A 71,799-nucleotide genomic window follows, 5' to 3' on the forward strand; every position below is an offset into this window, starting at 1 on the left:
AAAATGAATCATGGCGAGAAAGATCCATCCCCTTCCTTGGCCTGATGCCATCATTTAAACCATCTAAAGATGGAAGATCCCCAATTAGTAAAGCCCTGAAGAGAAAAACTGAGTCTGAAATTTCCCTTAATCGTGCCAACGTTTAACAAACTCCGCTGTGTGGAAATCTCAGCTCACCGCCGAGATATGCACTGACTGACCTCTCACAGCAAGAGAAAAATACGCTTGAACTCTCTTTAAGTAAGCTTTCATAACAATACAAAAGCTGAACAATATATAATCTAAAAATCTAGAATCACTTCAATATATTTACTGATTAGGTTTTTAAAGACTTAAAGTTGTAGTTATAAGCAGAGAATAATGTTTTTTCGAGTTAGTTATTTTCTGGAAATGTGTGAAATTGATACTCATAGGGTGATGGGAATCTATCTCACAGCATCAATTTGTGGGGGTGGGGCAGCAGACCTTCGCCCTCACCCCTGCTGTCCCTGTCCATTTGCAGAAGGCCCCATTCCTGTCCCACTACCCGCCTCTCTCTGCTCCTGTAACTCATCTGGAAGGACTGTGTGCAAAACCCAGCACAATGAGTCTTCACTCCCCAGGCCCTTGAAGTGTGGCTGAGGCACTCCTCACCAAGAGGTGGGGTTCATTTCAGTCCGGGCTGGCCAGTGACATGCTTTCACCCCAGAATGCACTGCAAGTGACGGCTGTGGCTTCTGAACCTCCCAACCTCGAGTGGCCTTGCACCATGTGCTCTAGTCCCTTCTATGCGGCCTCTGCATAGAGAAGCCCAGACTAGACTTCTTAACAATGAGAGATGACAGGAGAGAAGGGCCCAGCAACAGCCAGAACCAACCACCAGACATGCAAGAGAGCTCACCTCAGACCATAGAGCTGCTGGTGCCTGCAGCTACACATGCAGCCCAACGGGGACAGCAGAAAGACCCCACTGGGTCCAGTGCAAATTGATGACCCGTGGTACTTTTAATTGAGATATAGTTTAATACAACATTGTGTAAGTTTAAGGTGTACAACGTGTTGATTTGACACATTTATATATTGCAATATGGCTACCATCATAGCTTAAGCTAATACTCTATCATATCACATAATTACCATTTCTTTTTTTGTGGTAAGAACATTTAATATGGAGTCTTTTAGCAATTTTGAAGAATATACTACATAGTGACTATAATCACTATGCTGGGCATTAGATCTTCAGAGCTTATTCATCTTCTAGTTGCAAGACTGTACTCTTTGACCAACATTTCCCCAATTCACCTACCCCCAGGCCGAGGTAACCACTATTCTACTCTCTGATTCTACGAATTTGCCGTTTTTAGATTCCACATGTAAGTGATATCATACAGTAGTTGTCTTTCTGTCTGGCTTATCTCACTAAACATAATGCCCTCAAGTTCATCCATGTTGTTGCAAATGGCAGATTTCCTTCTTTCTTAGGGATGAATAATAGTGCATTGTATCCAAATGCCTCAACTTCTGTATCCGTTCATCCCTTGACACACACACAGGTTGCTTCCATACCTTGGCTATTGTGAATGATGCTGCAATAAACATGGACTTGCTGATATCTTCCCAATATTCTGTTTTCATTTCGTATATATCCAGAAATGTAATTGCTAGATCATATAGTAGTTGTATTTTTAATTTTGGGGGGAACATCCACACTGTTTTCCACAGGGGCTGAAACCAATTTACATTCCCACCAGCAGCACACAAGGCTTCCCTTCTCTCCACATCCTCGCCAGCACTTGTTATCTCCTGTCTTCTTGATGGTTTCCATTCTAACAGGCGGGAGTGAGGTGATATATCATTGTGGTTTTGATTTGCATTTTCCTGAGGATCAGTGGAATCGAGCATCTTTTGTGTATCTGTTGGCCATTTGGATATATTTTTTGGAAAAATAACTATTCAGTTCCTCTGCCATTTTTAATCTTTGTTGTGGTTATTGTTGTATGAGTTCTTTATATATTTTGGATACTAACCCCTTATCTGATATATGAATTGCAAACATTGTTTTCCATTTTACAAGTTGCCTTTCATTTTGTTGATTCTTTTGCTGTGCAGAAGATTTTTAGTTTGATGTAGTCTTATTTGTCAATTTTGCTTTTGTTGCTTGAGCTTCTGGTATCATATCCAAAAACTCATTGCCAAGACCAGTGTCAAGTAGCTTCTTCCCTGTGTTTTCTTCTAGGAGTTTTACAGTATTGAGTTTCATGTTTAAGTCTTTAATTCATTTCTAGTTAATTTTTGTGAATGGTATAAGTTAGAGTCCAATTTTATTTTTCTGCAAGTTGTTATCCAGCTTTCCCTGCATCATTTGTTGAAGAGGCTATCCTTTCCCCATTTAGTGTCTTGTCTCCCTTCTCAAATATTAGTTCACAGTATATACAGGGATTTATTTCTGGGCTCTTGGGTTGTCCCATTGGTCTATGTGTCTGTTTTTATGCCAGGACCGTACTGTTTTTAATTACTGTAGCTTTGTGGTACAGTTTGAAATCAGGAAGCATGATGCCTCTGGCTTTGTTCTTTTTTCTCAGGATTGCTTTGGCTCTTCAGGGTCTATTGTAGTTCCATACAAATTTTAGGATTGTTTTTCCTATTTCTGTAAAAAATGCCATTAGATTTTGATAAGGATTGCGTTGAATCTATAGATGGGTTTGAGGAGTATGGACATTAACCATATTAACCTTTAAAAGACGGCATTTAAAAGACAGCATTATACAAACTCCATATATTTTCCAGGATCAACTGTACAAATAATGGTTTCTTTCCTTTTGCCTGTAAAAAAGAAGGTATATGCTTAGGTTTCTGAGTATTTAATTATCTTATCCATGAACACAAGATATCTTTCCATTTGTGTCTTCAATTTCTTTTATCAAAGTTGCGTAGTTTTCATTGCACAGATTTTTCACTTCCATTTATTCCTAAGAATTTTGTTGTTTTTGATGCTACTGTGAAGGAGATAGTTTCCTTTATTTCTTTTTCAGATACTTCATTATTAGTGTATAGAAACACAACTGATTTCTGTATGTTGATGTTATATCCTGCAACTTTACTGAACTCATTGATTAATTCCAGCAGTTTCTTGGTTGAGTCTTTAGGATTTTCCATATGTAGATCACATCATCTGCAAATAATGACAATTTTACTTTTTCCTTTCCATTTTGGATGCCTTTTATTTTATATATTGCCTAATTACTCTAGCTAGGACTTCTAATACTATTTTCAATGTGAGTGGTGACAGTGGATACCCTGGTCTTGTTCCTGATTTTAGAGGAAAACCTTTCAATTTTTCACCATTGAGTATGATGTTAGCTGTGGGATTATCACATATGACCTTTATTGTGTTGAGGTATGTTTCTCCTACACCCAATTCACTGAGGGATTTTATAATGAAAAGATGTGTTTTGTCAAATATTTTTTTCTTTATCTATTGAGATAATCAAATGGTTTTATCTTTCATTGTATTAATGTGATGTATCACATTTATTTGTGTATCTTGAATGAACCATCCTTGCATCCCAAAGATAAATCCTACTTGGTTAGGGTTTCTAGTCCTTTTAATATGTTGTTAAATCCAGTTTGTTAATATTTTGTTGGGGATTTTTGTATTTATATTCATCAGGGTTATTGTTCTATAGTTTTCTTTTTCTGTAATCCTTATCTGGCTTTTGTATCCTGGTAATGTGGTCTCACAAAATGAAGAAGATTGAAATTGTTCTCTTTAATTTTTTGGAAGAGTTTGAGAAGGATTGGTTTTAATTATTCTTTAGATGTTTGGTAGAGCCATCTGCTCTACCAGGAGAACCATCTGCTCCTGGGCTTTTCTGTGTTGGGAGGTTTTTGATTACTGATTTGATTTCCTGACTTGTTATTGCTCTGTTAAGATTTTCTATTTCTTCATGATTCAGCCATCATGGGTTGTATGTTTCTAGGAATTTATTCATTTCCTCTAGCTTATCCAGCTTGTTGGTCTATAATTGCTCACAGTAGTCTCTTACAATCCTATGAATTTCTGTAATATCAGTTGTAATTTTTCTGATTTTATAAATTTGACTCTTCTCTCTTTTTTTCTTAGTCTAGCTAAAGGTTTGTCAGTTTCATTTATCTTGTTGAAAAACCAGCTCTTAGTTTCATTGATCTTTTCTATGGTTTTTCTGATCTGTATTTCATTTATTTCCACTTTGAACTTTGTTATTTCCTTCCTTCTGGTAATTTTGGGCTTCATTTGTTTTTCTTTTTCTAGTTTCTTGAGATGTAAAATTAGGTTATTTAAGACCTATTTTCTTAATATATGCACTTATTGCTAGAAACTTCCCTCTCAAAACTGCTTTTGCAACATCCCTTAGGTTTTGATGTGCTCTGTTTCCATTTTTATTTGTTTTGAGATTTTTTTCTCTCTTTTTATTTCTTTTTTGACCCATTGATTGTTCAGGAGTGTGTTGTTTAGTTTCCACATACATATAAATTTTTCGACTTTCCTCTTGTTGATTCTAGTTACCATCGTGGTCGGAAAAGATAGTTGGTATGATTTCAGTCTTCTTAAATTTTCTAAGACTTGCTTTGTGGCTGACATATGATCTATATCCTGGAGAATGTTCTACTGCTGATGGATAGAATGTTCTATAAATGTCTGTTAGGTCCATTTAGTCTAATGTGTGGTTCAACTCCAACATTCCTTGTTGACTTTCTGTCTGGATGACCTATCCATTGCTGAAATTGGGGTATTGAAGTCCTGTACCATCATTGTATTGTTGTCTATTTCTCCCTTCAGATCTGTTACTATTGCTTAATATATTTAGGTGCTTCAGTGTTGGGTGCATATATATTTACAATTGTTATGTTAAATCTTCATGATGAATTGACCCCTTAAAAATATGGAATACCTCATGAATTTGCATGTCATCCTTGGGCAGAGGCCATGCTAGTCTTCTCTTTATTTTTCCAATTGTAGTATATATGTTGCTAAAGTAAGTACGACTCACAGTATTATGAACAGATAAAATTGTTACTTTAAGCCCCAAAATTTTCAGATGGCTTTTAAATAGCAGTAGATAATTGGTAAAGACTTAATCTGATGAATGAGCCTAGAAAGAGAGGCTGAGGGTACAGAGTTCAACTCCTTCTTCATTCCCCTTTTGGGAGGAAACAGCTCTCTGAGAATCCGTGTTCTTTTGTCATTCACACAGTAAATCTTACAAGGTTGAGATGCACTGATATCTATTATTTGCAAATGCTGAAGGGCAAGAGTTAATGTCAATATTTGGCTGAAATCAAGGCCAAAACCAAATGAGAAAAACAACTAGGGATCAAGAATAAATCTGAAAAATAATTTAAAATTTAGAGTATTATAATAATTTTAGTAGTCACCAATTGAAAGTTGATTAGTGAAACTAAATGTGTTTCAAATATTTTTAACAAAGTGTTTCATTTTCTTTTTTCTCTCATGCTTTATTATGTCAAAATTGAAAGTAGTTTGTTGAGATTTTGAATTTTTTCTCCTCATGGCATTTTAAGGTGGCAAAAATGATCGTTTAATTCATTCTCACAAAATGTGAAAAATTCTCAAATAGGACTTTGTATTGAGAGAACATAGTGTCCTTGTATGGCATTTGACCTTGACACTTTTCTGTTACCTGTTTTTATGTGAATTTAGTTTTCCTGGTTATCAAAAGGATGTTTTGTTCTAAGGACTTCTGTTGTTTCTGTGTAGTGTTAAAATTTTTTAAGGCAATTTTTCTGTTTTCCTTTATTTTTATTTTTTTGTCAATACTCACCCAAGGATATTTTTTCCATTGCTTTTTAGAGAGAGTGGAGGGAGAGGGGGGAGGGGGAGAGAGACACACACACAATTGGTTGTGGCAGAGATCAAACTGACAACCCAGGTACCTGCCCTTGACTGGGAATTGAACTCGTGACCCTTCAGTTCTCAGGGTGGGCCCTCTAACCACTTAGACACACCAGCTAGGGCGATTTTTCTTAGTTTTTCTTGCTCTATTTGTCTGCCCCACTTTGATCTGGACCTTCTCTTTCCTTCGTCTAGGTTTTTCCTTCCTTATCAGTTTTATTTGCTCCCTCCTTTCACCAGAGTGTGGGGCCCTGTGGAAGGTGGGAAAGTGCTAAGCCTGTCAGCCTGGATTATTACAGGCCCCTTGCCTCACCCGCTAGTCAAGGGACAAGCCCCTCAGAATGTGATTTTATTTGGAAGTAGAGTTGTTTCAGATGTAATTAGTTAACATATAGCCATACTGGAATTAGGTGGGGCCCTGCTCCAATGTGACTGATGTCCTTATGAGCACATGGCCATGAAGACAATCAGAGAAAATGCCATGTGTCGATGATGGCAGAAATTAGAGCTGCAATGCCAGAGATTGCCCACAGACCCCCAGAAACCAGGAAAAGGCGAGGAAGCACTCCCTCAAGGTGTCAGGGGGCGCGCAGGCCTGCTGACAACTTCATTCCAGACTTCTAGCCTCCAGAACTGTGAGACAGGAAATTTCTCCTGTTTTAAGCCACCCTGTTTGTGGAACTTTGTTCTGGCCACCCTAGGTAATTAATACCCTAAGTAAAGGCTAAGGGGTTTCTTATCTTCATGGTCTGATGCTTATACTGAGCAACGCAGCTGGTTTTCGCAGCCACAAAAAGACACAATATAAAGAATCCCACTGACCCTACAGTGAACACAGAACCCAACACCCAAGAATTTGGAAGCACCTAATGTTGACTGATGTTGATCTACAGAGTCCAAGTCTTCTGTCATCTAATTAACTTGGTTATACTGATGCTTTGGGAAGCTTTAAGACCAGAGGTGCAGTCAGTGCTCTGCAGAGTTCAGCTTTACCTGGTCCCGAATGCCCCGGGGTGGCCTTGCGCCCTGCCCACAGTTTGTCTCTTTGCAGTTTTCTGTGAGGATACATTATTTTCTGTCGTGAAACAGCTTGGCTTCTACAGGGTGGGTGAAGCTTGGGGGAAACTCCTCTCTTAGAATTAGTGTTTTAAGTTTAAGTTCTGAATCACCAAACAAACCAACAGATCTCATATAACAATTTTTCTTTGTTAATTGTAAAAATCAACGGGTCCCCATTGGAGAGGATCCTGACTTGAATTCTTTCCTCCTGGAAGAGGCGCTGGGGCGTCTGCAGCTCTTGTTAGAAACAGCATCGAAGGTGAGGCCTTCACTATGCTTCGAGAACCACATGAAAACACCCTCTGGTAGCTTCTGTGAGCGAAATACAAGATAATCCTGCCTGAACTATACTTGTATTTGAAGCCATTACACCAAAGACACAGATATAGTTTTCTATGGGTTATTCCCTATTGAATTGGAACTAGATCAGGGTTGGAGGGCTTTTTCCTCTTGCCTAGTTTAATCCATTTTTCTTCTCCCTTTTTAATAGCCTCAAAGTATTTTGTGACTAGAACAGTGATTTTCAAACCTGAGTGTGCATGGGGCTCCCATTCATAGACCGATTCAGTGGAACCAGGCTGGGTTCAGGGAACCACAGAACTTTATTTACTGTTCTGTAACCAACACTGGGACCTGGGTCTGACCATTGCCTTTTACTGCCTTCTTTCTTTTCCCACAATCATCTGGACAAAGAAGCAGCAAGCTCTGTCCCCTTCCCCTTCATATCTGGACAACCCCCCCTCAAGTCAAACTCTAGACTATTTGGCCAGTCTGTCCCTTGATATGCTAATTGGGGAACTGAGACGGTGGTTGTGATTTTATTTCAACATTAATTAATGAGGGAACCAGTAAGATAATATTACTGGTTCACAAGCACACACATCTATATGTGGTTAGCAATGCTGAAATAAATTTGCAGATGGATGGGAAACCGGTTAATATCCACAAGGCCATAATCAATTATATTCCACAGGAAAATATTCATTTGCATTTCTGTGGACAAGAATTATTTGCATTACTGTAAGTTTTCTAAGACTTACTAAGTTATCAAATAGCTTAAAGACTGGTCTCAAATCCCTGTACGACTAGACAACGTGGAAGGGTGTGGTATGCTAGATAGGACCCCAGTGATGTTTTTCTTCCTGTTTAAGTGTTTTTCAAATTTTTCTAGACACAGTGAAAGGCCTAACCTTTCTTATCAGTAAAACGAGAGATTTGGACTAGTGACTTCCAAGACTCTTCAATTTCAACATCTATTACTAGGACGCCTTGGCCATAATCTACGTGTCTGAATAAAACTCATAGAACTTCTTTTGCTGGTATGTCAAAACTATTTAAGTCATTTATGTTAGTCAAGCTCAACCATAGCTGTGAGCATATCCTCTGTCTAAAAGTGAGATCAAACACAAATTCTGCCCCGTCTCTTGTGTGTGTGTGTTCACTCGTGTGCACTTGTAAATGGAAGCAGAACCTGACCACAGGTAGTGTAGGTGTATTTGTTCACTGTCTCTACCAAATGTGACTTAGAGAAGACACTGCTAAAGGGGTTAATATGACAAGTCAGGACAATAGTGTATAGATTTTGTAGTTGGTGAAACTTTGAGAAGCAATGATTCAAGATTTCTCTTAATTCTTGTAGACTTTCCTGCGAGCACATACAACAGATCTTTTTAAGATTGCTTTGGGGTAGTGGGGATGGTCACAGTACTGTTGGAGGTGTCCCCAGCTGGTGGAGCTGGTGGAGACAGAGGAGGCGAGTAGGAACAAACTGAAGTGTGATTTTGTTAGTTTGTTTACTTCGTGCCTCCTCCGTTAGGCTAAGATCTAAACTTTAAAGCAACAGAGAAGAGGCAGAGAGCCTCTTTAACTTAGTAGTTTAACAAATGGTTGTTGAATGAATAATTGCACTAACTCTTCTCTGTCTGAACACAGAGCCCAGGTATCCTAAAAAGCTTTCAACCTTTTTAGTTTTTAAAAAATCTATCATATTTGAAGGTGTGAAAGCATGAGTAATGAGTATGTGCAGCTGATGTTTTGAGGATAAATATTCTGCTTTGTAGATTTTATCAGGTAAAACCCCATTCAGTTTAGAAATCAGCATCAAAATTTCTTTTTTATGTAAATTTGTTTATCCTCATTTGGATGGTCTCATTTTAGCTAAAACGATATTCTTGATGGTAAAACATAAAAACAATCACATTTCTTTGTTTCAATCTTTCTTTTCTTTCATCCTAGTCATTTCTGTAGAGCGCTGGGTAGCGTTCGGGAGGGTTTCTGGTAATAACACACCTACACAGAGGTGCTGCAGGAAGCAGAAAGTCCATACCTGATACCCTCAGTAACTACGGCTTGATGAGTCATACACGAACTTAGGACAGATGATTGCTACTGAATGGGGAAGATTTACGTCCCAAATACCTTTTTCTGTACCAATAACATATCATGGATTCAAGGGTCAAAAATATGAGGGGGCCTAGATTTTAAACACACACACATACATTTATACCTGTCCACAGAGCGCCACACGTGTGCAACGGTGGCTGCAGGTAAGGCTCAGAGGGTGCCGAGGGGGACGGGATGGTGAGAAAGGTAACTGATGTAGCCGGCGCCTCGTGCGTGAGAGCCAAAGGGCAGGCATTCATAACCCTGGGAAGTTTCCAGGTGAAGAAAATGAGACTCTATGTAAGTAGCAGAACTCGGCTTGGAAGCAAGTCTTGCCCGAGCCCGAAGCTGATAGCACACAGGGTGAGGCTCCTCCTGTTGCCCCTGAGCTGCAGGGAGGGCCCCGCGCTGAAGCCAGCCGTCGGTGAGCGCGCCCGCTTTCCAGGCCGGAAAGCTGGAGCCGGCCCTTCTCCCGAGCTCCCCGAGCTGAGCGGCCCTTACTGCCCAGCCCAGGCCCCAGCCTGGTCCCCCCGGAGAACTGCGGGAAAGGGGCACGGCTCCCCACTCCCCAAAGCCAATGAAAAGGAAAGGGGCGAACAGGAATTTATTCTAAAGATTAGGGCGCCTCTAAGAGGAGACCAGCGTTTTCATCCCATAACAGGATTTGGTTCCAGAGTGGGCATGGTGCTTGGCCCCCATGGGGCCTGAACGGGGCTGAGAGGTTTGGAGGGGATATGGGCGCCTCCCCCTCAGCCTGTGCAGGCATTGAACAGAGGTGTAGCCGTGCTCAACCCAGAAGAGGCCTTCAGCTCGGCCCCTCCCCACCCCAACCAAACATAGGTAGAGGAGGGAGGAAGAGATGGGCGCCCATGCGGATCTAACCTGAGCTAGAGAAAGAAGATGAGCTTTGAATCGAGTCCGAGAACAGGACTGAGTCCTAAATGCCACAATTAGGCTGTTCTAACAACCAAAATAGGCTGAAAATTTGTATAAACTGGCCAAGATCTTAGTAAGCCAATACTAGGAGAAAAGGTGGGGGGGGGGTGCTCATTTAGCACAACTACCAGGAGTTAGGAAAATATAACTCTTTTATATTTATACCTCCTCCGAACAAAAGTTAAGCATAGTGGCCCTGGCTGGGCAGCTCAGTTGGTTAGAGTGTCGTCTCGATATGCTCAGGTTGGGGATTCGATCCCTGGCCAGGGCACATACAAGAATCAACCAATGAATACGTAAATAAGTGGAACAACAAATCGATGTTCCTCTCTCCCTCTCTCTCAAATCAATCAATCAATTTTTTTAGAAAGTTAAGCATAGCCACCAAACCAATTACTCCATAATTCTTTTCTCTGTGTAACCCTGATAAGAGTAATGAGCCACAGTCATACTCTGGCCCCTCAAGGCCCTTTTCAAGACTTCCCCAATTAACTGGAACTCCTCAAAACTGGTAAGGTGTCCGTATTTCCTTTAGTCACTTACCCCTTACGTGTTTCTGCCTCTGTTGGGCATCCACCTCCCATTAACCTGACTTCATGGGAAGTTCCTGGCTGGCTTTGTCTCAGCTCTGAGATGGAGAGAGAGGGTTCCAGCTCCCTCTGCAGGACCAGTGGGTCAAATGTTTTAAAATACTCTCAGTTCAGGCATGGTGGCTTTGCAAGACATACCACTCCAAAGCTCCCCTGCTCCTCTTTCCTGACCCCTAGCCTCATATACTCACAAAGTGAACTGAATTGTCAAGTAGCTGTATCTAATTTAATTTCATTGGACAATGATCATTGTGGTAGATTGCATAATGGGCTCCCATTCTCTGCCTCTTCCTGTGTCCCTGCCTCTTGCCATAAACCTTGCAATTCTTCCCACTAAATGAGCAGAATGTATTTCCCACCCCTTGATTTTGGGTTTAGCCACGTGACTTGCCCTGGGCAATAGAACGAAATGGAAAAGACAAGGTACTGTTATGAGCCTAGGCCTTAAGAGGCCTTAAAGATTACCTCTCACAGACATGTGAGTCGTCATTCTGGTTTTAAGCCACTGAATTTTGGGGATGGGGTTTATAATAGACTAAAAGTATCGTTTTCAATACAGTGAAGAAATGTGGTAGAATTTAAACCAGAAAAAATGCCGTTAGGTCTAGAATAATTTCTCCTTTGTTTGTTAGCTTAATAAGTGATTAAATTAATTTCGATTTGTGTTACTTGCTGAAATACATGTGTTTGCTGGAATAGTCTGAGAAGACAATGAATCTGCACTCTCATTCTGTGGAACTCAGGAGGACTGCTGGGTCATTGCTGACAGAGCCCCGGCTCCTGCAGACACCGTTCATTTGGAAAGTTGCTAAGTCTGCTCGTGTGCTGCAGTCCAGTACATTTATGAGTCAGTTGTTTAGAACTCAGAGCACCTTTCCCCATAGAAACAATAGTATGATGTTTTCGGCAAACATATAACAGCCCCTTTAACCACATACTCTAGACGAATGACACGGATTACACCGCAGAGCACAGGGAAAACGCGTTACCTTCCACTGTTGAGGTTTCCTCTCTGTCTCCAGGGCCCTTTCTCCTTGTTGCTCTTTCCAAAGGAAGAGGAGCAGCCGATCGGTTAAAGCCTGTGGTTTATTGGGTCCCCTTTCCTAAGTGGGCAGGATCACTGTATCCATAGGCGGTGAGGGCCTGCCACTGTCTCTCCGCCTTGTCATCCTCTCCCACATGACTGTTTGGGTTCACGGACTTGGAGTTGGCTGTCTGTCTGTTTCTCTCTCTCTCTCTTCTTCCCAGACATACCTGACCCATGTTTCATATTTGAAAAGGCAGCAGGAAATTCCACTATAGTATCAGGCACAAGAGAAGTTCTTGCCCTGGCCAGTTTGCTCAGTGGTTAGAGCATCAGCCAGTGGCGTGAAGGGTCCCGGCTTCGATTCCAGCCAAGGGCATGTACCTGGGCTGCAGGCTTGATCGCTGGCCCCAGTTGGGGCTCATGTGGGAGGCAACAAATCGAGGTGTCTCTCTCACATCGATGTTTCTCTCTCCCTCTCTCTCTCCCGCACACTCTCTAAAAAAAAAAAAGACAAAAAAAAAAGGATGAGTTCTCCATCACAGAGTAACCAAAACCTTTAATCAAGGAGTTTAAAAAATGCCTATGTAGGTTAATAAACCAGTGCTTCGTTCCTCTCACTTGGCTGGTGATCCTTGCTGGATAAGTCCCAGTCAGAAAGCTGGAGGGACCAGAGGCAGCTTAGAATTCCTGAGATCCAACACCTTCTGTTCACGTTTCCTGTGGGAAACCCTTCCCATGTTCCAAGTCAGGAGGCGGGGCAGCCTCCTTTCCGGTCTTCAAGGGGAGACCCTCCCATTTCACAGTGACTCATGTTTTGGAAGAATCTCCGTTTTTTTTGTGGAGGAGTAGTGATCATGTTTTGTTAGAAGATGATCATAAAAGTTCATTTTGGAGAAACTAAGAGAGGTAGTAGAAAGTATATGTATGTTCCACTTCTTCCAAATTGGCATAATAAATGCATTAACTTATAATTCTTAGTTCAGAGCTCAGAGATCTAACTGCTCCCTGACCTTGGCTTCAACTGATACAGATTTCTCCTAACACAAGCGCTCAGCATCATTTTCTGAGAGGTGTCTGACATTCAATAACATGCGAACTGACATTACTCTTTTACTCAGTTAAAACTTTATTAATTCTGTCTCATTTTTAAAACATTAAGCTATTTAGTATAGACATATGACCTTTCTGTTTATAACTAGAATTTTCTTTTTAAATTCATTCTGAAAGCCATTTCTCTCCATAGCCTACATCTCATAAGAGCCTAATGTGCTAAAAAGAAAGATCATGTAAATTATCATTTATTTTCGTAGAAATATTATAGCCAGTAAAACATATTATTGATAGCTGCTGTGCTGTGGGAGGGCAGGAACATTCCGAGAGACTCTGGGACGAGCCAGGGAAGGAGAGGGCCCCGGAAGAATTCGATCCTGGCTCCATGTGCCCAAGGGCCAGATACGTCCATGCTCCCACAGGTACATGAGTGACTCAGTTCTCTCTGAAACAGATCAAAATACTCCTGTCCTTGAATTACAGAGGTGGGCACGTGTCTAGAGCCTGGCACTACTTTTGGCCACTCCACAGGTGCTCTAGTGAGAGAGCCACCAGCTGTCAGGAGGCGAGGGGGAGGGTGGGGTCCCAGGGTCAGGCAGCTCCTGGAGGAGGTGTGGACACCATGCTGGCCCCAGTGCCCCTCAGCATTCACCTGAAATGCACGGACTGTTTCTTCCTTTTGGGATCCATAGAAAAACTACTATTAGTAGTAGTTTACAAATCATAGTAAAATCTCCTAGCTTATAGAATCTGGGATGTAGTATTTATACATCTAAAGAAACCATCAACTAATAAATATTTCAGTAAGACTTTCTTACTGTTGCTGCTATCAACAACAGCTCCTAAGGGGTAGAAATTAAGGTTGTAGCCATCGAAAGTCAAGCAGCCCGATATAATGTTCAGGTTTTCTCTGAAGGCTGCAGCAACCTTAAACCAAGTCTTCCACGTATATTCTGTACATTGCCAGCAGCTGGCCTGGACACATGCCCTCTTCCTTCACCAAGGGAGGCAGCACATGAATTTTCATGCCGGAGATAATGGCAGTTTATCGGAACAAATATTATTTGCATGTAAGAGAAATGCTCTAAAAATTCACAGTCTTTGAGATTAAATGATAAAGATCTGAGCCGGGAGGAACTGGGAAACTGTCACCCCATGCTGACCCCTGCTTGAGGACTTTCCTCTCCCCAGGGGATGCAGGGACTGACAGCATTGCCCGGGCAGGGGTGTGTTGGTGCTTCCCTCGGAAAGCCACCCAGATGATGGGATTATTCATAACTGGTTGCATGGATTACGTTTTAAACTATTTTTCCAGTTCCTGCTGGGTTGCGAGGCATCATATTACAGTGGAAAGAATGAGAATGGACAGACTGACAGACATGGAAAGAGGGAGCAAGGGACAGTGAAGGGAAAACGGGTTCATGATGACGCACAGACATAAAATTCCCTAGTTAAGAACAACACAGCATTAAAAAAATACATGTGTAAAGAAAAGTATTGTTTGGTACTTTTCCATTAATTTTTCAAAGGTCTTGACCTCCTAAAGAAAAATTTCTGACTAACAGGGGTTTTCCTCAGCGCTCAGTTGGGTCCTGCAGGGAAACAATGGTCCTATATTTGGCCCTGAGGCTGTTGCCGCGGAAATGAGAGGGGCAAACACTCCCCCCTCCTGGCTTCGCTGTGGGGTCCAGAGAAGAACATGATTAAGCTGTCGGAGAACCTCCCTAAGTGCAGTTTTACCTGGTAAGTAAGAGTTTCCAGAAAAATGGTGACACATACGGGAAGGAAAGTAGATTGTTTAACTCACCCTGAGAAATCCCTTTTGATTCATAGACTGTCTACATGGTTGAGACAGAAGAAACCGTCTCTTTCTCTGATCAGACTCTGCTCAGTTCACAGGCGTGCCCTGGGGGGCAAGGAAAACTTCCCTGTGCTTGCATGGGGAGGACTCTGTTAGCCCAGGGAACACGGGGCTCCTGAGTGCTGGGGACGAGGAAGCAGAATGCTAAGTGAGGGCACAGGCAGGGACAGAGGGAGGCACACAGTGCGGTTTAAACCATTTTTTAAGGAAAATTAAATATCCTATTTGGGGGAAAAAATTAGTGTCAAAGAACACTGGCTTTTCACAAGTGGGCCAGAGAAGATTTGGAGCCTGGGCATCTCGACTGCTATGGACTTGAAACTTGATTTGTATCCAGCCATCGAGACCTGGTTTCTCGGGGCAGAAACTCAAGCGACTGTCACTCTGATAGTTCTAGTCCACGTCACTGACCACTAGTGCAGTGCTATTGGATTGAGTAGGTGTGTGGTTTCCATGCATGGCTACAAGTGAAAGAACTGACTGGCAGCGGCCAATAGACAGGTAGTTGGAACACTCTCCCCAACTATCTGGGAAAAAGGGGTTGCAGTTTGGAAGGATTATACTCTCTATCTTCCATTTGGGATTTTAAAGTTCTTCTAGTTAAACATATTCTGGCACCTATATACTTGTTGGGTGTGTAAAGTATCACAACCACTTTGGAGATCATTGTGGAAATATCTAAAAAAGTTGAAGATGCAGATTTGCTGCAACCCAGCAATTTCAACACTACTAGGTGACTGCTGTGGACTGACTGAATGGTGCCCCCCCAAATTCGTAATGTGACTGTGTCTGCAGATAGGTCTTTAGTAGGTAATTAAGGTTAAATGAGGTGATAAAGGTTGGGGCCCTGAATGGATAGGATAAGAAGAGCTAGAGGGATCTTTCTCCCCCTCTCTGCCATGTGGACATAGCTAGTGGGTGACTGTTTACAAGCCAGGAAAAGGGCACTCACCAGAACCTGACGATGCTGGCACCCTGGTCTCAGACACCTAGCTTCTAGAACTGTGAGAAAGTAAACTTCTGCTGTTACAACCACCTGGTCTGTCTATGGCATTTTGTTATGGCAGCCCGAGCTGAGACAGTGGCTATCCTAGGAAAGCTTATACAGGTGTATGAGGGAAATGCAAGGATGTTCATTATAGTGTTTTTCCTACTAGTAAAAATATCACAGCAGTCCACCTTCCTGTAGAGAAATAAACCGTTCACATACAGAATTCTATAGAGCCGTTGAAATGAACTGATTTAACATGTATCAATGTAAATAAATCTCAAAAATATAATGTCAAGTAAAAAAAATCAAGCTGTAAAAGGATACTTACACACCTGAAACTATAGTCTATAATCTTAGGGATATATACGTGTGTGTAAAAGTACAGACAGTTGCCTGGAAATGACGCTCACCAGCTACTTCTGAGAAGAGAGGGGAAAATGACAGTGGGGGCAAGAGAGGAACTTCTACTATATCTGTAAATGTTTTATTTCTTAATAAGAAATGAGATTTGTGCCAATTTCAACTAATTGTTTGCATCCTTTAAGTCTGGCTGGTAAATGCACGGTGCCTGTTACATTATTTTTGTGGGTTTCACTTACTTCATAAATAGATGATGTTTTTTCACGTCACCTGGGTTTCCAGCGGTACAACAGTGCTTTCAGATGGATCCCTTCATACCTGCTGTGAAATCCAGACACGTTTAGGTGACTTGGCCAAAGGGTCCAAACTAGTGAAACAGTGACTTGAGGTTCAGAATCTAGTTTTCTGTGTTTTTTCTTAGTGTATTCTGTATGTCTGTTAATTACATCCTATAGAGACATTGTCTCCAACTTTACCATCTAAGCCTGAAGGAATCCAAATCCTGTCCAATTGCGGACGAGCACATTTGAACCCATCAGACCTTTCCTCTCCCCCAAATTTCCAAATAATAATGCTTTTGTCACCTATTTTACTTACTCACAGGTATCAGCCCTACTTAGGAGAGCGCAGATTTTCCAATTTGAAAAAAAGGATATAAGAAAAAAAAGACTACTGATCTGGAAATTTTCTGAAACAATTGAGAAGTTGGCAGAAGCTTTAAAATGGAGGTTTTACTGATTATAATTAATTTGGGCTGAAAGATTTTAATTAGGACATTACTCTTCTTTGTAAGATAGATTTTTAATACTGTTCAGCATAGATGTACAGCAGGAGAACTAGTAGTTATTTATACTCTATTTCCAAATTAAGCCAAATAATTGAATTTTTGAAAAATGGATGACATGAAGGATTCCATAAATAATATGGAAACAATGGGTAGGAAATATTCAAAGGCATTAAGATTAAGTTTTATTGCCGCAACGTCTAACTGATCCAGACAGACATAAGCATGTGTCACACGTGCTTTTCATCATGTTTCACATAGTTGGTGTGAAGAGTTTTTCTGCATTAACTAGGTAGTGCGGACCCACTTCAGATACCTGATGGAATTTTTTAACCTACGTTTCATGAAAAATGGGTAAATAAAAGGACTTAAAGGAGGAGGACTGAACTTATTTTGAGGAATTATAATGAAATACAACTTATACATAATTCCATACTACATATGTATCAAAAATACACAGTTGGGGGGAGGTGCACACACACACATTGCATGCTAAGAAAGCCATAGGTAAGAAAATGCTCTCTACTTTTGCTTAAATTAAATTAATATCTTTTTTCATTTTCTAGGTTACAGTACATCTCAAAGTATTCTCATTTGTGGCTTTCATCTCTATTTGACAAAAAAAAAAAGGGGGGGGGAGGGAAGGCTCCTGCTTATCTGATTGTTCAAAATTCATTTTAAATCCTATCTTGATAAGAGTATTCCTAAAATAATCTCTCCTTTCCACTTGCTTGGCAAAACGTTTGTGTGCCCTGTGTCCTCTGGCCAGATGCCTCTATGATGTTCCCCTGCTGGGTTAGTGGAAGGGATGTTGTAACTCTAGTCCTTTGGGTAGGAAGAGGGTCTTTTGATTGAGTTAGAGTGAAAACACAAAGGCCATGACACTTCTTGCATCTCACCATTGAACACTCCTCAGGACACGGCAGTTCAGGGGTATTTAGTAAGGAACAGTATGGGGTTGCTACTTACATTTATAGGGTTTTTTACTTCATAATTCTTATATGGTTTGATATTTGATTTAGTCACAATATATTTCCAAGATAAGTAAAAGGCACTTACATATGTCTAATAAAAAGACAGAAAGAGCCCGGCCGGGCATGGCTCAGCAGTTGAGCGTCGAGCTAGGATCCAGGCGATCAGGGTTCGATTCCCGGTCAGGGCACATGCCTGGGTTGCGGGAGGCAGCCGATCAATCACTCTCTCATCATTAATGTTTCTGTCTCTCTCTCTTTCTCTCTCTCTTTCTCTCCTTTCCTCTCCCTGAAATCACTAAAGATATATTAAAGAAAAAGACAGAAAGAAATAATGTAATACAGTACTAATGTATTTTTTTATTAGCTTAAGGTCCATTTAAAGGACCTTATTCCAGAACATAATTTAGTTTGACTGTGGGTGTTTCTTTGTTTATATAAAGTTAATTCTTTTGAATATGTCACTTTCCCCCAAACTGAGTCTATAGATCCGTGTTGTTAACTCTTTTGTTATGTGTGAATGAAAAGTGTTCTCAATGAAACTTGTGTATTTGGGGCTAGAACAAATTAAATGCATTTCATTTTTGAAGACTTCAGAGCCTTTACGTGACTGTCTGTTACACAATGCAAGAGGCGCTCACGCGTACAGGGTGGCCCACACCCGTCCTTCCTTGTTGCTGCAGTACCGTGGGATGCTTATCACTTCACTCGGGCACCGTATTCACGAATATTAGGCAAGCCATATAAACTCAAACTTGTATTTCTAGCTTATTCTCATAGTAGCTTCGTAACCTAGTTTTTAAAAGCAGTTGAATTTTTTACTTCTTTTTATTTAAATTATAAAATTTATGTTCATAAAAATTCAAATCATATGAAGGCATGGAGACTGAAAAGCAAACACCTGCACCCTCTCCCAGGTGACACTGTCCTCTTCCAGAAGTAGCCATCGTTAACAGTTTAGGGAATCTCTTTTTAGTTATTTTTTATATGAAACAATTGAATTCTTTTCTTATATAGTCAGAGGGAAATGTAGGACATATTCAAAATTAGGTAGGAAGGAAAAATGTTTTTTAAAAATCTTCAGATAATGTATTGCCCCCTTGCTAATACCATGGCTTACATTTTGAATAGTGCCAGATCCGTTTAAGTGAAATTTTTGACTTTTCATTAATGTAGTTACCAAGGAAGTGTGTTTAAAAATAATACAATTTCTATAAATTCTTTTCTCAAGTTATGCTTGATAAAGTACATGTTTAATTGTGATCTTTAAAAAAAAATCCAACTAACTTATGTTGATCAAATAAGCATAAATCAGAGCACACCTTCGCTCGCCAAACTGAGGTAAAACCTCGACGCCCTCTAGTGGTGTCACGTCCATGCTCCATCTCCTGCGACCAAGCCACTGATCTCAGCGGGTAACATTGCTAATGTTAGAATTTTACTTCCCTATTTCATTCATTTACCAAATATTTAAACTTAGACTTAAAACTTTCTGGTGAAAATAAGCCATCACTAAGAAAGCAAGGGACAATAATTTGGGGAGCAATGCCCATTATAAAATATCAAGTAATAACTTTTATCACTATCATCTCTTTCTTACAAGCTATTTGCTCATCTTGACTGCCTACTCTTGGCCACAGCATGACTCTCTGCTATTGAATTTACAAAGACTTAATTCTGTTTTTTAAATTTTTAAAAGCATCTTTTTCTTCGATTTCACTTCTCCAGATTTATCACCTTCCTTACTTCTGACTTCACTCACTTTTCTGAACAACAAAGATTCACTTTCCTGCTTCTCTGCCCCTGGGAATGGGGGCTGCTGGCCTCTTCTGTGTGAAGGTAACAGCTGGACAAGAGTGATGAGCAGCAGAGCAGAGGTCCAGAGCCCAGCAGGGAGCAGCAGGCCTAGCTCAGCTTCTGGATGAGCCATTGACTGTCCATGTGATGATGAACTAGTCCCTTAAACTCTCTGTCCTCATCTGTAAAACCAGAATGATGATAACAATATCCAGTAGGCATAGGACTTAATAAGAAAATCCATGTGAAGGAGGGAGAGCAATGACTGACACATAGCAAGCCCTCAGGAGCTGTCACAGTAATCTGTGAATGAAAATGAGATGAAATGAAAGATTTGAATCCAACCTCATTTGTCCAAACCAAACATAGCTATTCACTAGAAACAGGTTGGAATTTGAGAGCAGCCAAAGTGTCTAGGATTTGGGAGGAAATTTTATAGAGAGCAGGGATGCAAGCGCAGTGAAAAATGTGATCCAAGTCCCCTCCTCCCCTACCCCCCTGGCCAACTCCTGCGTTACAGGTGTCCAGGGTGAGACTCCAAAAGACACAGCAGAAAACAGCATCTGAGAGAACAAAAAGCTGAGCAAAAGCTTAATTATATAGCTGCCCCCAGCCGCAAAGACTGAAATGTGAGCTCAAGCCAGGAGGAAGGGGTCAGGGGGTCAGGACATATACCCTGGGGTTTCAGTCAGGACACAGAAATGTCACATCCTGGGAGTGAGGCTTCCCTTTCTCCACATTCCCTCCAGCACTTGTTGTCTTATCCATAACAGCCATTCTAACAGGCGTGAGGTGGGATCTCATTGCAATTTTGACTTGCATTTCCCTTATAACTAGTGAAGTTGAGCACCTTTCCGTTTGTTGACTATTTGTATGCCTCCTGTTCATGTTCTCTGACCATTTTTAAATCAGATTTGTTTTTTTCCAGGTGGGGCAATTAAAGTTACATTTTCTTCAAGCCTTTCTTGCTCCAAAGACCATTAATTGGGTTTAGGAAGAGTGTGTGTCCCGCAAGTGGCATCCATCACTTATGATCAGGATCAGAAGTCTCAGCACTTCTGTCCCTGCAGCTTCATGCCAGAGTTGCCAAGGAAAACAATGCAGTCAAGGACTGGAGGGAGCAACAATTTACTCAGGGAGGGAACAGGGACAGTGCGAGGTCAGTTTCAGCCGTGAGCATGGGTTTCTAGGGTCAGCAGGCCTCTCCCAGCACCCGCACAGGGCAAATGGCCTGCAAGCACCCCTCTGGTTGTGCAGCAGACCACCCTTTCTCTGAAGGGGATAGATACAGCAGGGGGCTTGCCAGGTGCCACATGACACACATGCTTAAGCAGAACAAGGAAGTGCACGTTGAGTCTGAACCGGGGAGACTGGACCTCAGACGTGGCCACAAGGCCAGCACAGCTGGGAAAACTCTCTGGTAAGGATACGTGCCAAGCCCAAGGCCCATTGTCATGCGGCCCAGTGGGGATCAAAAGCCTGCGTGCAGGGGACTGCCTTTCCCAGCAGACTGGCTCTTTCACAGAAACAAAGACAGTTAAAATTACAAGCCACAGAATTAAATGAGTTAGAAAATATACTTATCATGAGAGTTTTTACCCAGAGGGAAGCAGTATAATGGAAGATACAAAATTTTTTTGATTTCAGAGAGAGGAAGACACACACACACACACACACACACATGGATTTGTGCACTCACTGGTTGATCCTTGTCTGTGCCCTGACCGGGGATCGAACCCTCAACCTTGGCGTATGAAGATGCTGCTGCTACCCGGACAGGGCAAAGATACAAAATTTAGAATCCATGTTTTATTTAGTATCTGTGGGTAATTGAGCAATTTTAAAATTTAAGTTCTCTGAACTTTTGTTTTCTCTTATGTAGTCAGAGCTAATACTACCAGCTTCCAAGTAATAACAGCTAAAATCCCTGTCCTAGGACAGGGTTATGAAATAAATGCTAATTGACAGGGTCAATTTGAGTTATACAAGTACAGCTTTGAATTTCTTCATAGGAAGAAAAGTAGCAAATAACGTAGTTGCCTGACAGTTTTATTTAATACTTCAATACTTTACATATCTGAATAACTGCTGAAAAAGCAAATGTTTATCAGTTTTTAAAGAGCTGCACAAAAAGAAAATAATAGGGAAAGTAATGGCTTGTTTTCCAAATTCATTTGCATGTGGGGCCAATTTCATTAAACTTAAAAAAATTATAAGTCTTTGGACCCTGGGCTCTAAAAATAGCAGTTGGAATTAATACTGTTCTTGGATTCATGGTTCAAGGACGTCATTACATTTTGCTCTTGATGTTGTAGATTTAACAATATATGGGTAGAAACATGTAACTTCACACATGGTTTAGACATCAAGAGGCCAATTTATGCAAATAAACTGAAAATTGAACATGAGTACTCCGGTATTATGGAACTGTATAACAAATACAAATTTGTTAACTTCCAGAAGGAACAATAAAAAGCAGTATTAATAAAGACTGGTCTTTTGCATCATTCTCAAAAACTCTCCCTCATTTATTTCTCCATCCCCATCACGATCAGCTTCATCAAGCATTTCCTGTAAAACAAAATGTAAATATGATGTGTGAACTCTATTAAAAATGAATAATGATGCGAATGAATATTCCAATATATACTCAGAGAGAAATTTTATTTTAAATGTATTTATGAGTACAATTAAGACTACTCAAATATATAAATAATTGTATATAATTACACACGTAAATTATAGTCATAAAAATAAGTAAAATTTACCTGAAGTTCATCATCTGTTAAATTTTCCCCTAGTTCCTTAGCAACCCTCTTGATATTGTTTAACGTTATGCTTCCAGTATCATCATCATCAAATAATTTGAAAGCCTTCAACAGTTCTTCCTTTTCATCTTTTTCACTCTTTAAAAATAGAAACAGTTAAATGTTATCAGTCTTTCATTTATTTATTCCATGAAGCTGGACTTACAGGTCTTTGAGGTGCAGAGCAGTCTCGTACCAGGTGAGTGAGCTCTGACTTCACTTACTGCTCTGCCTTTTAAATTTGTGCCTGTGCATTCACATCTGCCCTCTAGGTATTTGCACTTAGGGTCTACTGAAGTGGAAGAGGCAGAGCTGGTAAAGAGGGTGTATTTCTTGTTGAGCCCCCTAATTAAGATCCATTACAAAAATGTGAGCTCCAAGAAAACAAGTAGTTTCACTCAGTGTTCCCAGAATAGTGCCTGGCAAAAACAGGCACTCAGTAAATGTTTGTGGAATTCCAGGCTTCACATTGCTGGCCCCGTTCTCTTCACCCATATACCCTACTATTTCCTAGTAAAAACCTCTTCTCCACACTGGACGGTCTTCATCATCACTCCCTGAAAACATCTTTAATCTTGCTCTCCCTGTCTAAACCCCAAACATCTTTAAATTCTATGAAACCTCTGACTGTATTTCTTTGAAAAACACAATCACTACTATACCATTTTTAGACTCATTATGGCAAAAAAATCTTCAAAACTAATGGTGCCAGTTCCTTCTTTGTCGATTTCAGCTATCAATTTTTTAACTTCTTCTTTCTTTGGTTCAAATCCTAAGGCCCGCATTGCAATCTAAAATAGGAAACAAATAAGTTATAATATGCCACAACCTCATTCCTAGCTTTAAAAATACCTATTAATTACTAGATTTTTTTTTTTTTCTTTTTTCTTTTTTTTTTTTTTACTATGGACAAGGTATAAACCTAGAGTCAGATCAGCAGGGCTTCCAATCCTAATGTGCCTCAGGACATGTCACTGTCACACCTTGGGCTTTGGCCAGTTTATTTATTTGTTTACTTATGTCTTTTTTCCATCACCATTTATCCCCTCTTTGTCCTCTTCTACCTCCCCCCAATCCCCGGAATCACCACACTGATCCTTAACAGATACTGTCTTGCTAGTGTGAGGCAGCTATCTGCACTGAAGGGACTTTATATCGAGCTTTCAGAAGGCTACTGTTAGAGATTTACAAGATTGCCATCAATAAATACAGTTTCTTAAATGTTTTAGAATTAGAAGTAATGTTAGGACCTTCAATTCTTTTACATCTATGGTTCCAGACCCATCAATATCGAATAAATCAAAGGCCTCTTTAATTTCTTGTTTTTGAGTTTCATTCAGTTCAATTTTTGCTGCTCTTTTCTTCCATTGGTCTGAAGTTGTGCGGTAGCTGGATGCCTGTAATAAATACACATGTGGGTGAAAGATAAGCTATGTGAGCGGAAAAGTTACCAGAACCAGAATAATTGCTGAGATTGATGATGAACTAAGTCTAGTAACTGTAGTATCCTCTTCGCTACTATACAATGAAACCTCAACATTTTACCCCTTTTCCTTTTGCTAATATTTTTGCTTTAGTTATCGATATCTTGGTGGAAAGCCTGGTTCTTTTTTTTTGTTCTTTTTTTCTTTTTTTTTTTTTACCAATTAGGTTTTCCCTTCAAATTAGTGCTTTAGAGAAGGAGAAGAGGCAAAGGCAGGCATGCTAGAAGAGTAGGTATGTCGGAATACAATCGCCAAACTTGAGGCATCTGAAAAGCAACGTTGAAGGCCACCTTGACTTCCATTATGCCTAGGTGTCTTATCATAAACCTTATTTGGTGGGATATGCTTGCTTGGAACATAATACCCTTTCCTACCTTCTAGCATGCTGTCCTATATTGCATAGGCTGAGAAATGAAAAAACGACACTCTCCAGGTGAAAAACTACTCCCGGGATCTGGGGAAGTATACATGTTGGGCCGATTATACATGTGCAGGGAAGGTGCGGGGTCATCTTCCTGCTATGTGCCATCTTCTCCTGGCAAACAAGGTCAGCGTTCTCGCGGGCCGCTCCTGCGGCCTCGGTTCCACCTCTGGCCCCGCTGCGGGGCAGGAAGCAGCCCCCAGGCCCCGCGGCCCGGGCTGCAGGTGCACCGGCCGCGGCCTTCGGGATGCCCAGCCCCCGGCCGCGGCCTTCGGGATGCCCAGCCCCCGGCGGCGGCCTTCGGGATGCCCAGCCCCCGGCCGCGGCCTTCGGGATGCCCAGCCCCCGGCCGCGGCCTTCGGGATGCCCAGCCCCCGGCCGCGGCCTTCGGGATGCCCAGCCCCCGGCGGCGGCCTTAGGGATGCCCAGCCCCCGGCCGCGGCCTTCGGGATGCCCAGCCCCCGGCGGCGGCCTTCGGGATGCCCAGCCCCCGGCCTTCGGGATGCCCAGCCCCCGGCCGCGGCAGAGCTCCTTGGTCCTCGGCCCCTGGTCAGTTAGTTCATCAGACTTTCCCAGAGGCCCAGGCCCTCCAGCTGTTTTTAGCACCTTATTCTTTGTATTGAAGTCCTTCCTGGCTGGACGGGGAACCTGTCTTAGACTGGAGGTGCGAGCGCTTGGCGGGGCGGAGGGGGGGAAACCGAATTGGGGAACCGCTCTTCTGCCCCTAGAGCCGCGGACAGCGCGCTTATTTGGCAACGAGAGGAAGGGTTACTATGGACACTCGAGGATCGTGAAAAGGAGGCGAATAATACATTTCACGAACTAAACACAATTCCGTCCTTGCTTCGGGGAGGAACCTCTGCCCCTTTCTAGCCCCAGCCCTAGCGAGAGGTGGCAGCTGCGCACTCACCATGTCGCCCACAGGCGCCCTCAGCTGCGAGCCTGGCCTCCTTCGCCCGCGGCGACGCCAAGATAAGCCTTCTCCGCCTCCAAGCCGTTGCTAAGGCCGCTGTTGCCAACCTCAGGCAGCCCCGCCCACTCAGCCCTACTGATTGACAGCCATTTCACCCAATGGCCAGAAAAGGACGCCCTGGGGCCAGCCCCCTCTCCACTATCTACCAATAGGGTTACGGTTTGGCTTTCCCGTCGACCGTTAAGCGGTACTTTCCGTCCGGTTTCTTAGCGACCAGGCCCAGCTGCCCGCCCCTCTCGGCCCCTTTCGCACATGCGCGAACTGCGTGCGGGGCGGGGGGCGTCATTCCCGACGCGCTTGGGCGTGTCTGTGTCCCCCCAGAACCTGTCAGTTAGAAGCGGGCCCTGGAGCCCCCGGTGGAGCTGGAGAACCGAGCGAGGTTGGTAGCGAGCTGCTTCCAGGGACTTCCGAGCCTTTGGTGGAGTCGTTGGGAGCCCCTGTTTGCGCTCCCTACGCTTCGCACCGGGAAGGGTGAGAATGGAGGGCCCCTGGGCCCGGGTGCATCGGCCCAGCTTTGGTTCTCCGCCGGCGGGATGAACCGAGGCGGAGGGGATACGCCGCTGGACCTTCCTCAGCCTCCGCGGTGCCCGGGGCTGAGTCATCGGCCACTTGCCTCCTCCCTGGTTCGCAGGGGTTCCCGCGCGGTGGGCTCCGGCTCGGGGCGCGGGGCGGCGGCGCGGTCTGAAGGAGCGGGGTTGCGGGCAGGGTGGGTCTCAGGGTGCCCTAGAAGCCTCCCTGCATAGGACTGAGGTCATACCTGTGTTCTGATGTGTATTTGCGGGGGAGGGCTTCGGTGCCACCCAGGATCGCTCTCTAACATCTACACCCACACTCTCACTCCCAGCCATTCCATTGGCTGAACCCCAAGATTTGGCCGGCGGTCCAACCACATCCAGCCTAAATCCGCATTCTCGTCGACACTGGTGGCCACATAATCCGTTTGACTCGGTAACGTCCGAGATTTACAAGTCCATATATATCTGCTGTAAACCAAAGCAAATTCTTGTGCAGAGGGCCGGACTTGCTGATTCTGCCCAGTTAGCTCGTCGGGGACCAGCTAACGGGTGGGGAGAGGACTGAGGTGGACCTCTGACACCCTGGTAGGAACGGAGAGGTGATTTTTCTCTTAAAACATATTTAATGCTGTCTGCATGTCATGTACAGTGCTAACTGGTGAGTTCAGAAGGAACCCCGTGTAGAGTATAAGATGAATGAAAGCAAGGAACTCACAGAATGGTGGGGGAGATCAGCACAGACATAAATACAATGTTTGTAATTCAGGGTGCTAAAGGCTTTAGTAGATTTGCGTAGAAAGTGCTTCGGGAACACAGGAAGGAGGCACTAATCCTCACTGGGGCATTGGAGAGGCTGTTTCAAAAATGTGGCATTTACCTTGGGTCATGAAAGATATACAGCATTTGCCCAGGTAAAGAAAAGGTAGGATATTCAAATCAGAGTATAGCATGTACAAAAGTGAAAATAAGTGTATGTTCTAGTGTGGCAACATCATGGGGTTTATAAGGAAAGGCTGAAGATGAGTCTTATAAATTAGATTGAGGTCAGGTTATGGGACACCTGTGTCAAGCTAAGGAGTGAAGACTTTATTTTCTAAGATAAACAGATAATTTTAGGCAGTGGAATGATCTGATTACATTTGTGCTTTTCAACAATAATTCTGACAACTGAAGGAGGAACCATTTTGGAAGTGATCAAAGGGTCTCAACTAAGGCAGTGCCAAATAGAAATGTGTCCACTCCAAAGGTGCTTGAACCTTACACTTGTGGAGGAGGAATACTGATAGCAGCATCTCTTTAATCTTGGTTCAGTTTTATACTTATATTTAAGATAGCAAATATGGTGAAAACCACTCATTCATTCATTTGTCAATAGTTGGACAATATCCTGGGTGTGTGAGATACTTCAGTGACTAAAATTGCCCTCCTGGGAATTACTTTCCAACAGAGAGAGATAGTAAGTAATAAGTAAATAAGTAAACTATGTACTATTTTATAAGGTGTTATGTGTTACGGAAAAAAGAAAGTATAGAGCAGATAAAGGACTCCAGAAGGTAGAGGAAAAAGTTTGCGGTGTTGAATAAGGTGCTCAGGTAGGCCCCATTGTAAGGGGAAATTTAAGGAAATATCTAAAGGTTGTCCCCAATAGATTCCTTGCGGAAGAGCATTCCAGAAAAGGGAATAGTAAGAACAGAAACACTGGGGTAGGGAGCCTGCCTTGCAAGTTCCAGGAACAGTAGGGAGGCAGGAGCAGAGTGGTCTGGGGGTAGAGGAGTAGGAGATACACTAGGAGGGAGGAGTGCCCATTATTAGGAAAATGTAACAACTTTGACTTTCACTCCAGTGAAGTGGGAAGGCTTTGCAATATTTTGAGCAGAGTACTGAAAAGATCTGAGCTAATTTTAAAAAGGGACTCCTGAGTCAGACAGGGGAGTAAAGACTTTATTTTCTAAATTAGAGGTTTTTAAGCAGCGGAGTGGTATGACCAGACTGTTGTTTTGGGAATAGACTGGAGCTAGGCAAACTGTTGGTTTTGACGTGATGAAAAAAAGCTAATTATGTCTGTCAGAATATAATTATGTCTAATTATATCTGTTTACTTTTTTAAAAAATGCAATGCCTGAAAAGCATTGCATATCTTACTATTCTAAGCCAGTACCTCAGACAAGACTAGGCACGACCTTAAGACAAGAATGCTTTTTCTGGTGTCAGAATCCCAGTGAAGTACTAATTCTGATGCTCTTCTAGCACACTTAGGAAGTTAAAGAAACACTAAGCTGGCAAGTAAAGTTGTTAGGGATCCCAGTGATGAGAGCTGTTTGTGGAAAGCATGTGCTGATCCAGAGCGGAACATGATCAGGTTGCGTCAGTTCAGTGCCAAGAAAAGTTGCTGGAGGTACTTTTCATCTTTGAAATGATCTATTTCACCGTCCCCTTCACTGTCTTTGCCTTTTTTAACTCAGCCTCTTAGAAGATGAGGAATTCTTGTTAGAGTTTTTATTTTGTGTTAATTATAGCAAGTTGTAATCTCTTCAAAATAATTTAGGAGCTCTCCTAAACTTAGGAATGCTAAGACCTAAAAAAAACAATTACTGAAACTGGAATAGATTCTTCAAGTGCTGAAACAGATCTCATGAATATTTATTTTGATACCAATTTTTGCTTGTAGATTAGTTAAAATAATTTTATGTCTCCTTTGGGAAACCTTTTTTCACATAAATTAAATACAGACTGTTGGAAATTGCCCATGACTTTTTCATTTTGCTCTAAATTCTCTATGACTTTTCCACTCATATAACAACATCTTGTAATTTAGACATAGTTAGAAAAAGGAAACCATAAACAGAGACTCTGACACCTGAAAAAAATGGGCACATCCATATTAAGAGTATGAACAGGCTTGGGAGAAGGTAGGAAGGCTTGGAAGTGGGAGAGGAGTGGAAGATTCTGCAGAAGAGAGGGTGGGCTACTGCCATGCTGGACAGAAGGGCAGCCAGAGGGCAGTATTGTATAGTGTTAATAGCATGGACTTTGGCATTAGACAAGCCTGGGTTTTAGTCCATACCTTCTACTTACTGCCTGTGAGATTTTGTGTATGTTACTTAACTAGCGTTCACTTTTCTCACATACCTGCATTTATTGCCACCTCCTTCAGCCTGCTGACTCTTGCACATTCTTCAAGAGTCATTTCAGTCATTGCCTTCTGGAAACAGCGCCTGCTGCCTGCCTGATCCTCTTCCCTGTGGGATGGAGTGTTCCTCCTCCAGCACCCATGCCGCTATCATTAATATCCTAATACTGTGTCATTGAACAGACCACATGTATTGGAAACTGAACCTACCAGAAACTCCTCAAAGGCAGGGACTATATTTTAGTGATCTTTTATGAGCATTTATAACCATGAATTGCACTCAATAAAGCTCCAAGTTTTTATTTTATTTGCAGATGATGACTTACAGTGATGGCTCACAGGGTCACAAACAGAAGAAGGCACGTGGGACTTCAGCAACTTTCAGCCTTTGCAGACGCAGGAAGAACTTTCCTAGGCCCAGTGAAATCATCCAAATTTATTGTAGATGAAGAGAGTCACGAGAGTGTGGTAGTCAGTTCGACAGTAAGGCTTCTGGAAAGTTTGGATTTGTCCAGTGCAGTGGGACAGCTTCTCAGTGAGGCAGTTCAAGCGCAACATAACATGTACAGAAATGGGACCAGTACTCTTCTGTTTCTCGTCGGTGCTTGGAGCAGTGCTGCTGAGGAATGTCTTCATCTGGGCATTCCCACGTCATTAATTGTGTCTGGAATGTCAGAAGGCTTGAACTCTTGCATTGAAGAGGTCACTTCCCTTGAAGTACCTCTCCACAATGTCTTTGACCATATAGATGAAACAAAGACATTTTCTGAACTTGAATCTTTGAGTGTCCGTTTATGTCCCTTTCTACAAATCCCTTCAGATACTGGTTTGATACTGAAAGAGTGTGATCTTGAAGATGTTGCCTCTCAGTCACTGACCATTTCTAGTCTTTCTGGGAGACCTGTTAAATCAGCTAAACTTTTTAGACCTCAGGCTACAGTTGATGCAGATAAAAACACGTCGCAAACCCCTCAAACTCTGAGAAACAGTCTGCTTGCAGACAGCCGCTGCAGGCAGTCAGTGCTGATCCACAGTAGGCATTGTAATCGGGTGGCTAGTGATCTTTGGACAAGCAAACCAGATGGAGTTCTAGAACAACATGTTGCGGCTGCTCCCCAGGCTTACAGATGTGGCGATGTGGTAGAGTTGGCAGTGGGTCTGAGTCACGGAGATCACAGCAGCATGAGGTTGGTGGAAGGAGCTGTACGGCTGCAGCACTGGAATGCAAGCGTGCGCCAAGGCAGCCTCACAGTGCCATTTACGTTCGACATTTCAAGAGTCTTCACTTGCTGTTTGCCAGGTTTACCCGAAACTTTGTCTTGTGTGTGTCCAGGATATGTCACTATTGTATCAATGTCTAGTACTACTGGGCTCGAGGACTTACAGAATCAGCCCCTCCGAGTCATTCTCATTGAGGGTGACCTCACAGAGAATTATCGCCACCTGGGATTTAACAAGTCTGCAAATGTTAAAACAGTGTTAGAAAGCACGAAGAAGCTTCAACAAGACAGCTCCGAAGAACTGTGGTCAAATCATGTATTACAGGTATTGATCAAGTTTAATGTGAACCTTGTCCTAGTACAAGGAGCCGTATCCGAACACTTAATTGAAAAATGTGTGCACAGTAAGCAGTTGGTGATTGGGTCGGTGAACAGCAGTGTGATGCAGGCTTTTGCAGAGGCCTCAGGAGCAGTGCAGGTAGCCTACATCACACAAGTGAATGAAAACTCCGTGGGCAGTGGGGTCTCTGTCACCTTCTGGAGAAGCATTCCCTTGGATGTTGGAGATGGGATCAGCAGAATGGCAATCATTTTGAAAACAGAAGGGATTAATTTGGTCACAGTAGTGCTCACTAGCCCAGTCACTGCACAGATGCAAGCCAAAGAGGATAGGTTCTGGACTTGTGCCTATCGTCTGCATTGTGCTCTGAAAGAGCAAAAGGTCTTCCTTGGAGGTGGTGCTGTTGAGTTTTTGTGTCTTAGCCATCTTCAGATTCTCGCAGAGCAGCCTCTGAATAAAGGAGACCAAGTGTGTTCAGGGGGTCTTCATAATACTTCCTCTTGGTTGGCCTTATCTCTCGCACTGTACAGACCTACTGTGCTTAAGTGCCTGGCAGATGGATGGCACAAATACCTTTCAACTCTCATTTTTAACACTGCCAATTACTCCTCAGAACTTGAAGCCAGGACTTTCATTCAGCATCATCTACAGAATGCCACAGACTCTGGCTCACCTTCCTCTTACATCTTAAATGAATATAGTAAACTAGATAGTGGAGTTTTCAATTCAGACATTTCAGATAAACTGGAACAGATTCCAAGAGTTTATGACATTGTTACACCAAAGATTGAGGCATGGCGCCGAGCTCTGGATTTAGTACTGTTAGTACTTCAGACAGACAGTGAAATTATTACTGGACTAGAACACACACAGATAAAATCACAGGAGTCAGAGGGCTTTTTATTTTTGTAGTGTTATTGGCTAAGTCTTTGGGAAATAATCTTTTGTAATGTATCATGTTAATAAATTTTCTAGTAACCAAGTCATCATGCCTAAAATGCTAGCCATTCCCAAGAAGAAAATAATCACTGCCTGTCAATAATTGTACAGTGTCCGAAATTTCACCCTACTTACACACTAACAAGTTAGCCTGTTGCTATTTTATGGGGTGCTACAGAATACATGAGACACTTTGGTGAGAGACAAAGGACTTCTATTATTCACAGCAAAAACAGTAGCCAGAGCTTCACATTGGTTTGTGTCAGATCCCCATTTCTCTAAGTCCCACAGGAGGAACACAAAGGGCCAGGCCAGTAGTGGAAACCTGCATACACCATGGGTTGTGCTGCAGGAGAGGAACATTGAGCTTGGGATCGTCACTGCTTTTGTAATAAGCAGAAACAATCCTGTACTTTGTCCAAGGGGAGTTGTTACTTTGTGCCTCAAGGTTGCTCACTGTTAACACCAGCCTGAGAAAAGGACTGGGTAAAAGTAGATCAGGTCCCTGCATTCATCGCATACACAGAAACGTGCAGTGTTGCTCGGAGCCCTTAATGGGTAGCCTCTTCCAGTGATTCACTCCTCAGCCTGACACATTCTTGGCCAAACTTGAATTTTCATGTGAGTATGCCACTCTATTGGCTGCTCTGATTAATCTGGCAGGTAGGTTGCTTAGTCAATACCAAATCCATTCGATTGGTGTCTTCTAGCAATTAAGGCTACTATCAACAGACGGACAGCAGACGAAGCCAACCTATAGCATAAACCTCAGTCATGTCCCCCAGGGTCTTGAATTTAGTCAGCTGTAAATTCCAAGGACCAATAGGCCTTTTTATTGGCCAGAATGTAGACCAATTATCTATTATGACCCATGCAAGGGAGTTTTGACTGACTTGCTGATCTTTGGTGTCATGGCCAAAAAAATTCCAGGAAGCAACAGATGAACCAAACAGCAGCCCCCATCCCTCATGGAGGGACCTTCCGTGGCCCATTTTCCCCACATACAAACACAACCCCAAACAGGTCCGGGTCACTCTATGTTAGGATTAGTTGAACCTAATTCGGATCACTGTTATATAGATTTGATGAAGTCACATAGCTAGCGTCACCAAGTAGTTGCAGCCTCAATTTCCATATGTGGCCAAATCCAGAGTGATTCAGACATGAAGAGAAGCATATGATTAACGAGATTGAAGCAAGGTTTTCCTGGTTCCTGTGTTTGTACATGTTCACATGTGGGAGCTGCCATTGAAGTCATCATGCACTGTCTTCAGTACTGAGCAAAAATCTTAAGGTGTTGAATCTCCTTTTTGGTGGTGGTGGGGGACAAGGACCAGCATTGGTCTGTTTGACTCCCAGAGGAATTGAGTGCTATGCCTCTGTCTAGATGGTCTCGAGAAACTTGGCAAACAGGGTTCTGAGTGTTGTCTGAGGTTATCAGCAACTCCTGCTGGCAGAGGTAGATAATGCCACAGTCAAATAATGGCCACAGTTGGGGCCATTGAGACAGGCTTCTAACTTGTCAACCACCAGAATGTCATTTATATGGTAGTCCCCTCTTGTCCATGGGGGATATGTTCCAAGACCCCTGGTGAATGCCTGAAACCATGGATAGTACTGAGCCCTGTATATGTTTTCTCCATAAAGCAGCAGAGGTCAGAGTAGAGGGTGAAGGAGGTATCGAGAGGTGTAGAGGGAGAGAACAGTGTCGTGCCAGTTATCAACACTTCGCATTTACTTTTGGCTTTGATCAGCTCCCCAACTTGTGCTTAACTTACTTGTATCATGTCTACTCAAAGTTTTATTTCCTCATTCCAGACAGCATTTGTTTCAGCTTTGGGGACCCCTTGACTTCACAGCCAAATTTATCTCTGCCGGGCCCTGGGGCATGCTCCCATGTTACCGTGTTAACATCCTTCTTCCTCACACTCTGAGGTGAGAGAGCAACAACCAACACACTGTTTGGGTGTCTCATGTTAATCTCACCTCCCACTGCTTACCTCCAAACATTTCTTAGCAGGTAGGACAGTGGGTGCCCCCTCTCTCCTTTCCCCTTCCCTTTTCCCACTACCTGAGTGAAGGCATTCACTGTTGGATCCCAGGGAGCCTTATATCTCTTAACTCAATCCACTGAGACCCTCATCTTTTCCAGAAAACCTGTCAGTCAAAGTCAAGAACTGTGCAGAATGTAAGATTTCACCCAGTTTACAAGATAACAAGTTAGCCGGTTAAAATTTTATGGAATTCTGGCAGAAGATATAAGACTCCTGTGTCAGAGACAAAAGACTTTATAGCGGCCAGAGCTTCATGTTGGTTTGTGTTGGTCCCCTGTGCTCCCAAGTCCCACAGGGGTGACATAAAGAGCCCATGACGAATGCCTGCATACATGGTAGGATGTGTTACAGCAGAGGAACACCAGGCCTGGGCGATTCACAACTTTTATAGTAAGCAGAAGTAAGCCTGTTCTTTGGAGGGAGATATATTGTCTCCAAGGTTGCTCACTGCAAAACATCCGAGAAATGCCCTGGAAAACGAGCTCACTCAGTACCCAACAAGAACATGCAGGGATGCCCAAAGCCCACGTGGACTGCCTATCCCAACAAAGACTTTTGCTACCTATAATTGAACATAATAAAGACTGAATTGTGCCCAGCTGGGTGTGGCTCAGCGGTTGAGCGTCCACCTAGGATCCAGGCGATCGGGGTTCGATTCCCGGTCAGGGCACACGCCCGGGTTGTGGGCTCGATCCCCAATCGGGGGCGTGCAGGAGGCAGCCGATCAATGACTCTCTCATCATTGATGTTTCTATCTCTCCCCCTCTCCTTTTCTCTCTCTGAAATCAGTAAAGATATATTAAAAAATTATTATTATTATAAAAAAAAGACTGAATTGTGTGTATAGTTTTTGGAATTAAATATTAAAAGAGTTCTGGGAAAATAGTAATAATTAAATTGTCTACCATGTTCTAGACTCTGTTCTAAATTCTTTACATAGTGTATTAATTTGCTAGGTTTGCCATAACAAAGTACCACACACTGGGTGGCTTAAACAGCAGAAATGTATTTTCTCACAATTCTGGAAGCTACAAGTCTGAGATTAAGGTGCTGGCAGAGTTGGTTTCTTCTGAGGCCTCTCTCCTTCGCTTGTAGATGGCCATCTTCTCCCTGTGTCTTCACATCTTCCCTCTGTACCTGCCTGTGTCCAAATGTCCTCTTCTTGTAAGGACACCAGTCATATTGGATTAGGACCCTCCCTAATGACCTCATTTTAACTTATGAACCCTTTGAAGACTCTATATCCAAATACAGTCACATTCTGAGGTTCTGGGAGTTAAGGCTTCAACATAAAAATTTGGGGGGAGAGAGAGATAGTTCAGCCTGTAACACATTATTTCAATCTTTGCAGCACCTACTTTCTCCACTTTATAGATGAGGAAATGAGCTGTGTAAGGTAGGAAACCTGCCCAGGGTCCCACAGTCAGTTAGGTAGTAGAGCTGGATTTTGGACTAAGATTTTATCTGTCTCCAAAATCTATACTTCTGAGCATTAATTGTGTTATGAAGTTAGGTTTTTCCCCTGTATGGTAACAACAACAAAATGAGAAGAAACAATGTCTTGTTTATTTATAGGCCTAATTTATATGCATTGGAGGATGTAATTTGATTATCCTCATACTTGGGTAAAAGAATATCGTTTTTGGTTTAATGGTTGTCTTAGATGTGGTCATATGAAAACCTTACACAGCTCATCATTCCAGTTATACATATTGTCTCTGTTCAAAGTTAGAATAAGAACGTTGAGTGTTGATCCGTTTTTAAAAATATATTATTTTACTACAGTAGATACTGACACTTTTACTCTCCTATATACTATTAACACTTACTTTTTGTTAAAATATTGCACAGATTATGTGTGCCACTAATATTAATTAATGTAGATGCTCAGCTCACTTTATATAATAGGTTTTTGTGAAGTTGGAATTTGCATGTATTACTTAGTTAAATCTTCTTGAAACTAGAAGTCTCACTCTGATATAGATTTTGTAAGTCGGGAGAGAATAAAATTCTTGCCTCAGTTCACATGAATATTCTGTTTCCTCTAGTAGTTATGTCACAAGTATAAATATGAAGTTAGCATCTTAGTTTACACAACAGTTCTCTGTGAGTTTGATTAGTAGGAGTTAATTCCCCCGTGAGGACGTGGGCGTGTGAAGCTGTGATCGAGAAAACCCTCCATTCGGTGCGCCCGAGACACCCTGGACCGCCTTGATCCCCATGGCTCCCCCTCACTAACTAGAGCCATTCAGAGTAGAACAACAGCATGAACCAGTGAGCCAAGAGCTGCCCCTAAACATAAGTGAGTAATTAATGGCTTTAAAAGTCCCAGGGGAGCACGATGAGACTTTTAACAAAGTAATATATTTTAGTGACATTCCTCACACATTTTGAAATACTTTTCAGTGAGCCGTTCTAAAAAAGCTAGTTTCTTTGTTATTTTTAAATGAGAGGAGCTTTCACCTGTGGCCACTTAGCAATATGCTTTTCTGGAGTTTTTAAGACAGTGTAGGTATTTATTTAGACTAGAGAATTTGTTAACTCTTAGGTTGACTCCTGGGATGACAAATCCCCATCGTGCAAGCAGCAGGCATCCACTTTGCGTGTCTGCGGTGGTCTCCCAGGCTCCTAGACCAGGTGGACAAGCCCTTACTTTGCATCTGATTTTATCGCTGACCGATTTTATGCATGTTCTGGCACCTTCATTCTTCCTAAACACTTTTAATTATTTGTCTCCACGTAGCCAGGCCCCATTCTTTTGACCTTTTTATCTTTAACTGTGGATTGATTGCCTTTTCCTCTTACCCTATTCACACTTCCATCCTGAGTTTTGTTTTTTTTTAACACATGCATCTTTTATTGCTTTCTGTTACTCTTCAAAAACATTTTTGGAGGAAACTCTTGGTCTCTTCCCACGGCCATATACACCAAGGTAATCATTAACATTTGGTGCATGGTCTTCCAAAGCCCCTTCTGTGTGTGTGGATGTAGGTATGTTTTTTACAGTCCACGGTTGGGATCATACTAAACACACTGCCATATTAACTACTGCTGTCAAGTAATACGTTAAGAAATTTCTCCAATATCATATAGAGTTCAGTAAAATAATTTCAGTGGCATATATTATTCCAGCACAGTAACCTACTATAGTTTATTTAATCCATTTCCTATCGGACATTTAGTTCAGTTCCAGCTTGGGCACCATTATAAACAAGGCTGTAAAAATGTATTTGTAGCCCTATCTGGCATTGCTCAGTGGTTAGAGCGTCAGCCGTGGACTGAAGGGGCCCAGGTTCAGTTCTGGCCAAGAGCACGTACCTCGGTTGCAGGCTTATCCCCGGCCTTGGTCGGGGCGCATGCGGAGGCAACCAGTCGATGTATCTCTCTCACATCGATGTTTCTCTCTCTCTCTCCCCCCCCTTCCACTCTCTCTCAAAAGCAATGGAAAAAATATTCTCGGGTGAGGATTAAAAATAATAATAAATAAATAATGTATTTGTAGCTGAATCTTTCCTCTTATTCATAATTATCTCCTTTATATAAATTCCTAGAGACAGATAATGATTCAATAGGTAGGTAGGCATTTTAGCTTTTCCTGGATATTTTTGCCAGATTCTTCCAAAGGTTCTGCAAATGAAAGATATTATTATTAAAAATTTTGTCTGGAATGTGGGTGAAAATACAATCTCATCTTTTTTTAAGCGATGATGAAATTTTTAAAAAAGAGTTTTGATTTTCTTAGGGGGAAAGGAGAGAGACGTAGAGAAATATCGATGTGAGAAAGAAGCATTGACCAGCTGCCTCCTGCACCCCCCGAAGGGGATCAAGCGCACGTCCCAGGCTTGTGCCCCGACCAGAATCGAACCGGCAGCCTTTTGGTGCAGAGGATGTTGCCCAACCAACTGAGCAACGCTGGCCAGGGCTGCAATCTCATCTTAATAAACCTTTCTTTGATTATTAGTGAGGAAGGAAGGGCAGTCGTGTTTCTTTATATTTTTTAGTATTTGTAAAATTTCTCTATTTTCTTTTGATTTTCTTCCTTTGGTGGTATGTTTAGAAAGGTCTTCCCAACCTCAAGGTTATGCTGAAGTCACCTATACAGACTTCTGATAACTTGATGGTCTTCTTCATCTTTCACATTTAAATATTTAGTCCATCTGGAGTTTATTTTAGTAGACAGCGTGATCTCTAAAAGAACTTTTTCCAAATAGTTATGCAGTTGTCCCTACATCATGCTATGGTTTTCTTTGCCTGCTCATATATCTCTTAGTGAGCAGGAAATACCAACGGAAAAAGAGAACAGGGCTCTCAGTTGCTAAGAAACATTTTCATGCCTTGCTAGCGATGGATTCATACTGTTCTGTGCTCTATCTTTTCCACCACTGTAGCACCATATTCCTCTGAAAAAAGAATACAGTAGAAACTTGTCACTCTAACAGTGAGGATAATCCCTTTAGGACAGTTTCCTGTACAGTATTGAGAGCTACTCTTCCAAAGAAGTGTTTTAAAACACTTTTGCTTCATAAGGGTCGTCAGAACTGAACTCTGAAAAACCTACATTTCTTTTGACCTGTAGGTGGCAAACTTCTACTCTTATATTCTTAAAATTTGGACCTGCTCCTTTCAAGTCCACAGAATGAAAGGTGAGATGATTTTATTCGGGTAAGCATGAATATAGGACAGGAAAAGTAAAAGGCAGTTCCTTTTACATTATTGGAGGTTTGGAGGCGGTCAGCAGAGACCTGGTCAGAGCCCCATCTCTGCCGCTAACTCGCTGTGTTAACTCGCTGTGACCTGGGAAGGCCATCCAAGGTGTCTTGCCTCTATTATCTCACCTTTAAACCAAAGCTGAAGGAAGGCCTCCCTATTATACTTTCCAGCTCTAAATTTTATGGTTCTTCTTACCAATTTAAAGCTCTGACAGATTTTGAGTGATAGTAAAACTCAATTGAAAGGGGGGCAAAAATGTTTTTAAATGCTTCTTAGAAGATTATAATGATGAGGCCAGACTAAAATTGATTGCAAAAACTTTAATACATGATGCTTATAATGTTGGGATTTCAAAAGTGGCCAGTTGTAGATTCAAACCACTATAGTGACTTATTTTATTGTCAACCAGGAGTAATACAATAGAGAATGACATAACTCTTTTTAATGATTTGAAAAAGTATTAACTTAGATCGATCATCATTGCAGCCATATCAGTAAGTGAGAGTGAGTTCAAAAGTAGAATATAAAATATGAATCTGGAAGAAACCAGAATATAAAATACAAAACCAAAGAAACCAGGATATCATGGATGGGAAATAAATTAGTGGCTGTTAAAAAGGAGAAGGAGCTATTGAACACAAGATATGTTTTTCCTACAAGAACAACAGCATTTCAAATGACAGCACGAAATGGGACAGACTGTTAGAAGTTTACTCTTTTAAGTGTGTAAATATGTATAACCCAGGCAACAGTTGGGGTTGCCCTGAACTCTGGTAAACCTGACCCAAATCTTAAATCCGGTAACTCTGCTATCAGAAGGCCTCCTGAGGATTTTATTGTGCCCCCCAAACACACACACACACGCACACACACACACACACACACACTCTTGCTTCTCTCTGTTGTCTGTGTTTTAGTGGCAGTCTGTTTTTCCTTTCTTTTCACCACTCTCGGCTTCTCTAATCTTCGTATCTACAGCTAATCCACCCATTCATTTCAAGCTCTTCGTGGGCTTAGAAAAGTACTTCGTTAAAGATCTGAGTAAGTTACAGAGGGCAGATGTCATATGGCGTGCTGGCCTGTCCCTGTGTCCTGCTTGCCTCTCAACGCCCTCTGCCTGCCTCAGTCAAATCATCCCCATCTCTAGGACTCTTCCCACATCCACCCTCAACTACAAACTACCGTTTTCCAAAAGGAATAGCTCATCCTAAGGGACATATTAGTAAATAAAATTTTCTCCATCTAATTTCATCTGTAAAGTTGGCATTTAAATTCCACTTGAAGGAGAAACATTTTACACAAGGAGCCATGGAAAATGCACTTTGCTCCTGCTATTCTGTGCATAACAGAGCAACTTCACAGCAGCCTGCCCTCCTAGTGGAGTAGGAAGCCCCCGAGAGGTCAGGCTCAGGGCTGGCGAGCCCGCGGGAAGCACGCATTCCGGACATTGCTGGAGGAAATGCAAGTCGGTTCAGCTGTAAGTCGTTCTGTACAAAAATGGTCATAGTATTATAAAAAGGGAGGCAAACCAAATATTCCACAATGGGGAGTATTAAACAAATATGATAGATTACTAGGAGGGAATGAGTTTCGTGCTACATTTTAAAATGTCAAGTATGCGTTTTCAATACATGAACATGTTTATAAATGCGACAAGTTGAAAAACAGAACTTGAGATAAGATTGGAACCCAGAGGAATATAAACAATTTCAATTCTTACTAATTTGTAAAGTTAAGATCCAGCTTTTAGAAATGACAATAATTCTAATTAGTCTTAATTATTCTGTCTTGTATTATTATGTCTCTATAGGTAGTGAACCCAGTTATTCAAGTCCATTTGAGTTGATTCTAATAGTTAGAACCACCTCCAAAAGATTTTTTTCCTTTTAGAACTGCTTTACGTCAGACTTTTCTAATGCACTAATTGACTCTAGGAATAAATTATCTTTAAAAGTTTATTAGTGTTTGACATTGCAACAGCTGATTGGCACTGCTCAAAACTGTCAAGGTTATGAAGAAATCAAGCCCAGTCTAGAAACAGTCACAGCCAAGAGGAGCGTAAGGAGACATGATGACTGAGAGTGATGGGATCCTCGAACAGGAGAAAGACATCAGGCAAAAACAAAGGGAGCCTGAGTAAAGTATGGACTCTAGTTAATAATTATGTATCAATACTGGCTTATTAGTTGTAATGTACCATACTAATAGAGGATGTTAATAATAAAGGAAACTAGATGTGGAGTATATGGGGAATTCTCTGAGCTATTTTCACAACTTTTCTGTACATCTAAACTATCCTAAAATTAAATTTTATTTTTAAATTATATTAGTATATTCAGACAGTTACAGGATGTCCCAAAAACACATATACACACTTAAACAGCTGATAGCTCAATTTTGAAAATGAATGTATTTTAGTAAACACTGCCTTTATAATTATTCCAAGTGTGTGTATACATTTGGGGGGGGACACCCTATATGACAACATCAATGTATTGAATAACACGCTAAGTAACCAAACCTAGTTTACTGTTAATGTCCAACTGATAAGGTGAAAGATGACCCGGTCATATCCATAATCATGCAGTAGGGCAGTGAGGGAAGGTAGCCTTCAGTAGGGAGAGTGGCTCGTCAGCAGGAGCTAAGGATGCACAGGGCACTATCCCGAGCGTGACCCCGTCCCAGGAGCAGCCGCAGGGATACATGCCGATGGCACAACCCCAACCCCAGCTTCTAACAAAATGTTCTTACACATCCGTGTGCAAAGCTGTTACCATTATATTACAATAGGTAATGAAGTCTATTTCAGACTATTCCAAGGTTTCCTTCTCTGAATTTTTTGCTTTTCTATTTTGTTTGCCGTTTTTCTTGGCTATTGCGTTTTTAAATTTTCCAATGCATTTATCTGGTGATGCAAAGACTCTTTGTACAGTGTCCACTTATGAAGGAAAGGCAAATTGGGAATTTCACAGTCTGGACAGCATTGAGACTGGTTTGATGTCTAAAAAAAGTAGACCTGTTTCCTGTGCTAACCTCAGAGCAGGAGGTGGAAAAGGCTACTTCCCAATAGGTTTCCACTCTGGACTAACATCAAATTTAAAGAAATGAGGCAGATGAAATATATTTTTAACCTCGTCACTCCAATTAAATAGCCATTAAAATAGTTTCTTGTTAATGTATTTAAAATATTTTAAATTAGCATTTGTGTTTTTTTTTGTTTAAAAGCAATAGAAACCTCTGTTGATGAAGTCATTTATTTTCTTAAAAATAATTATTAGTTTCCTGCAGTATTTCTAAAACTGCTCTATGAGAAGCACATGGGCCACTTGTCAAAATTTGGATTCCCACACCCTCCCTCTCAGGATTTTAGCTCAGGGTGCCTGAGGGCCCAGGACAATCTGTCTTTTAATTAGTGCCTCCTTCTGGCCAGGTTAAGTCTTCCGATTAGGTAAGCTGTTGGTATTAGATCTTAACCCTGGCTACACAGTAGAATCATCGAGAGAACTTTTAATGCTACTAATGCCCAGCCTACCCCATCCACACCAGGATTGTTATTGATTTATCTGGGGTGGGACCTTTGCATCGTGTTTTTAACTCCCCCGGTTGATACTTGTCTATAACCAGCGTCTTGTGTGTGGAACAAAAATGAGATTAAAAAAACAGTGTACTTTACTTCTTAGGCTCTAGTAAAAAAAAGTACTGGCTGCTGAACATAGCACGTGGATCTTACAATGCTGAGCAGAAGAAGCCAGAAACAAAAGAGAACATGCTAATGGGACGGCCTGCTAATAGGTACAGGGTGTTGGGGGGGCAGTGGGGAATGGAAATGTTCTGGAATGAGATAAAGCTGATGGTTGCAGAGCATAGAGAATATAGTAAAATCCACTGAAGCGTACACTTTAAAGGGAATTTTATGTTGTATGATGTATATCTCAATGTAAAGAAGCTACTAAAACGGAGAGAATATATGGTTGAAACTCTTTTTGTAAATTTTAGAAACAGACATACACAAACCAGTGGTGGAAGTTGGGATAGCGGTTATGTTTGTGGGGAGGCGCAGTGGTGACAAGGACAAGCGGGGCTCTGGGGTGCTGGCCGGGTTCTTCTTGCATGACGTGGGCAGTGATCACAGGCGTGAGCTCACCTCATCAGCATTTTTGAGCTGAGCTGTATGTTTATGATTTGTGCTTTGGGAAAACTAAGTTATCAAGAGATGAACAGATATTCAGGCTCCTGCACTTGAGAACACAGGAAAGAAGTTATGTGAACCTATAATAACAGTTCATCTGATGAGACATCAGGAAGATGTTTGACTAGAGGTCATTTAATATTGGAATTGTTTATCAAAGGTGCTGTGGAAACTGTCCTCGCAACTCTCTGAAAACGAGCCTCACTATAAAATCCATTTTGTTTTGATGTGTCATCTGTAATAATTGGCCAGATAATATTTTGAGATTTAATCCAGTTCTTTGAGGCTACATTTAGTTTATAATTACTTTACATTCTGGGAAGTAAAAAGTTAGAATAAAAGAAAAACAGAACCTCGAGTTCCCATAGCAGGATCCTTGCCAAAGAGAATTAGCTAATTAGTATATTTTTAGTTACAGCAGACCTTATTGTAATCTGTTTCACCAGTCATCAAACTGAATTTCCTAAGCTCGGTTTAATTTCCTTTTATATTGTTGCCAATAACTTCTTAATTGCTGTGACCACGCAGACACCCCAGACTCTCCCTCCTCTCTCCCTTGTTTATGGCCTTCTCAGGCTCCGTGAATCTAGTTGTTTCCCACTTTCTTTCTTCATAGGCTCCAGAGTTTCATCACTTTATTACTCTTTTTTTTATTCCTGTAGCTCTATTAATATTTTTAAGACCTTTGGTTTCCAGAAATGACTACAATATTGTGAGGTTCTGGGAAATCTCTGCTTCCTTTTGTAATCGTGTTTGTATGCTAAACGACACGGGTCAGCGTTGACCCCTCTGCTTCCACGGTCACGTCTTTAGAACTGAGTCAGCTGAGCATTGCCGCCGATTTCATAAGCTCTGTGCATGCAATCTATTCCCTTGAAATCTATTTGTGCCTTTCCAGAACTCCTCCTCATTCCATTACCCACTTGTGGACTCTGCTTTGTATTCTTACATCTAAGGTTTATTTATTTTACAAAGAAAACCAACATCATTTAAAATCTGCTTTGTTCTTAATAACTAGAAGGAAGTTTTTTAGATTCTCCACTTCAATCTCCTAATTTTATAGAGGAGGAAACTGAGGCCCAGAGAAATCTACATAGCTAATTAGTGATAAAGCCATTTCTCGTCCATAGTTCTTTGTTGTTTTATTGTACTATATTTGCATCTTTTTTTTCCTAAGCAGTATTTTTAACTTGCAGGCACACTGAGCCATTCTGGCTTTTTCCCCCCTCCTGTTTAATTTCTTTAAAACTTTTTAGTAAATCATTTAGCTCCTTTTTAGTACTAGATGTTCAAGCTACTAGCTCAGCACCATTTAGTACATTATTATATTTAGCACAACTTTAAGAACTTCCTCTAAGAGTGAAATATTTTTCTCTGTTGTTGTTTTAATACATTGTTTCTTCCCTCCCCTCTTACTGAATTTTCCAAATTGAATCACTCCAAAAAAGGTCCACGTCTTCACGTTTTCAACTTCGCTTCCTTGTTGTGGGATAATAACAGCTACCAGGCTTTGGGCTCCTGGTTACTTGTTCCCATTTCACTGGCAACATAACTGAGGCACAGAAGTGTCCTCCGTGGCAGGGTGGGATGAGACCTAGGCTTCCTTATTCCAAATCTAGCACTTAACTTTTTACATATTTCTTTAATAAATTCTGTGTTTATGTGTTGCCAAGCAGGGGATTCTAGATGGCAATGAAATGGCTTTATAGCCCGCAGTTCTGCCGCAGGAGGCAATCAGGAAGCCTCCATCTCCTCGGAACGTGGGAGGCGGTGAGACGCTGGCTCCTGCTCGTCCGGTGACAGGGAAGCCGTGAGCGCGTCCTGGCCCAGCTGCTCACAGGCCCCCTGCTCTCGTGCTCCGGGGAGACCAGGGGAGGCGCCCCCAGACTCAGGACGGGCTGCGGTCCAAACTGGGACCACCAGGATACCTCCACGGTCGCCAGGGCACCTTGCTGGCGACCTACCTGATCTGCAGTCACGCGTCTCTTTTAATCGGCAATGACGCTTTCTTTACCCCCTTTCCTGTTTGTGAAGTAAAGCTGTGTGATCAGTCTTTGCAGAAATTACTGCCTGCTCTCCTTAGCTCACTACCTTTTCCCAAATTACCTACTGGTTTCCACTATTGCTACCAGGAATAAGAAAAATTAGGAGTTGTGCATTTCTGTGTAATAAACCACCCCCAAACGAGTGGCTTAAACCAACAGCCGTTCACTGTTTCTCTCGATTCTGCCCTTTGGCTCGGCACTCCTCTGCTGGGTTGCCTGGGCATTTGGCTGCAGGTCCACTGGGCTGGAAGGGCCAGGGTGGCCTCAGGCACTGGCTGTCAGTAGGACTGGCCACTTGGTTCTCCAGCAGCTTCATGCCCAGGAAGCTGGACTGGCTGCCCCGCATGTCAGTCTCAGAGCAGCCTTTTCCGAGGACCAAGGCAGAAGCTGAAGGTCTAGGGAGGGAGTCACAGAACTTCACTTCTACCACATTCTCTTGGTAAAGCAAATGATAAGAACAGCCAAGGTTCAAGGGGTGGGGGTAGACTGCTCTTGGTAGGCGCTGCAGAAAGCGCGTGCCCGTGTTTTTCAATCTACAACAATGCAAAAGGCTAAGTACCTTCAACTGAATAGGTAAGTTCATTGAAGCCCAAACTAACTCTGACTTCACTCTTCGTTCAGGTAAGAATGCCAGTTGACTAAACATCATCCTTTCTAGTCACTGCGACAAAGGCACTGTAACACTGACAGTTCTCAAAGACAGGAAATTAAGGAAACTACTAAAAGTTGTCATAGCCCAGAAAATATTTGCAAGAGGAAGTAGAGGTACCAAGTCTTCTTTCTATAGGCAAATGAACTGATAAGTGTGGTTTCCAAACCTCAGAGTTGTGTCAGTTTCATTCCAAGCCTCTTTAGTTAATAATAGAATGGAGGGGGAAAAACAACCAAAGATTTTGTTACTTAAAGGGAATTTTCAAATTAACTCTTAAGTAGCCACTGGTTGGCCAACAGAATACTGACAAGAGTTTATGTTTCTACCTTCTCCCTTATATAACTGGGGAAAGGGAAGTGAGATGATTAATGTGCCTTGTGGGACGCCTGGATTCCCTGCGCCTCTAAAAAATATATAGTTGCTACTATTATTTTATTCAAGCCTTCACCAAGAATTACATGGTTTAATGATATATAGACATTTTATCTCTTTCTTATATTTTTATGATCAAAGTGGGTGCTTGGTAAACTTGCTTTAAAAACTTTCCAAGCGAAATGATCATTGCCATATTCTATAGGGTAAAAATTTGGGACGTCCACTTTCTATTTGTTTGGCTGTTGGAAATGACCTAGCACAATTACAACAGCCAGCTATTGCTGTGTAACAACTAAAAATCCCAGAGGCATTTAACAAAAGTCTTTATTTTGCTCATGGATCTGTGAAGCGGCGGGGCCATTCTGTCTCATGCTGTGGGTCTACAGGTAGGTCAGGACAGCTCTGTTCAGCGTGTATTTATTCTGAGGCCCAGACTAAAGGGACAGCAGCTACCCAAAGTGAGTTTATCTCGTGGTGATGGCATAGGTGCGAGAGAGTAAGCAGAAATATGCAGGATTCTTAGGGTCTGGATTCAGAACCTACTTTCACTTCTGCCCAAGCCAATGAAAAAGCAAGGTTCACCTTCAATGGGAGGAACTGCTGAGTCATAAGTCAAGCTTCAAGTTATAATAAGGGATGAAGAACTGAGGCCAATGATGCAGTCTACCACAAGAGTGTTTAAAGACGCTAGGCCTGTTGGCAGATACTCCTTAATCCCACTTCCGTGAACAGGCATATGTCTGGCTGAGTCTTCTGATAAATCCTTTGGCTGGCTGGCTGGCTGTTGAAGTTTGTGATCCTATCCTCAAATAACATGGGATGTCTGCCTGTTGGTTATTTAGCAGAGTATATCTTTGAATTCTGTGCTGCCTCATAATTATAAAATCTGTTTGGAAAATCATATTTGTGAAGGATTTCCTAATGGGTTATCCATTCCTCAAAATCCTCTAAATGTCATACCTGGATCAAGTCAGTTTGCAGAAAAGTCTCTATCATGTTGGCCTCTTATAAAATTGCTTTTAAGTAACTAAGCTTGGGTGTTAAGCTGTCTGCTTACACTGAAGAAAGTTATAAGGAAATAGTTTATGGACCCAACTATTAATTAAGGTTCACATTGGTAGGCTCTACACATTTCTTTTCTTTCTTTCTTTTTTTTTGAAGAACCACAGAAGGATTTTCTCTTGGCTCACAGAAGCAAAGATTTTTCTGGGCTCCTCCTGAAAAACTGGCTTATTTTTATCTTATAGTCACTGTGATGTAACTGAGCATCTTTCCATTCTTTTATTGGCCATTAGGAAGCTCTAATGCAGATTTTCAAGCTATCTCTGCTTTATGTATAGCATAGCCATTGTGTGTCAGGCTCTCAGTGGGTTAATACATGTAAATCCTTAGAAGTTCTTGGAACATAGTGCTATATATGTTTGCCATTGTCATTATTATTGATAATAGTGGGGTGAGTTGAATATAAATAAAATTCAATAAAATAAAAGAACAGGATCCTAAGATCTGACATATTTCATTTTGGAATAAACAAGTGCCAAATTCATCTGTTGCTTTTTAAGACTTTTGTAATCAAATTACCTAATTGAAAGCAGGCCAAATATTGGATGGGGAAATTTTATTTTCCTTCAGCTTAACTAATATTTTACTCATTAAGTTTAAGCTTGTATTGTTTGGACCAAAATAAATTTCCATTTTTTTGCCAAGAACAATGAGAATGAAATAGCAGCAAAGACTGGGGTAAACATGTTAAGGGGTGGGCAAGAGATTGAAACTGCCTGCAGTTTGATGAGATGGGGCTTGGGGATGGTAAGAAGTCCAAAAGGGAACTCTCTTCCTTACACCGGCTAGTTTGGGGCCTAAGCTGAGCCACTGAAATTCCACCTTCCTCCCAAGTCCAGTGGCTGGGAGAAGGAAGGAGAAGGTGGAAGTGAGGGGCCAAAGTCAGTTAGGACTGATCATCTCACTAATGAAGGTGCTATTCCCTGTTCCCACAAGGTCTCCTGCAGGGGACAGACGAGTGCTCCAGCATTGTCCCCAGGGAGTTGGTGCCTTGACTGTGCCCACAGCCTAATGACACAGAGAAAGAAAACAGATGTTTTGCCCACAGTCAACTGGCAAATCCAAGAACACAGACTGTCAACCGCCAGCCTGCAAAGTCCCATCCGGAAGGAAGGGCTCAGCTAGTCCCCTGCTAACAGAGCAGGGAGTTGGAAACTTCCCCGCCAATCTGGGGCTGAGCCTGGTACTCAGAAAAACAGCTTTGCTGAAAGAAACGCTGAATACAAACTTTTTAAAAAGAAAAGGATGGTACATGCAAAAGACATGAGAAATTCATCCCAGAAGAAGACAATCAGGATTCGAGTTCAGGTGCAAAATTGAGAAGGTGTTATACTCTAAAGCAGGGGTGGGGAAACTTTTTTCTGCCAAGGGCCATTGGGATATTTATAACATCATTCACAGACCATACAAAATTATCAACTTAAAAATTAGCTATAAAAAAAGCTCCTAGATTTATTGAATTTTGAGTTCAACCTACAGTTGCCTTGGCAGGGCCAGACGTTCCCCACCCCTGCTCTAGAGTAAGACAAAGAATATGTTTATAGTGAGGTGTCTACAAATATTTTATAGCTCAGGGAAGAGAATATAGGGAAAAAGCAGTTAAAGTAAATGTAGACAATGAAAACTAGATATTAAAGTGTAAACGAATTACCTACAGTCAATTAAATTGTAGATTAATTAAATTACATGTAGATAGTTGGTTTTTAAATGCAAAAATAATACCGTGCACCCTGGCTGATGTGGCTTGGTGGTTAGAGTGTCAGCCCACACGAAAAAGGGTCTCAGGTTCTATTCCCAGCCAAGGACATGTACCCGGGTTGGAGGTTTGCTCCTTGCCCCCGGTTGGGGCATGTGCGGGAGGCAACCAGTCAGTGTGTCTCTCTCACATTGATGTTTCTCTCTTTCTCTCCCCCCCTTCCTCCTACTCTCTGAAAAGCAATGGAAAAATATCCTCAGGTGAGCATTAGCAAAACAAAACTAAAACAAAACAAGTGTGCAATTTTTATGGGATGCAATTGGCAATATCTATAAAAATTACTAGAGGAGGACTTTATCCTTTGTGTCATATGTGTGTAAAATATGTGTAAAATCCTATGTGTAGAAAATGACATGTATGAGATCATTTATTGCAACATTGTTTGTGATAGTAAAATATTAAAAATGACATAAATGTCCATTAATTGGAGACCAGCTGCATAAATTATGACAGTTAAGTCACTGGAATATGCAGCCATTAACAAGGATGAGGCAGATCTTTGTGTACTAACAACACAAGCTGTCCACCATCTTTATAAAGAAGGCTTGGGAGACAGGCTAGAGAACACAACCATTCATGTAAAACTGTCTGTTCGTGTTAACTTGTTTATACACACACACCTTGGAAGAACCCACAAGAAGATGGCAGAAGAGATAGCTTCTAGGTGGGACTGGGGACCAGGTAGACAGGGATGCGGGGAGGTTGTCACTCTGTCCCTTGAGTTCCTTTTGGAGTTGATGTCATATGCATTTAACTTCATTAAAAATAACACCATTAAAGAAATAACGAATTCATCTGAAACTGCAAGGAGCAAAATTGACACAGGGGCAAGTAATCTGGGACGTGAAGGACAAGCTTCAGAAAAATCCCACCGAATGCAGAGGAAAATGTCAGAGATTGGCCAAGGAGGTGTGGAGGACACGTCACAAAGATGCAACCCAGAAATCATATCACACAAGTATGTGTCCTGTGCTTCTAACTGCGTAAAGATAAAGCTACACGTGCAGACACACCCCCTTGGGTTCGTATGTGTCAGTGTCTACTTATTCGTGTAATTGATAATACTCAGCAAACAGCCCTCTGCTAAGTGTTCTGTGTGTGCTGTTATTTGTTCCCTAACATTAATAACATGAGGTGGGCCATTTGCCCCACTGTACACGTAGGGTTCCAAGGCCCTGAGGGGCCAGCTCTGCACCCCACAGTCACAAAAGCTAGTAAGTGAGCCCTGAGATTTGACTTTGAAATCTGCCCTCTCAGTTCCTGGGCCCTGATGTCTCCCTGTCATGTAGAGAAGAGTATTTGGGCAGCTAAGCAGCAGTCAGTTCCTATCTGCACAGTGAGGCTGTTTGGAATTTTTATTTTCTATATTAACATGTTTGTATCATTTGTAGTTTTATCATAAAGTACTGCATTTGTAATTTACAAAAAAAAAAAAGAAGCTATAGATCAAAGAGGGGTATAAACATCAAGCAGGTATCAGAGACTACTCTCCCCAACTCTTATTAACAGAAGTTTTGTCAGAAACCATGTGTCTGTAAAAAACCTCCGCAGGCCACAGCCCCCTCCTTGGGTTGCGTCTTTAGGGTTCACGCAGGTGCTCCTTGGATGGCTCGTCCTCGGAGCCCTGAGTGCGGTGACTGTCCGCCCCGTCCTCACCCTCATGACTCATCGCCTCCTCGAGGCCTGACTCCCTAACACCTGGACCCTGGCTGCTGGCTGCTGGCTTCGGCTGTGTCTGTAAAAGGCCCCCGCTGCCCGGCTGATGCAGCCTGGGCCCCGAGGTTCTCTCAGCCGGGACACTCGTCTTCTCATCTCAGCGAAGCGACACCGGCATGTCCTAGTTCAGGCCGCTGTAACCTAATAGACTGGGCGGCACATAAACAACAGAAACATTCCTCACAGTTCTGGAGGCTGGGGAGGCCAAGGCCGAAGAGCCAACAGACCCGATATCCGGTGAGAGCTTCCCGCCTGGACTGCTGACTTCTCACTGCTTCACGTGGCAGGAGGGACAGATGTGTCTCACTGGTCTCTTTCATAAGGGCACTAATGTCACTCATGAGGGCTTCACCCTCATGACCCCATCACCTCCTAAAGGCCTGACTTCCTAACACCATCACAGTGGAGGTGAGGATTGCAGCATGTGAATTCTGAGGATACACAGTCTGTAGCAAGCAGGGGAGCAAGTTTATAGAGGTGACCCTCATGACAGCCATTGCAACACTCCACTCCCCCAGATTTCAGAGATGTCCAGATTGACAGCAATGCCAAAGGGCAAAGCCAGGAACATAACCCTTCACTGCTTACAATCTCTACATTATAATGCAGGTCTTATCGTTCTTTACTACAATTCCTACAAAAGTATAGTATACTATTCTATATAAATCCATGTGAAATAGTGCGACTGCTATACACACACAGATAACAGCCTGTGGAATTTCAGCTTCAGACCAGGGCATTGTGTGAAGAGCTGCGTTCCGAGTATTAAGACTTCGAATGCTGACGACATTCACTTTTTCATGGCAATGAGATATCATTTAGAAAGACACTAAGGCATAGAGGCAGCACTTAAAATTATTAAGAATAAGCAATTATAAAATCTTCAGAGCTTCTTTCCCTCTCAAGAACTGAGTAGATAGATCACTTAACCTCTAAGATGATGGTAGAGGGAACAAACACAACTGCTCCTGGTCTCAGTCCGGGTTATTTAGATACAATAATCCCTATGTGTGGGCACGCAGTGCGGGTGCAGAAATGAGAAGACGTGGCTGTAATAAACGTAGGCATGATAACAGTGTCTGTGTATCTCCGTGGAGTGGGGATGCCTGTAGTTTCATTGGCAGTTTCCACCCTCTCCACCGCTGGGCTGTGGGGAGTCCGTGGGGAGCTTGGCTGGAACAGGCCCCATGTCCCGAACATGCCCAGGCACGTTTGAACCCCGTGGTCCCCCTGCGGCCGATGTATGCAGGGAGCGGCGCGGCTCCTCTGCATGACGCAGGTGGAGGAAGGGCTTCCTTCTACTTTGTCCAGCAGCTCCTCTATGTGCGTGTTTGTCTCTGTGTGTTGCCAAAGGATTAGAAATTACGAAAGGCCGTGGGACAGAAAACGAGCACGTGGTTGGCCTGGTTTCCTTAGTATTTCAGCCTAATGAGTTAATCCTGTATTCCAGCCTTTTATTTTTTGACTTCTGGAATCTGGTGCTTGTTTAGCCGCCTGACTGCTAGGGGTTGCTTTTGAAGTAGAATACAAGAAGACTCAGACCAGGAGAAGGCATTACACACAGGATTTCCTGTTTATAGATGTGCGAAATATTTTATTTGATAAACCGATTGAATGATTAATGGGGAAGAACAAAATATTTCTAAACAATGTACTCGCCAAAAGTTTTTACACAAACGCATTGGGTGTCTGACTCAGAGAACATTTCTGGTGCATTCAGATACACAGGGACGAAATCGGAGCTGATGAAAGACGGTTGCAATTGCTTGTGTCCATCAGGAAAGAAGTGCCAGTGTTAACACTCCAGTTAAAAGATTTTTCCAAAATATAATACCAGGATGCTGAATTTTTAAAATGACAACACATTACGCAGTCAACTTGTCCAGTGACACTTTGCAGCTTCTCTTTCCTTGTAACTTCTACTTCAATTCTCTGTTCAGTTTTTCCACCAGTTTTTGAAAATAAATATGCAAAAAAATCACCAAAAATAAACTGCCATCATTTTCATCTTTCTAATCTCAAGCAGGTGCTAACTGCTCCCCTTTCTCAATATTTCTGATGTGTGGAGTGAAGGGATTTTACTGATTCTTCACAGTAGTAACACCACCTGGAATTTCAGTTTTTGGGGTTTTTTTTCTCTAAAGCACAAATTAATTGTTTATACTCTCTCCAAGAATTACTGTATAATAGTTTCTAATCCTATTAAGACTGTTTTATCTATGCACAGGCAATTCAAAGAAAAATAGTATTCAGTACCCATTATCAATAAAACATGAAGAGGAGAAATCTACTTTTTTTTCCCCTCCCACTTCTATAGCAAATATGGCAAGAAGTTCCTTAAAGCATTTAGAGAGGAAAAAGGAAAGTATAATAAAAAAGAAAGAATGAAAAGAAATGGACCCCGTTCAAGCTCAGAAAATTCTTGACTGTGATGAAGTTGTAATATAAATAGTTTAAAGGAACACAGACTTAAAGCAATTTCAAATGTTGGAAAACAAGCAGCATTTCCATGGGGCTGCTACCGGGGCCTCTACAATTGCCAATTCGGCTTTCAGAGCCATTACCATTACCAGCTCCTCAGCCAATCTGTGCTACTCCAGCTTAAGTTTTGTGCTAATCTCTTTTCCCAAGTCAAAAAACAAACAAACAAAACTATCACCAAATGAACGTTTTATCAGATATGCTATTTCTCAGCTCATTTTTTTCCTCGTTGCCCAGTTACAAGGATAAACAACTCCTTTCTTCTGGGTTCTGTGTTGGAAACTATCTAGTAGACAGGATTGCTGTGAAGATCAAAAAGACATGGTACCTGAAAGTGCTTATAAATAGAAAAAGAGTCGTCCAAACATAAGTCAACACCATCACCAAAACCACTCTGTGATACGTACATTTTTTTATCACATTATTTTCTAAATAATCAAAACGGCTACGTTGGAATTACGATGCTGTTCAGTTAGGTTGGAAATGTTAAGCATTTTTTGTTTTTGCCTTTCTGTAAAACTAACAATATACTCTACATTGAAAATTGTTGCTTTCGATTGAAGCCGGCGTTTTAAAAAAGATTAGAAAAAGCGGTCTAGCGATCTCATTTTCTAAAAGGCAGCTTTTCTCCCCAGTCTTCTGTGATTAACCAGCTGTTCTTGTTGTCATCAAAACAGCCGTGAAGTAAAATTCTGTAACATGCTGTACCTCCCTCAGAAATCTCATCTGAGACTTCCAAGTTTCAAGTTGTTCCAAAAGTCAGCTAGGAGAAAGAAGTCAGTGGTCATGAGAAATGATTTCTTCTCTCAGCATTTACAAAGATCTCCTTTGGGGAAAGAAGGCAAAACAAAACAAATTGTCAGATGGCCATGGACACGGGGTGTCTGGTCTGTGTTTGGCCTGTGTCCCCTTCCTAAGGGGTCCTGCTTAGACCAATACTGCAGCAAGCACACATTTTGTATATTAAACATGCAAAGAGGAAAAGCCGTAACCTGAAGTGCAGTCCACTTCCAGTAATCAGCGTGCTTATTAATTTTTTTTTTTTTTTTGGTTTATCAGAAAATGTTTCATACCAGACTGGGGATCTGGCTGACTCCTGTGTTGTTCCCCCTGCCCATTGCTTTGGTGTTTAATATGATATCATAACCTAATTTTTATTATTAGCCCAAGTAAAAATAAGAAAGAGGTAAACCCTTTGAAAAAACAGTGCATTCTAAAGAAAGAAAGGATTCGGGGGTTAGCTGCAGTTCCTGTTCCTGGAATGGATAATTATGAGGGGCTCTTGGGTCAGAGAAAACTAGCCAGAGCAGACGTAGTCCGCTGTTAGTTATTGGTCCTTAGTTTATCTTTATTCTGTTTTTGCTCATCTGGAGGAGACCAACATGGAAGAGCCAACACAAGCAAGAGAATGTTCCACATTCTACGCTATATCCCTTCCTCTAAAGGTCCTTTTTCCCTAAAGTTGGTCATCTTTAAAAACCCACCAAGGTGAACTCCCCTTAGAATCCACATTGAGACTGAAGAGTAGCAGAATATGCCTCCTCAAATATGCCAGTTGGGCATAAAGATTATTTTGAGCTAAAGACACTAAAAACAGTAGATGCAAGAAGGGTGCTCTGACCTCCCCCTTTTTCCTGAAAGCAGGAGATAAAACTCCCCCATGAAAGATGCCCTCCTTGTACCAGGAGGAAAGGAACATTCTCATCACCAGAGATGGAGCTGAGGCCAGGAGAAATCTGGACAGACAGACCTTGTTACAGTAACTCTTCATTTCCCTTAGTCTCCCCATGTATTTTTAGCTACTTTTCCACAGTTGCCTCTCTTTGTTTAACCTGGTATATAAACACTTAGGCCCAGCCACTTCTTTGGGTCTTCATTTTCCTTGCAAAGGCTCCATATACATGTAAAAATCTGTGTTTTTCTCCTGTTAATCTGTATTATGTCAACTTAATTCTCAGGCCCAGCTGGAGACCCTAAGAAGGTGGGGGAAAGAGTTTTGTTCCCCTGCAATGTGGACGTTATGTCATGGCTCAGATTCTTTTAAACTACTTTTTCTTTATAGCTTGCTGTTCCTCTAATCTGGAGCAAGCATTCCTAAGATTGGCAGCACGGCAATCATAGAGCTCATCTTCCCGATGATTCTGCCTACTTTCTGGTTTCTTGCTTTTTACTTGACTGCCTGCCCTGGGTGGACATAAAGAGGGAAGCACTCAGACAGGAAATGAGACCAAGACTTTCAAACAGCACACCTCACCAAAATGAAATGTGCGCACATTTCCCCACGTGGATGCTGTTCATGCTGACAGTCAAAAGTTCTGTTAGTGACCCATGATGACCCACTTAATATTTTTGTTATGCAAAAGGTTTTCTTCTCTTGAAAAATCGCTGTTAATAGTCGAATGAAGAGGAAAGATACATGCTATTTAGATATTTTAAGCAAAAGATTTTATTTATTTAGTTTTGCTTATTTTACCCCCTCTACCCTTCTCCACCTCCACCTCCCCCCTCCCCCTGGCAATGTGGGCAATTATTTTTCATAATACGAAAGTTTTCCCAGAATATAGTGCTTACTCCCTTTACTTCTCATTTAAAGGATCTGCATATCCTGAACTATGTTACAGGAGAGAAATGGAAAGAGTTTGGGAATAAGTAAGTACTGACTATGTTATATAAAGCCCTGCATTTCCCATCATCACTTGCAATATTAAACCGAGCGTGCAGTCAGTTAAGCTAATCGGAAACACTTGGTTTGAAACTTTTTATTGACTTTGACTAAGAGCACAATTTGCCTTTATTATATTTACATTGTTAAGAACCATATGTAATAAGCCAAAAGGTATGTTTTAGATTATTTTTAAAGTTGAAATTGAATTATAAAATTGTAACACTTAATAAAAATAAGATACATAGAAACTTGGAAGAAAATTAAATAGAATATGAACTAAAATTAAAAAAAAAATTAATCAGTTTTGTCATAGTGACAAACAAAAATAGCAATACCAGACAAAATTGGCATCACTGGCCAGATTGTATGCATCTTGAATTCATTTGTGCTGTGGAAGTTAATTCAGTTCTTCAAATATGTCTTCCTCTCTCTTTGTCTCTCCCTCTACACACACACACACACACACACACACACACTCAACTTTGTGCCCAGTCTATCCGGAGAACATTATTTCTTGATTCAATTATCTTTAGCAGATGTGTTTCGAATGCCGTCTCTGTAGTAAGTGGCTTGTGACTCCGGGCTTATCAAGTTAAGTAAGAACCGGGCCTCAGGGAACATACCAGGCTAATGGAAGAAATCAGTTATGCACACAAGCGGTTACAATACAAAGTGGAGCTGAATAAACACAATGAATGAGGCATTCAACGGTAGAGGCCGTCAAGAGACGTCATTTTCCTTCGGAAACCAGAACAGTCTCGTGGAAAAAGTGTCATTTAGCGTGGCTTTGCGGGATGGTGAGGTTTTTATAGAAATGACGCAGAAAGGCTGGGAGGACTGATGTGAAACCTGCAGCATGAGCCATGACACGGGCACAGCCACATGCGGAGGGTTGTGAGTAAGTCGTTCCTCTCGGCTGCCCAGTGAAAAGTGGCGAGGAGTTGGCGGGGCCGGCGGGCGAGGGCGGGAGAGGGCTGAGAAGGAAGGTGAAGCCACCCATAGAAAATTCTCCTGTATTCCAAAGACACCGCAGCGTCCTCGGGGGATCTGGAGGAAGGGCGTGGCATGCTCAATAGCAGCTCAGGAAAATGACTTTTAAAAGAGACAGACTGTGGGTTAGGCTGCAGCGACAGAGATTGATCAGTGGGTGTTTGCACTGCCCAGAGAACAAGGGGGGCAGTGGAAAGGGACAAGAGGACACAAAGCCAGAGGTGTTTCCAAAGCAGAACTTTTAGGTTGGTAACCAGAAGAACTCGGGAGCTCAAAGTGTTGGTTACCCTTGGTTACAGCAGGTAACAGAAGGTAAACTTAAACTAGCTTAGGCAGAAAGTTCACAAAATACGGGGGCCGGGGGGGGCTGAAACCCAGCCCTGGGAGCAATAGTGCTAACTAGAGGCAGGGACCCAAATGCCAGCACATCTGTAGGAGGACCATGCAGGCTGATGCCACCTTTCCTCCCCCAGAAGAGCTTTTTCACAGGGCCAGCTGGTCACTACTGTGTCCTGAGGTTTATCTCTAACTAGAGGACAGAGCCCAGCAACTGAAATCCTGCCAGCCAGGGTCAAGCCATTACCCACTGAACACCACTGCCCCTCACGGCACCCTGATCCACCCTCGAGCCCACGACAGGCCAGAAGCAGACTCCTGTGCAACCGTGGCCATAGAGTAGGATGGGACAGTTCCTGAAGAAGCAGAGCTGCAGACAGAAAAACCTCTAGGGAGCCACTGAACAAAGAAAAATCCCATATACTGAACCAGGTGCCGAAAGGTGAGTCACCAAGAAGTAACCGTTTTCCAGGACGCACAGTGAGTGTGACGTGGACTAGTTTAGTTTATGCCGACTGCTCGTGTGGGTAGATCTGTCCACCAGGTAGGTGGCAATGAGAGGGCTTCGCATCCAGGTAGAGGCTGAGTTTCTAGGTCCAGGAACCGCACTCAAAGCCGTGGTAGCTGAGCTAAAGCAGTGGACGCTGGCTGAAGGACGTCTGGAGAGTGGGAGTGCCTGGCGCAGGAGCTGGGGAAGGAACTTGGGAAAGACCTCTGTGTTTGGAGAGCAGAAAAATGAAAAGGCAGGGGCAGAGAGAATCCACCAGGGAAAGCGGACAAGGCTCCAAAGACAAGAACACTGCAGGGTGAAGTAACGACAATACCAGGAGAGAGGAGCGGCCGAAAACAGTTCAGTTAGAAGGTAATCACTCACATCCAGCAGAGTGAGGAAAAGTCACACTGCTAATGGTTTAAGAAGTGGGCAGGGCAGTGGGCAGGAAGGGGCTGCAGGTGTAGACGAGTCTTTGAAGAGGTTCAGTGATGAAGGAAAGAAGAGAAATAGGATGGACAAAAGTGTTTCAGGACATGGAAGCCCCAAGTCTGCAGCAGGCCTAGGGCAGAGGGCCCATAGAGACGTCACAGGGAGGGGGCCTCGGGGGCTCGTCCACCTGACCCGCCTGGAGCTAGCCCTCCAGCAGCCCCCATCCAGAACACAACCAAGAAAGAGAGGCAAAAATGGTCCCAACCGTATGTCAATGTCATTACACTTATTAAGTTCCTGGGTTTTACTTAAAACTCTGATTCTTGGGCAAAACTGAATCAATCTTACTCTCCTCTAGGTCAGAGGAGCAATGTTTCTTTTGGGCTCTCGTGGAACATCTACACATAACAAAAGGTTAAACTCAATCCCCCTTTAATTAGCTAAGGATGCCCAATCCCACAGGCCAGTAGAGGCCACAGAACAGGAACTGATGTAGCATATCTGGGCAGGGCTTTCCTTGACCCCTGAGGGCCAAGATGGGATAGTAACAAGAAGATGAAACTGACGCTGACCACACAAGGTAGGGTTTTCTACCTGGAAACATAGCTCTGGCTTTGATCCTGTCCTATACTAGCTATTAATTATCATTCTAGAACTTACGCTAACAGACTTAATGGATGACTTACAAATACCAGGTTTTTCTGGTCCTTGACACAACCTCAGCCTCAGCAGGACACAGTCAGTGCCCAGGTGTCCCAGGTAGTAGCTGTGCCTCCAGTTGTCCAATGCCCTAGACAGTCCATCTCCCCTGGTGCCTCCTGTGGCCCTCCTCCACCAGCTGTCCTGCTTCATGCCGGGGGCCGCAGGTCTGCATGGACTGCACCAAAGGGACTTCTGCTTCTGGACCCCAGTTGGGCTTGGCCAACAGAAAGCATTAGGAGGATGCTGCATTTAGGAGGACAATGAAGTCAGGAACTTGTTCAGGTCCCCTCCCTGCAGGGTCACTGTACATACCCGCAGCCCCCACCAGGCCGCAGCTCCTGGTGGCAGTTAGATCTGGATCCTGGTACCTGCTCGCTCCCCTTGCCCCACAGACTGGAGGTTGTAATTGCTCCCACTGTCACCAACTCCAGGGTATGGTGGGGTGTGGCTTCCTCTAACCCTACTCGGACTTCTGTAAATGGAGTATTAAGCTCTCTTGAAATCACCCAGTTTCAGGCACTACCACCATCAAGTGGCAGATAGGTTTCAGCTCCTGTAGTTGTTCTGATCAAGGAGGAGGTACTTGGAGCATCTTCTGTGGAAGATCCTGAGACCACCTCCAGGATGTTAGTGGCGGATGGGGTGTAGACAGAAGAGCAGCTTTCCTGCCAGGTTGGCAACCCCTGTTCATGGCCATCTCACGGGAGGCAGCGAGTCCTGTCTGTCCTCCCCGGCAGTCCTCAGGCCTTGCCTGGCTCTGCGCCTCCCACTTCTGATGGGAAGATGGATGGTCAGGACCTTCCAGGTCTAGCAGGTCCAGTGCTTCATAGACTGTCACCTTTGGTGTGAAGGAATGGCATAGTCTAAACTTTTCTATAACTACACTTAGCCATTCAAAAATTTTCCCCAACCCCGCAATCTGCCCAGAGTGGCATCTGTGTTTGGGGTGTGTCCTTGTTAGAGTCTCTAGAAGCAGAGCCTGAGGCAGGGGGACAGACTGAGGGATGCTCTCAGAGGAAAGCTGCGGGGCAGTGAGGACCACAGGATGCCCTAGAAGAAGCTAAGCACCTGAGCTTTCTGCCGAAATCCAGCCTCAGCTTGCAGGAGCCCTGAGTGTGAATGGTACTGCAAAGCTGAGGCCAGGCTTTCGTCCCCCATGTCAGTCATTGGCTCCCTGGACGGTGGGGTGGGTTTTGAGCAGTCCCTGGTGAGGGCTGTTCTCTGGAGAAGGGTGGCTCCAGGAGCTATTAGCCAACACCACTCCCGCTGAGGATGGTGCTCTGGTCACAAAGAGTTGCCAGGTGGGACCACTGGTGTCCACTGGAGGGAGCTTCCAAGGTGTGCAGCTCTGGGCCAGTGCTCTGGGTAGCTGTCCTCTACCACTCTGTCATCCAGCGGCCTCCATTTGTCAGCAGTTAGACACGGGTTCGACACAGATGTGCTGTCCCATTTGGTCTTCAGGTGGCCCCATCAGCTGAGATATAACTGAGAACTCATCTGATTCCCAGATGTAGCCTCCACATCCCTGTTTCTCCCTCTTCCTCTCCCTCCCTCTCTCTTACCCTCCCTGCCCCCCGGGCCTGGGGAGCACTGACTGGCTCTGTCCCTTGCTGGGTGGACAAGAAGTACCGCTGTGCCAGGCTCTGTGTGGGGCTTCGAGACTGATCCCCATCCCAGAGCTGTTACATCTTAGGACATTTTCAGTCCTGGCATTCTGAAAACTTTCCAGTAGCTTCTCTTCAGGTCACCCCCCGGGTTTCCGACCCAAAAGGCAGCAGAGCCTGCTCCTTCTCTGACCCGCACGCCTCCTTCCTCCGTGGCTTCCCTGGCCTTGGCGGGGCTGCTTCCTCACCTACTTACTTCACAAGGTATGGTTTCTGCTAAACTTCACTGGGGGGAATTTTTCTATTGATACTTCAAACTAACTTTTTGGAGCTAAAAAAATTTGTTTTCCTTTCTCAAAAGCCCTGATTTTTTTTTTTTTCCTTCCCTAACTATTGTTTCAGTTGTGGGTTTCAAAGATCTATTTTTGAACCGCAGACGCGGCACGAAACGTCTCCCTTTGTTTTTGCATTTCTGCTTTAATAATTCTAATCCTCCCTGAGGCCATGGAAGCTCCCACTGAATAACAGAGCCTCCGGAGCCAGGCGGGTTTCAGGAGAGGCCGCAACCCTGCCCCAGCCTCAGGGAGCAGCAGCAAGGCCAGAGGCGGGGGAAGTGCGGGCCCCAAATTGGAGACACTTGAAGGATAGAAAGTTTGCTAAAGAGGGGGACGTGCGCCAGAAAGGCAGATGGAAAATGAATGTGGAGAGAAACCAAGATGAGAGTTTGTGGAGTTTCGGTTTCAGGCTCAGTAGGGGAATCCCTAGATGGCTCGGCCTCGCCGGGGGCGGCCCTTCAGAGGCAAGTCCGGACTTGCAGGGTCTGGACCCTGGGAGAGAGAACAGGATGCGGGGCTGAGAAGAGAAACCCTTTCCGTTTGCCCAGGGTGCTTAAACTGGGCGGCAGTGAGCACTGGCCCGGGTGCCGAGGGCCTCCCGCTCGCGCAGAATCGCAAAGATGAAGAACTTGGTTCCAACTATATCTGGCAGCTCAGTAAACCCAGTAATATGGAACCTGTAAAAGGCAAATGTTATTTTTCTTCGTTCTAGGAAACACAGCTGAAGAGGGAATATTATTCTGGTTTAGAAACCAGAATTAATAGCACGGTTGGTAATTTAAATAAAAAGTGCAGCTATCCAGCCTGTTCCAGAAGCTCACCAGAGTCAACCGAGGCTTGGCCACATAGTTCCTCTTGGCTTCAGATATTTGGGTCAAAGAAACATTTGTAAAAAACAAAGCCACAACAAAATCTTTTAAGCATTTTTGTCCGTTTGTGAATAAATATTCAGAATTTGTCTTTCAATTTTTGGGTCTTTTAACTGATAATTCATTATCGATCAATCAGCTCTGAATTGGTTAATGTTGATTACCAATCATATTGTTAACATTTACTGAGTGCTGATTATATGCACTTTACATATAATAATTTATTTAATTCTCACAAGAACTGTGTGAGAGAGACACTATAGTATTCCCATTTCACAACTGGGGAAAAATTACATAAGCAAATATTATGTACCAGGTACTAAGTGCTTTTTATGTAGTATTTCATTTGATACTTTAAAAAAACTATGAGATTCTGTTATTTCTCCACTTTATAGATGAGCAAATTTGTCTTAAGATGACACAGCTGGTAAGGGATGGAGGAGGTATTTTAACCAAGGTCTAGCTATTAACCCAAATTCCTGGATTATGTAATATTGAAAAGCCAGAAATATGCTGAAAATATACCCAATATGTCCAATAATAAGTACTCAGTTAAGTTAATGGTGCATCTGTACAATGGAATATTATATAGCCATTAAAAATTATGCCCTGCTGGGCGTGGCTCAGCCGTTGAGCGTTGACCTGGGATCCAAGCAATCAGGGTTCGATTCCCAGTCAGGGCACATACTGGGTTGCAGGTTCAATCCCCGGTTGGGGGCGTGCAGGAGGCAGCCGATTGGTGACTCTCTCATCATTGATGTTTCTATCTCTCTCTCTCTCCTTTCCTCTCTCTGGAATCAATAAAGATATATTTTTTAAAAAATGATGCTGGTCCTGGCCCGTGTGGCTTAGTGGTTAGATTATTGGCTACCACACGGAAGGGCTGCCGGTTCAATTCCCAGTCAAGGGCATGTACCTGGATTGCAGGTTCCATCCCTGGCCCCAGTCGGGGAGCATGCAGGAGGCAACCAATCACATCGATGCTTCTCTCTCTCTGTCTCTCTCTCTCTCCTCCTCTTCCTCCTCCCTCCCTTCTTTCCACTATAGGGGGAAAAAATGATGCTGAAAATATACCACATTGATATACAAAACAAAATTTTCAGCTGAAAAAAGGCAGGTAAAATATGCACAATATGATTTCATTTAAAAATATATAAAAATATAAACGTATATCCACTTTTCTAAAAAGGAATGTAGAAGCAAAATGAAAATGCAGGAACTCTTGTAAAGGGTATCAGAATATGCCACCCCAAAATATGCTTCTTGGCATCAGTATAATTTTGAGCTAATTATTTTGAGCAACAGCAGACACAGGAGAAGCTATGAAACAGAGTACAAATTACCCTAATGTAAGGGCCTTACATTTATAAAGGAAATCTCCATCTCTAAGTATCTTTCTCTCAGTTCCAGGATGAGATGGATGACTGAATCACAAGAGAATCCTATCATTGGAGAAGGCACAGACTGCCTAACAAACCTTACCCTCCTTACCTTGTTTTTCCTGGTCTCCTCCCATAACTGGCCTCACCCCCAAAGTCTTTCATTTGTTTTTAGCTGAAAATGGTATGTAAGGTGATGGCTTGGACCATCTGAAGAGTTACTCATTTTTCCAAAGGTATCTCCCATGTATACGTGAGGTATACATTTGAATAAACTTCTGTGTGTTTTTTTCCTTTTTTAAATGTCTTTTATTACAGAGGGCCTCAACCAAGAGTTGGAAGTGTAGAGGGAAAATTTTTTTCCTCCCCTACACTTGTTCAAAAATTAAGTATTTCAATTTGGTGACAGCAGAGCATTGAACCAAGTACAGGATCCTCTGAATGCAGGGCTCTGTGGGACTGCATAGCTCCCACACCCACGCAGCTGGCCCCAGTTATGAATAGTCTATGTCCTGCTTTATACCACCCCCAAATATACAACTTTGGAATATGATTATTTCGAGATGAAGGCCATTGAGACACAGCTGACACAAGGAGGACTTCCTGTCCTCCTACTTTCTGCCTAAACACAGGGCATAAATTCCCCTTTGTAAAGGTGATACAAATTTCCATTTGTAAAAGTGCTCCTCTCTCCAGGAAGAGAACTATGATTCTTCTCTGCATAACCTGCCTTACTGAGAAGTCTTATTTCTCATGTATTTCCTAATCTCCTTCCCACATTTACCACTGATAGGTGCCAAAACCCCCTTTTGTTTTGTCTAATCACTTCTCCACAATTTATCAGTCTTTGTTAAAATGGTACATAATCCCCATGCCTTGCTGCCTTTTTGGGTTTTCACTTCTTTTCTGTGAAACCCCCTTACACATAAAGTTATTAACATCAATAAAGAAAATAAAGTTTTCTCCAGTTAATCTTTCTTTTGTTATTTTAATTCTAAGGCCTCCAGATGCACAACCTGAGAGGGTAGAGGGAAATTTTTTTTCCTCCCATACATTTGTCAGTATTGCATTGTTTTGTATGTCTTGCTTTGGTAATAAGAAAAAATAAAATAAAATAATAAAAAAATAAAAAATAAAATAAAATAAAATAATAAAGGCTCTTAAAATATCCATATAACCTTCGATAAAATTCTCTAACCAAATGAAAATAAAATTTCATGATAAAGAAGACAAAAAGTTCAAGAAACTATAATGAGTGATGGATCTTATAATGTTTACAATTGAATCTGAATGGATGATGATAGTTCACTGGGGATTATACTCTGTTAAGGATTTTGAAACAGGAGAGATATTCTGTGAGGGAAAACATGCTAATAGTCTGGGATTGAAATCCTATTATTATCTCATCCAAACTCAAGATTTGGGCAATAGGGAGGATGTGAGTAGTTATATTTTCTAAAGATTTCATTTCAGTGGAAGGAGGGGAGAAGCATTGAACAAGTAATCTGGATGACGAGAGACTTCATCACACTACTCAGAACAGTACAATGTAAAACTTAAGAATTATTTCTGGAATTTTCGATTTAATATTTTGGACTATACTTGATGGTGGGTAACTGAAACTGCCGAAAGTGAAACCACAGATAAGGGGGTGTACTGTGGAAGAATACCAGCCACTACTTCATAGGATAGTTATACCACATTTTAAATGACTCCTCTACAATATACAGACAAGTCACACAAAGGTTATTGTGTGAGATAATTATAGGATTTCAATCCCAGACTATTACCATGATTTCCCTCACAGAATATCTCTCCTGTTTCAAAGGTTATTGGGGTAAATTATGTGCATGAAGTGCTTAACCACAGCAGTATTTGTAACAATGGCAAAGGACCATCTGAATGGCCCAAAATAGTGAATAGTGAAATGAATTGTTCATGTATCCACTTGATAAAATTTAATCTTAATATATGAATTCTGTAAATAATGTAGAAAGATAGGAAATGATAATGTTAACTAAGGGAAGTAGTATATAAAAATATTCCTGGACTGTGATTGCAGCAGGTCAAAAAAGGACATTAGACAATGAGCGAATATAAAAAGGAGCACAAATAAAAAAAGGAATCATCGATGTCTTAGGCTCGTGGAATGTGGGTGAAGTCTTTTTTGTATTAATTGCTTTTGTTGTCATACAGTTGCTTAAGCACTAGATGAAAACAAAGGCTTAAAACAGAGGAACAAATGGGTGGAAGTGGAAGAGACCAAACTATTAGACAACCCTTGAGGAATTTTGCTGTACAGGGAAGCAGAAAATGGCTAGCATCCGGGGAGGGTGTGGGGTCAAGGCAAGGGAGGGGCTCTTTTGAAGATAGGAAGGAGCTCCATGCTTTTATGTTGATGGGCATGACTAGTAGAAAGGAGGAAAAGTGATGCTAGAGAAGATCCTTCAGCTTAGGTGGAGCTGGGCAGAGGGCAGGGCAGGGAGCTTATGGGAGCTTATGGGGCAGTTGCAGACAGGCAGGCTGGCTGTTGGACGGTGGGGTTGAGGTAATTCTATTCTGATTAATTCCATTATATTCAGTGAAATAAGCAAAGCAAGGAGTCAGCTAAGAGCAGGGGTTTGTTGGAAGTTTGAGAAAAAGGGAGAGGTCTCAGAGGTTGAAAGAGTTAAAGGATCAAGGCAATGTGGTAGAATTTCCTGAGAGAACCCAGGGTCTACTTGAGTAGCAGGCCTTGTCGACATGCCCTGGGCAGCCTCTCTACCATGTAACGTCCATGCCTTGCACACGTAGGCTTTCCTTCTAGGACTCTGAGTTCAGTATAACGAATTGCTGTTAGGCTCCCTCTTCATTTTATGTGTGAACAGTGATGTTGAAAGCGCACTTTTACTTGAAGTATCAGCTTACACTTACTCTTTGAAGATGTTGTCATTACGCAAGAACATCTTCTGGAGGCCTCAGAGTGAGCTGACCCTTCGCATTGACACCACCACCCAGCAGAAGCAATGACCTGTGACTTGTGGGTGCGAAGTAGATTGTGGATTCTCAAGAGATTTGATACTATTCATCAACTGCAAAAAATAAAGAAATATGTATCATTTTGCTCTGTATGAGTGATGTAGTTTGGGCTTTTAAAAATTTCTTGACTAAGTGAAGACAGGGCCACACAAATTGCATGACTAACTCCCCTCAAAAGTTAGATACTTTTGCCCTGGCCAGGTAGCTCAGTTGGTTAGAGCATCGTCCTGATACACAAGGTTTGATCTCTGGTCAGGGCACATAAAAGAAGCAGCCAATGAATGCATAAATAAGTGGAACAACAAAATCAATGTTTCTCTCTCTCTCTCAAATCAATAAATTTTTTAAAAAGTTAGATACTTTTTGCAGCCTACACACTGATGTCATTAAGAGTGTTAATACCAGTGAGGTGGACAGGGTTGCACACTGGGGTTTAGTCTAAGTGGGTTAGGAAATGGGGAAGAGAAATGAATAAGAAACCCTGAGGCAAAACAAATACATTAGTAGGAAAAATAAAGTTAAGCACTAAAAATAATTGACTAAGAAAAACAGTCAATGTCTAATCTATCTTTTGGTCCTTTAAAAATGCAAATTCCACATGGAGAATGATGAGTAGAAAAGGACAATTGAAAGGTAAGTGCACCTGCCCTAGACAGCTGGCCCAGTGATTAGAGCATCAGCCCACAGACTGAAGGGTCCTGGGTTCGATTTCGGCCAAGGGCATGTACCTTGGTTGCAGGCTCGATACCCGGCCCTGCAACCAAGCGATGTTTCTCTCTTCCCTCCCCCCCACTTCCACTCTCTCTGAAAAGCAATGGAAAAAATATCCTCAGGTGAGGATTAAAAAAAAAAAAAGGTGAGTGTACCTACCTGGGGTTCCTTTCTAATCCTCCAAATACCCAGCCCATAGGGATCCCTATGGGGACCCCTGTGGTGAGGTGCAGAGGTGAGAATCTTTCCCTTCCAGACTAGAAGTCAAAATCCTGGATGCTTTTATAGGCTAAAGTGACTGTTTGTAAATCTGGCAACTTACACCAGAGATTGGCACTTTGAACATTGGTGTTTTGGGCACTTTCTAGATAACATTGAAATGACTGTTCCTTACCATTGAATTCCTGTTCCCTAATATTGAATGACTATTTCATGGCACTTTCCACACCTAAACCCAACAAATCACAAAATAAGAAATATAAATGCCCAATAAACTTATGAAAAACAGTTCAATCTCTGTAATAATTTAAAAAATCCAAATTAAATCAAAGTGAATTGCCATTTTTTTTGCATCTTAAGTTGTCCAAAGGCTGCATTTAAGACAATGTCTAAAGGTAGAGGGAATGTGGAAGAGACTTTCACTATGCTTTTGGAAAAAGTATAAATTAACGCAACTTTTTCAAGCCAACTTGATAAAATGTACCCCAAAGTCTTAAAATATTCATTTATTTAATCAAAAGTATTTATTTGTATGAAGGGCTGGAAATTACGTTACATCCATTTATAAACGGTGCATAAACAAATACAAGTGCAATGAGTCCTGTAAAATGGAAATCAGAAGGAAATAAAAACAAGGAATTAGTCCTATGAAAGCAATCAGGATTATGTGGTAAGATCATTTAAACAGTGAGAACTACCTGAGTGTCTACAGACAGTGGATTAAATAAATTATGGTATATCCATGCAGTGGAATAATATGATGGCACTAAGACTAAAGTTATAGAAAAAATACTTAATAACATATGGGAATGTTCATAATTCACTGGTAAATGAAAAATAATGTTTCAAAAGTGTGTCCAGTAAGACCCAATTTTGTAAAAACAAACAAAAATAAAGCTATCTCTATATCTCTATCCTTACCCAGGTATCTATGCAGGATATATGATAATCCCTCCTTAGCCATAGTTTCCCTTTCTGCAGTTTCAGTTACCCATGGTCAGCCACAGTCCGAAAATATTAAGTGGAAAATTCTAGAAATAAGCAATTTATAAGCTATAAATTATGCACCTTTCTGAATAGCGTGATGAAATCTTGTACCGTCCCACCCAGGATGTGAATCACGCCTTTTGTCCAGTATTGACCACCCTGTAAAGTGACCCCCACACACCTGTTACTCACTCAGTAGCTGTCTAGGTTATCAGATTATAGGAGAGAGGCCACATTCACATAACTTTTATTGAGGCATATTGTTCTAATTGTTCTAATTTATTATTAGTTATTATTGTTAATCTCTTACTGTGCCTAATTTATAAATTAAATGTTATGATAGGTACGTGTATATCTATGGGAATAAACATTGTATATGAAGGTTGGTACCATGGACTGTATCAGGCATCCACTGGGGGTCTTGGCAGACATCCCCTGAGGGTAAGGGGAACTAATATATCAGCAGGACGTTAGCAATAATTGCTAGCTGGGGATATTACAGCAATATTTTCTTCTTTGTGCTTATCTTCATGAACATTCATATAGTTGTAAAAATTAATAATAATATTAGCTTTTCAGACAGCATAGTGTTTTGGAGGGTTTAAATTAATGAAATGCATTTTCCTATCATAGAAGGAATATTGAAAAAAACATTTGAAATTTTTAAATCCAGTCAACTGTTCCAGCTTTTTAAACATCATTACTCATTCTTTCTGTATTACTTTTGTGAGAAGACCTTAACTTTGAGAATACTAATTTGAGATGAAATTTGTACCCTCCTAGTGACTAGGGCCTGAGGTGTTGGAATGACCTTTTTCATCCCAGGAGATGACGGCTGTAGGTCAGGCTTGAGGTCATTGACTGAGGAGTTACAAAATCATCGTTTTGGCTGAGAGTATAGTAAACTTGGGCTACAGACAAAGCTGATGCTCTCTCAGTGATGAACGAAAGAAAAAACAAAACTCAGTCCTCTCCTCTGGACACACATACTGGCTCTAATCAGCCAGTGTTGGTGGGTTGGAGTTTGTGTTAGTTATAAATTTGGCACACATTGCTGTTTGACCACTTATGGTCAGGTTGAAGTTACTGATGTTTGGGAACATTTCTGGGGAAACAAGTATTTTCAAGGAATCTTGAAAATAATTAGGACAAAGAATCTTAGGACAGTGGATATGGAAGGACTTTAGGATGGTCCTTTCTCCTGTATCTAGAAAGGCTAACAAAGGAAGAGTCCATCATGAATGGATACTCTGTTGGGAGAACTGAAGGAAGCGTTGCTCTAACTTCCTGCTAGAACGCACTTTTATCAGTCTTTGAATAAAAGAACCTGGGGGTACACGGGAACTTGCATGATGATCACAATACATGGTTATGGTAATCAGTGTTCCCCTGTCTTGAAATAGCCCCTTGAGATGTGAATGTTCCAGATGTGATCTGGTCAAAGTTCAGAGGAATTGTAACCTCCTATCATCTGGGCACAATTATGAAGCTCTGCTATGTTAGCTTGTTCTGCAATTATCTGACCTATTGGCTTCTACTAACCATGTGTTGTTGTTCATTATATCAGCAGAAATGACCTCCTTTATTTTCGGATCACAGGCAATTAGAGGTATAGACTTACTTGGGGATCGCAGGTCTGACATCAGGACATTGACTATTTAAACTGGCATGTGATCTTTTTTACAAGACATTTTTCCAAGCCAGATTCCACTATGCTATACTTGTCCAACTTATCCTTTTTTAAAAAACATCTTCCCTTGAATCTATGTTATTACTAATTTTATGTTATTCCTTTCTAACATGCAGGAAGGTTTTTAATTTTTAATTTTGTTATGTATGCTACTAAATGCATAGTATTCTCAGCTTCATGATGCTAAAAGTTTGGCGAGAATGGCACCTGTTTGGAAGTATGAGCACTGTTGGTGGGACTATAACTCAGTACAGTCACTCAGAAGGTGAATTTAGCATTGTCTCTAAGTACTGAAAAAGCAGAGACCCAATAAATTTATTACTAGTTACAACTTTGGAGAAAAACTTAAATATATGCACATGGAGGCGAGTATGAAGATGGTTGCTGCAGCCCTGTGTGCAACAGCGAAAACTTGTGTACACCCTGCATGTCCATCAGTCAGGGAATGGTTAAGTGAGTGAATGTATTACTCTGGACTTCTCTATAGCACTTAAAATGAGAACAAGGTAGCTCATACTTAACTAACATGGAAAAATTTCTAAGATATACGTTGAGTAAAAAAACAAGTGGCTGAAAGATAAGGACAACATTATGTCTACAGCATTAAGCAAGGTCACACAGGCCTACGAAGCAATACTAAATCTTTTCTATGGCTACACACAGGAGGATTTGGGATGACACACACCAAATGAGAAAAATGCTTTCATCTGGGGAGAAGAGGAAAGTGACCATTATCTGCAATGCTTCCATTTTTCAGAAAGATACTGTATTTGTGGGCTTCTTAACTTATTAAAAATGAATAATAAAAAAATGAAAATAAATCTAATTCAAGTCATCAATAAAGATGTTTAAAAAGAAAATAGCCTTAAGCTCATCTTTAAAAATATTTCTTCATTTTAAAGAAATAATACATTTAAAAAAATAAGAAACCAATGATAAGACTTAGCAGCATGAGAAAGTCCAGGAACATCTTACCAATGGAGGATTCTCAGTGTGCCCTGTGGACATGTGGGGACCATGCACCAAACCAATCCATGCTTCTCCTGTCCCATGAGGTGGCCAGTTCCTGGCCTGCATCCTTCCATACTCAGTGTGTATTTCGGTTTCACCTTTCATGAAGAACTGGAAACTAAAATGCCCAAGAGCCTGGCTTTGAGGAGCAAGGCAAAATTTGCAGAGATCTTCTCTCAAGATACAAATGCTGCTACTGTACGTGTCTAGTGGGAAGGATAAGACGGAGTGCGGAAGGTCATATGGTGACTGTCTGCTTGTATTTTTGAGGAATTGCTAGACGGCCAGACTCTTTTCTACATTAGCAACACTTTTTTATGATTCCATCAGCAATACATAGAGGTTCCAGTTATTTTACATCCTGATGTTATTTTCTGTCTTTAAAATTATAGCCATCCTAATGGATGTGAAATAATATCTCATTGTGGTTTTGATTTATATTTCCCTAATGAGTAATCATGTTGAACATCTTTTCATGTACTTACCGGCTATTTTTATAGCTTCTTTGAAAAAATATCTATTCAAATTCTTTGCCCACTTTTAAATTGGGTTATTTGTGTTTTTATTTTAGAGCTGTAAGAATTTTTATGTATTTTGAAAACTAGACATGTATATGATTTGTAAATATATTCTCCCATTCTCTGGGTCCTTTTATTTTGTTGACAGTATAATTTGGTGTCCAAAAGTTTTTAATTTGGATGAAGTACAATGTATCTATTTTCTTTTGTTGCTTGTGTCTTTAGTGTCATATATAAAAACAATTACCTAATTCAAGGTCACAAAGATTTACACCTGGTTTTCTTTAAGGGCGGTATAGTTTTTGCTCTCATGTTTAAGTCTATGACCTACATTGAGTTAATTTCTTATATGGTGTGAGGAAGGGGTCCAAATTCATTCTTTTTCATATGAATATCCAGTTGTCCCAGCACCATTTGTTGGAAAGATTGTTCTTTTCCCATTGAATGGTCTTGACACCCTTGTTGAAAATCAGTTGATCATAAATGTCAGAGTTCCTTTCTTGACTCTCAATTCTATTCCATTTATCTATAAGCCTATTCTTATTCCAGTACCATACTGTTTTGTACATTGTAGCTTCGTAGAAAGTTTTGAAATCAAGTCTTCCAAATCTGTTCTTCTTGCTCAAGATTATTTTAGCTATTGTGGGTCCTTTGCATGTCCATATCAGCTTTAAAATCAGCTTGTCAATATCTTCAAAAAAGGAAGTTGGAATTTTGACAAAGAATGCATTGAATCTTTAGGTTAACTTGAGTATTCCTATCTTAACAATATTAAGCCTTCAAATCCATGAACATGGATGCCTTTCCATTTATTTACATTTTTAAAAATTCCTCTCAATGTTTTGTAGTTTTCAGTATACAAGTCTTGAACTTCTTTGGTTAAATTTATTCCTAAATATTTTATTCTTTTTGATGCTATTGTAAACGAAGTTATTTTCTTGATTTTATTTTTGAATTTTTCTTTGCTAGTGTAAAGAAATACAACTGATTTTAATATCTTGATCTTGTATCCTGCAACCTCACTAAACTCATTTATTAGCTCTGAGAGTTATGTATGTGTGTGTGTGTGTGTTCTTTAGAGTTTTCTATGTATAAAGTTGTGTCATCAGCGAATAGAATTTTACTTCTTCCTTTGCAAGCTGGGTGCCTCTTACTTCATTTCTTGTCCAACTGCCCTTGCTAGAACTTCCACTATAGTGTTAAGTAGAAACTATGACAGTGAACATCCTTGTTTTGTTCCTGATCTTAGGAACAAAATTTTCCATTTTTTAACATTTTAAATGTTATGTTAGCT

The 71,799-nt window shown here is 41.9% G+C and overlaps 2 protein-coding genes and 1 non-coding gene across 4 annotated transcripts; 1 reads left to right on the top strand and 2 right to left on the bottom strand.

Moving 5' to 3' along the window:
* Positions 1 to 4,895: 4,895 nt before the first annotated feature.
* Positions 4,896 to 5,002, bottom strand: LOC148093239 (U6 spliceosomal RNA). Its single transcript, XR_015714506.1, has one exon. It is a non-coding gene; the product is annotated as a U6 spliceosomal RNA (small nuclear RNA).
* Positions 5,003 to 21,403: 16,401 nt separating this feature from the next.
* Positions 21,404 to 24,273, bottom strand: LOC107529741 (centrin-4). The gene is made up of 5 exons (XM_087815898.1): positions 24,229 to 24,273; positions 23,738 to 23,884; positions 23,150 to 23,278; positions 22,449 to 22,586; positions 21,404 to 22,251 (listed from the first exon to the last, which is right to left on the bottom strand). Exons 1-5 carry the CDS (start codon positions 24,271 to 24,273, stop codon positions 22,162 to 22,164), a joined length of 549 nt encoding a protein of 182 aa, XP_087672024.1. The 3' UTR covers positions 21,404 to 22,161.
* Positions 24,274 to 25,654: 1,381 nt separating this feature from the next.
* BBS12 (Bardet-Biedl syndrome 12) lies at positions 25,655 to 31,587 on the top strand. 2 transcript variants are annotated; one of them, XM_016203255.2, is made up of 2 exons: positions 25,655 to 25,744; positions 29,325 to 31,587. In XM_016203255.2, the coding sequence occupies exon 2, from the start codon at positions 29,341 to 29,343 to the stop codon at positions 31,480 to 31,482; it is 2,142 nt and encodes a 713-aa protein (XP_016058741.2). In that variant the 5' UTR covers positions 25,655 to 25,744; positions 29,325 to 29,340; the 3' UTR covers positions 31,483 to 31,587. The 2 variants fall into 2 exon arrangements, with proteins under 2 accessions (XP_016058741.2, XP_016058742.2); XM_016203256.2 differs by lacking the exon at positions 25,655 to 25,744 and adding an exon at positions 25,755 to 25,836.
* The last annotated feature ends 40,212 nt before the right edge of the window (positions 31,588 to 71,799 follow it).

The sequence above is a fragment of the Miniopterus natalensis genome, chromosome 4 (assembly GCF_054644295.1).
Source record: "Miniopterus natalensis isolate mMinNat1 chromosome 4, mMinNat1.hap1, whole genome shotgun sequence".
NCBI lineage: Eukaryota > Metazoa > Chordata > Mammalia > Chiroptera > Miniopteridae > Miniopterus > Miniopterus natalensis.

What these genes read in the sequence shown, in the direction of transcription:
- LOC107529741 (XM_087815898.1), bottom strand. Translation starts at nt 24,273, where the DNA reads ATGGAAGTCAAGGTGGCCTTCAACGTTGCTTTTCAGATGCCTCAA. An exon ending in TTGCTTTTCAGATGCCTCAA is followed by an intron (nt 23,885 to 24,228) that starts GTTTGGCGATTG and finishes TATTTATTACAG; the next exon opens with GCATCCAGCTACCGCACAAC. An exon ending in TAACAGATGATGAACTTCAG is followed by an intron (nt 22,252 to 22,448) that starts GTAAATTTTACT and finishes TTTGTTTTACAG; the next exon opens with GAAATGCTTGATGAAGCTGA.
- BBS12 (XM_016203255.2), top strand. Translation starts at nt 29,341, where the DNA reads ATGGCTCACAGGGTCACAAACAGAAGAAGGCACGTGGGACTTCAGCAA.